Source organism: Dermacentor andersoni, chromosome 1, assembly GCF_023375885.2.
Source record: "Dermacentor andersoni chromosome 1, qqDerAnde1_hic_scaffold, whole genome shotgun sequence".
In the NCBI taxonomy this organism is placed as follows: Eukaryota; Metazoa; Arthropoda; class Arachnida; order Ixodida; family Ixodidae; genus Dermacentor; species Dermacentor andersoni.
In genome coordinates, this window is record NC_092814.1 from 224,716,801 (window position 1) to 224,788,889 (window position 72,089).

The 72,089-nt window shown below is 45.4% G+C and overlaps 1 pseudogene; it reads left to right on the forward strand.

The window, feature by feature from the left end:
• The first annotated feature begins 26,471 nt into the window (after positions 1-26,471).
• On the forward strand, positions 26,472-36,413 carry LOC140218511 (uncharacterized; annotated as a pseudogene).
• Positions 36,414-72,089: the final 35,676 nt, after the last annotated feature.

Here is a 72,089-nt window from a genome sequence, read left to right on the forward strand (position 1 = left end):
ATATCACAATTCAATCTCCATGGAACTATATATATATATATATATATATATATATATATATATATATATATATATATATATATATATATATCAGCTATGGATAATAAAATACGCTGGCTGCCTGCGGGCTCGACAAGCTAACGCAACACCATCCAAGACGTTTGCTCATCAAGACAATTCACACGTGAAAGGCACTAACGAGGCAGCGCCAAGGGCATCAAGAACAAGCACTCTATTGTGTCGAAATCGATGAGGCACGAGATAGTTGAGACAAAATAGAGAAAGTGGTGGGGGGGGGGGGGGGTCGGCGGTAACGGGATTGTTTTTTATATATCCATACTTTGTTCGTCCCTCCGACATATCTGGCAGGAGAAGTGCACGCACTGGCGAGCACTTAACGGTTACTTGTCCGCAAGTAGCTCTCAATCTCGCTGAATATCACTGCCACGTGTAAAAGTTCGATAGTGTGGGTTAAGTTTAACTTGGTGGGATTCTCTGGAGCACAGAATTCTGTGAAAAGGGGTGCTTTCTGCATTCCCTTCGCGCTAAAGGCGTAGCGCAGCTTTGATTCTCGGCCGCCGTGTCTGGAATTCACATTTGCGACATCGCCGTGCCCGGCAGCAGAACGCGAGACACAGTGCCTCCAGAGCATGATCGCTCCGTTCTTCGGAAATGACACCGTTCTCCCTGCGTCGTAAGCTTTGCGCCACTTGATGATCCGACATATATGGTTTCTATAAACGCGGAGAAAAAGTCGGGTATAGTCGGCGTTTGTCCTGTCTTCCGTCATTTGTTCCCGTTCTATTGTACATCATTCTTTGCATTCTTCACTTAATAATAATGAAAAGAAACAAGGAGCCAAACTCACAAAAATGTTTTTTTTTTTTTATGCGAGAGCATCAAATGGCCCATTGAACGAAAAAGCCGGCGTCTGTAGCAACGAAATTGTACTTAATTCCCATTGGCTGCGGCGCCACGTCACGTGCGCGCCTCGTCGGGGCAGAGCGGGCGAAAGGAACACCTACTGCCGCTCTGGCGTGCCGGGTGTTGCGCGAGGGAGAGGGCATCACCGCAACGCCACGTATCATTCGCTCTCGGAAGCCTGTGTTATCCGCGCGTTCCTTGTCCGCCCAAGCTCTCGCCTACATTCTGACTTCGCCTCGGCAATCGCTATAAAGAAACGAATCTATAAAAAAACAAGAATAAATTAAAGAGGAAGAACGTTAGCGGTATTGAGTTTCGAACTTACGACTCAACGCTCAGAAGCCGAATGTTTTACCCATAGAGTTTTATAGAATAATTACTAGAGGGAACTCAGGCGTTAGCGTCTACAGGAGCAGCAATGCGGGCGGTCCAGCCAGCAAGGAAATTATGGGACGTGCATGGATATGCCTTAACTTCGTCCTTCTGGCTTCAAACGGCTTTGTGAATTTGTAAGCGCATTTCCGACAAAGTACTGCGCAATAAATAATTAAGTAAGCAATATTAACACTGTCCGACAGCAGCAGCAACACAGGACCTCTAGCATAGAATACCGATATAGAAACTATCACGTCATAGACGCATGTATCGACAAGCGGTATAAAACGCCCTTATGAATTTATTGCGGGCAAGCCAGTGACTTAAGACGCTTCGCACATTTTGATTTGGCCACCTCGACAAGTTGATTCGTTGCAATTAGTAGCGATGAGTAGAATTTATTGCTCTGAAATTTACGACCTTGAAGACATATAACGTATAATAAACAAAACCACAAGAACGTCTGAATCCACAAGCATGAAGATAAGACAAATCCATGTGCTACCCATCATTCTCAAGGTGACGGAACGATTGTCCACTGGGCTAAACCAGCGCCTCCTATACATAACAGGCCTGTTCACTCTGCTTTTTAACATCATGCTACTTGCACCGAAATTTCCATTGCGAAGCCCGGCGTGTCGAAAGTGGTGACGCCAAAAACATCGCGGCTTACTCGGGGGCGTCCCCATTAGATTCTATGGCAGCCGGGCAAGGTAGCGTGACGCCACGGATTGAAGTGCACCGGTCTTGTACTATCTAGGAGGCGTTGGTCAAGCGCCGACGCGCTCGCTTGCCCTAGAGGAGTTCATAACTCGAAGGACCGCACAGCCGCTTTCAATAGGACATTAATGCTTTCACATTCACAACTCATAAGAAGTGCTTAGGTGTTCCGGGATTTTTTATTATAAATATTATTATTCGTAAGTACTCTTTGTCATTCGCTGGCCGCCTTATCTAACTTTATGGACAGTGTCAGGATTGGCTACAATTTCTCCTTACGAGAAACTCTAGCGTGAGAATTATTATTATTTTTTTTTTGAAATACGGGCCAAGGTACGGATGCAAGTTTCTTGTTAGTAGTTGTTGACACGTCAATCTTTAAAAAAAAAAAAAAGTTATTCTTTATGAACCGTATGTGACAGCGGACGACGGCATCAATTGGAAACTGACGGGACGGTAATTTCAGCGGGTTCGGCGAACTAACAGCGACGACCCAAATCAGGCGTGTCTGAGAGCGAGATGCTCCAAGTATCGCGCTCTGATGTTGCTTCACTTTCCGTTCTTTTAGTGTCCGCGTACCAGTGCTTATTCTTTTTCATAACCCAGAGCACAGTTGTTTCGCAGTCCGAAATCTACTGGATATAAAGCTTAAGCTTCATTTTGTAGGATGCCGGGCGATGGTCACACGCGTAACAATTTTCCTGTTTACTGCTACTTGCCATGTAGCAGACACATTCTTTTTACCAACGAAACTAAGGTTTCCTCGAGCAGAAATTTGAGTTACGCTGTAGGAGAACGCGTGCTGCATGCATTCGCTTTGGAAAAGAAGCACAACAAAAGGGGAACACAAAGGTAATAACCGGCGGGACGCAGCACTTATCACAACTCCCAGACACTGATTATGGCTCAGTCACCGCTTTTGTATACATGGATCGTCTATGCAACAAGGTTTGCGAAAAACAACACCTGGTCAAAAATTAAAAGAGGTGAACTTGGAAAGCCCTTACAGCAGAGCAATGTTACAAATTAGACGGAGCAGGTGGAAGAGAAAGGAAAGGCAGAGAGGTCAACTAGACGGGCGGCCGGTTCACTACTCTACGCAGGTGGAATGAGGTTGAAAGATGAAAAAAAAAAAGAAACAAGGGGTGATGGAAGGAGGAAGACACTAGCAGTACGAACACGTGGGCTGCGCTCGTGTTAGACAAAACTCTCAGCGTAAGAACCCACCTCTTCTTCTGAAATTACTCGCTATGCCTTGATCGCTTTTTAGATATATAATTTTGTATTCATCTAATACACACCCTCGCAAGGTCCTACCTCTGAATTACCCACTGCATGATACTGGATTTCCGCAATAGGAAGCGCCTATTTTCTTCCATGACGAACATCTTCCTTTATGTAGGACCTCTTCGAAATGTGGCGTCTACATGCTAGATTCTTTGCAAGATTAGTACGTTTATCAAGGCTATTTAGTCACAGTGAAGCTGTAGCACGAGAAAAAAATTTACAGAAAAGAAATATGTGTTGGCGCGCATACAGCCGGCATTACAAAGTCACGACCGGCAGCTTACTGCTATCCCTGAAAAGAAAACTGTACAATCACTGCATTCTACTGGTGGTTAACTTGGCGGTTAACGAAGAAGCTTGAGAAGGTGGGAAGGAGCATGTAACGAGTGATGGAATGAAAAATGTTAGGAACAACGTTAAGATACAGCTAGACAGCAGTATGAATTAGAGATCAATCTGGGGTAGCCGACATTCCAGTAGAGACTAAGAGGAAGAAGTGCAGTCGGGCAGGAGGTGTTGTGCGCAGGCCAGTAAACCGGTGAGCTATTGGAGTGACAGAATGGGTACCAAGGGAAGGAAAACCCAGTTGAGAGAGAAAGAGAGAGAGAGAGAAAAAAAGAAGAGAGAAAATGCAGGGTTATCAAGCAGACGAGCTTCCAGTTTGCTGCCCTGCACTGGGGGTAAGAAAAAGGGCGAATAGACAGAGGAAAAAAGAGTTAGAGAAAGAGAAAATGAGCACTGCACGCACACGGCAGGAAACGCAGCAGTATTACAAGGGGTCATTGAGGCCGGTGTTCCTCACAATTTGCAGTAGCACCCGAATAGCTTTCTGCACCATCGACGGATGTGACCAGGGTCCAGTCGGCTTAGCACGGTCTCTAAAGAACTGCGCCACTGGACGTCGTATTGAGGGCAAGTGCGCGACAGGTGTTCGATGGTTTCTTCCGAACGACAACTTGTGCATTGACATATTGGTGTATTGATGTTATCGTATTGGTGTATTAGTGCATCGGATATTTCAAGACGGGAAGAATACGTGTACGTACATGACACACAAGCCATAGGCAGTAGCGAAGTGTTGAATTCCCATGGAAGAGCTAGTTGGCACTTAGAGCCGTAAGAAAGAGTCCATGGTACCTAGGCGCAGTGTTTTACACGTTCCTCCAAAACAGGAACGAAAGCTCGCTCCTCGTTCCTTCCCAATATTGAAACGAGTTCCCGTTAAGTTCCTTTAATAATGACTCCCCGGGAATATACCAACTGACCCAATACTTTCATCGCAAAATCGCTTTTTACTAGCCATGAAAGCCTCCAAAATTTGAATCTTTCCATAGACTCCCATATTCAAACTTCGTCCGCAATTTGTAACGGGTTTTCGGCCGTACGTAACAGTACCGTTTCCCTGAGATATCGGGTTAGGCGCGCAGAGCCTGTTTCCATGGGAATATTTTGAAAGAAGGCTTCTATGATTAGTTATTTGCTAAAAACGACTATATCCCATAGAAAACGCGCATGTTTCTAGGGGCGGCCGCTAGAGGCGCTGTTCGACGATGTTTCTAAAGGAAAGGGGAAAGGAGAAAGGGAAGCAGAGAGAGGAGGGAGAGAGTGAAATGGTGATTATCGCGGGTTACTCAAACCTGGCTAGGTGATCAGAAGCAATTCTGCACAGGGTTAAAGGCGATAAATGAGTGGCGGTAGGGACATTTCCAGGGCGGACACTGGGTTCTGTCATGGAGCCAGCAAAAGCAAAGCTCGCAGAAAATGCCCACGTGTGCAACCTTGTCATAGTAGCCGGTGGGCAAAATGGCTCCTCAATAGGAAAGGGGCAGGACTAGCGCAGCGCTTGGCGAAGGGGCTGGACGACTTGCGCGAGTTGCCCCTCAGGTGCAGATCGTAGTGTGCACGGTGCCGGAGGTGCCTGTACGTGACAGTCACGTACAAAGAGCCGTAGTGGCTCCTAATGAGGTGATATGGAAAATGAGCCGAAAGAAAGGTTTCGAGGTTGTCGAAGTAAACATGGAAGTGAGAAAGTGTGGTGGTCTTGAACGAAACGGGATCCACATCAATTGCAGGCTTGGTCGAGAAGTACGCTGGCGACTTGCTGGTCGCGCTGCTGCTTTCTTAGGGGGCGCACGGGCGCTCAGGAGGCCAGAGTAGGTAGTAATGAAGAAGGTCCCCTAGGGGAACCTGAGAATGGGATCGCTGTCAATAACAGAAAAAGGAGAAAAACAAGAAAGAGAGCTCGCCACGCAATAGGCTACATCAGCGTGCAGGGCGGCAGAAGAAAGGAAAAGTGGGCAGAGATTGAGGAGCAGTTAAATTGAGAACAAATAGGGGTGTATGCCGTTACAGAAACACACCTTAGATACTCGGAAGACCCGCCAGTGATTGAGAATTATGTTTGGGAAGAGTGCAACAGCACTAAGTGGGAAAGAAAGGGAGGGGGAGTCGGAATGCTCATCCATCAGGGAGCAAAATGGAAAAGAGTAAATTCAAAATGTCAAGAGCATCTTTGGTGATCAGGTACAAAATGAGTGAGAAAAGCAACTTGGTTGGGTGGAACGTACTCATCATCATCAGCCTGGTTACGCTCACTGCAGGGCAAAGGCCTCTCCCATACTTCTCCAACTACGCCGGTCATGTACTAATTGTGGCCATGTCGTCCCTGCAAACTTCTCAATCTCATCCGCCCACCTAACCTTCTACCGCCCACTGCTGCGCTTCCCGTCCCTTGGAATCCAGTCCGTAACCCTTAATGACCATCGGTTATCTTCCCTCCTCATTACATGTCCTGCCCATGCCCATTTCTTTTTCTTGATTTATACTAAGATCTCATTAACTCGCTTTTGTTCCCTCACCCAATGTGCTCTTTTCTTATCCTTTAACGTTACAGCTATCATTCTTCTTTCCATAGCTCATTGCGTCGTCCACAATTTAAGTAGAACACTTTTCGTAAGCCTCCAGGTTTCTGCCCCGTACGTCAGTACTGGTAAGACACAGCTGTTATACACTTTTCTCTTGAGGGATAATGGGAACCTGCTGTTCATGACCTGAGAATGCCTGCCAAACGCACCCAAGCCCATTCTTATTCTTCTGATTATTTCAGTCTCATGACCCGGATCCGCAGTCACTACCTGTCCTAAGTAGATGTATTCCCTTACCACTTCCAGTGCCTCGCTACCTATCGTAGACTGCTGTTCTCTTCCGAGACGGTTAAATATTACTTTAGTTTTGTGCAGATTAATTTTTTGACCCACCTTTCTGCTTTGCCTCTCCAGGTCATTGAGCATGCATTGCAGCTGGTCCCCTGAGTTACTAAGCAAGGCAATATAATCAGCGAATCGCAAGTTACTAAGGTATTCTCCATTAACTCTTATCCCCGATTCTTCCCAATCCAGGTCTCTGAATACCTCCTGTAAACACGCTGTGAATAGCATTGGAGAGATCGTATCTCCTTGCCTGACGCCTTTCTTTATTGAGATTTTGTTGCTTTCTTTATGGAGGACTACGGTGGCTGTGGAGCCGCTATAGATATCTTTCAGTATTTTTACATACGGCTCGTCTACACCCTGATTCCGTAATGCCTCCATGACTGCTGAGGTTTCGACAGAATCAAACGCTTTCTCGTAATCAATGAAAGCTATATATAAGGGTTGGTTATATTCCGCACATTTCTCTGTCACCTGATTGATAGTGTGAATATGGTCTTTTGTTGAGTAGCCTTTACGGAATCCTGCCTGGTCCTTTGCTTGGCAGAACTCTAAGGTGTTCCTGATTCTATTTGCGAATACCTTAGTAAATATATTGTAGGCAACGGACTGTAAGCTGATCGGTCTATAATTTTTCAAGTCTTTGGCGTCCCTTTCTTATGGATTAGGATTATGTTAGCGTTCTTCCAAGATTCCGGTACGCTCGAGGTCATGAGGCATTGCGTATACAGGGTGGCCAGTTTTTCTAAAACAATCTGCCCACCATCCTTCAATAAATCTGCTGTTACTTGATCCTTCCCAGCTGCCTTCCCCCTTTGCATAGCTCCCAAGGCTTTCTTTACTTCTTCCGGCGTTATTTGTGGGATTTCAAATTCCTCTAGACTATTCTTTCTTTCATTATCGTCGTGGGTGCCACTGGTACTGTATACTAGTACTGTACTGTATACTGTATACTGGTACTGTATACTGGTACTGTATACTGGTACTGTATACTGGTACTGTATACTGTATACTGGTACTGTATACTCTATACTAGTGCTAGTGGAACGTACCAGTGGACCGGAAATAATTGCACAGAGAAGGATCAAGAGTTAGTGGAATGCATAAGTGGTGATTTTAAAGGTTTCGAGAATGATACCAAAATTATCCTATAAGGTGACATGAATGCCCACATAGAGGATCTAGATGCCTATACTGACAACAACGGGAAGTCAATGCTAGATCTTTGTGAGCAACATAACCTCGTTATCGTGAATACAGGGCCTAAGTGTGAAGGGCAGATCCCGTGGGAAGTGGGAAACCGGCAATCAACCATTGATTACTGCCTGCTGTCAGGATAAAATAAATAAATAATGAAATTTAACGTGCCAAAACCACTTTCTGAATTATGAGGCACGCCATAGTGGAGGACTCTGGAAATTTCCACCACCTGGGGTTTTTTAACATGCACCTATATGTAAGTACACGGGTATTTTCGCATTTCGCCCCCATCGAAATAAGGCCGCCGCGGCCAGGATTCGATCCCGCGATCTCGCGCTCAGCAGCCCGACACCATAGCCACTGTGCAACCACAGCGGATGCGATGGTTGGTTCGGAAGTAGTCGCGGTCATGATAAGTTGAGAGAAGTGGTCATTGATGAGGAAAGGTATTGCAGCATAGGGAGTGACCATAAACGCATCATTTTGAAAATGAAATATGTAGTCTGGAAAGAGAGCAAGGGGTGCAAAATGGCCGGTCCAAATTTGAACGCTCAGCAAATAACAAATACATTCACAAGAGTTGAGGAAGAACTTTGCAAATGACCAAGTAAACAGAGAAAATATAGTGAGCTTCTAAGTGCAATAACGACAGAAATACGGAAAAAGAAACAACATGTTCGTTGGAAAGGGAAAAAAAACGAAAAGCTGCTGGAACAGGGAGATACAAGAAGCGATCGCCGAACGACAGAAAGCATCCCGAGAGCACAGGCAGGCAAGGAAGGCGCAGTTGCCGCAGGATGAAATGGCCAGTAAATGGGAAATATACCGGGAGAAAAAGGCTATGGTTCAAATACTGGTGCACGCAAAGATAAAAGGTGAAAGTGAACATGGGTTATCACAACTAGGTAAGAAAAAGAAGGCCGCACCTAGAATATTTTGGAACCACATAAAATTACTAGGCAGCAAGTCAACGACAATATAACAACATATTCTAGACGAAAATGGCAACAAACTGGAAGGGGAAGTGCATTAAATTACATCCGAAGAATAACAGCCGAATCTTTCCAAGGCAATGACGACATTGTATTTGAAGAAAAAAAGAGCATGAACGAGAACCACAAGGAGAAGGAGCTGGCGCTGAGAAATTTCAACTGGAAGAAAGCCGAAGAGAAAATTCCTAAGCGCATAGCCACAGGGATAGACGAAGTTCCCGTTAAGCTGATTAATGAACTAGGACCAAAAAGTAAGGAAGCTCTCGTAAAAGCAGTGGAAAAAAACCTTAAAGATTAGAAGAATACCACACAGTTGGCGACAAAATAGAATGAATTTAATTTATAAAGATAAGGAGGAGAAAGAATTCGCTCCTATAGACCGTTGACCATTACATCGGTAATATACAGGTTAGCAATGCAGGCAATCAAATTAAAGCTGCAAGCATGGGCGGAGAATAATGGTATCTTGGGAGAACTTTATAACGGCTTCAGAATAGGTAGGCGTATGGATGATAACTTATTTGTTCTTACTCAGTGTATTGAAATATCAAGAGTAGAAAGTATACCGTTATATGTGACCTTTTTAGACAATACAGGAGCGTATGACAATGTAGACCGCAACATTTTCTGGGATATACTGGAAGGGGAAGGCTTAGGCGACGATTGTCTACAGCTTTTGAGAGAGATTTACCCAGAAAATATTGTTTGCGTTGAATAGGAAGAGATGAGGAGCGAGGAGAAAGTTGATATCAAGAAGGGACTGAGGCAGGGGTGCCCTTTATCTCCACTGCTTTTTATTATGTACATGGTGAGTATGGTGAGGTTGACAGAATGAAGTAATATCGGGTTTAATCTATCATACAAACAGGCAGGTATAGTAGTAGAGCAGCAGCTTCCAGGTTTATTTTATGCGGATGTTACTGTGTTGCTAGCTAACAAGCAAAGTTATTTGCAACGTCTGACTAATATCTGCGTACAGGAAGGCAACAATTTAGGCTTGAAATTTAGCGGTGTAAAATCGGGGATTATGGTATATAATGAAAACAGTGAACATGCAGTGGCAATACAGGGCCAGGAAATACCTCGGGTAAGAGAATATAAATATCTTGGTATATGGATAAACGAAGGCAATGGATATATGGAAACACAGGAAAGAACAATAGCAGTGAAGGGGAAGAGAAATGGCAGCCATAATGACGCACAGAGCGCTATGGGGATACAATAGGTACGAGGTGCTCCGGGGTGTGTGGAAAGGTGTAATAGTTCCAGGACTTACTTTTGAAAATGCGGTTGTTTGCTTTAAATCAGGGGTACAATCAGGACTCGATGGCAACCAAAGGTCAGTGGGAGGCCTCGCATTGGGCGCTCACGGGAAAACTACAAATGAAGCTGTGCAGGATGATATGGGCTGGACTAGTTTTGAACTGAGGGAAGGTCACAGTAAAATTGATTACGAAGAACGACTGAGGAATATGGATGAAAGTAAGTGGGCTGGGAGAGGGTTGAGGTACTTGTAAAGAAAGAAGCTTTGATTCACAGTGGAGGAAAAGAACTAGGAAGCTTACCAGCAAGTATGTGGCCTTTAGGGCGAGCCCCACAGCAACAAAGAACGTAAAGCGGAAAATCAGAGAGGCTGAAATAATCTGATGGGCGGCGGCAATGGAAAAGAGACCTGCCATAAGTAACTACTTAAGAGGAAAAAAAACGAAATCAGGAAAGAAACACTTTATGATAACTCAAAGGGAAGCTCATTACTTTTCCAAGCGAGATCGGGATGCCTTAGAGCACGCACCTTAGAAGCGAGATATAAAAAGGAAGAAGAAGCATGGTGCTTGCGGCGGTAAATCCAGGGAAACGATGGAGCATGTTTTATTAGAATGTGAAGATATCTGCCCAGCGGTAGATTTAGGCACCTCTGACTTCCTTGAAGCCCTTGTGTTCAGCGAGAGCAGGGGGAAAGTGAACATGTCCGCAGTAGAGATTAGTAAGAGGCGATTGGAATATTAGTGGAAGAAAAGTAGGGAAACGGCAGAAAACGGAGAAGTACAAAAACAAAGTTCACAATAGTGGGTCGGAAAATTTGGTTATGGGAATTCATCGTGCGTTATTTTTTCTTTTTTTTTCTTTAACCTAGGTAGGACATTAGGCAGTATAATAGTAAGAGCTTGGTGGCGCAACCCACCACCCCGTCCCAAACGGGACGCCATAGCAACCATCCGTCCGTCCATCCATCGTAGTTCCTGGTCGTGGGTTTATCGATAACAGTGCCAGTGGGAGCGCGGTGCCGCGCGGAGTGCCCGATGCCCCGCCCGGCAGCAGCGTCTGCCGCTCTCAGCATGTGCGATTGAGCGGTCGCGATCCCTTTGTGGGCGGTACATAAATCTTTGAAGTATCCGGGGCCGTGAAAATTAATTTAGCGACCCCAAATGTGTTCATCATAATCCGCAGTACAGCTTACAGCTTTGGTATATTAATCCCGAATAAAAAAAAAACCTTTGTTAAAAAGTATTTAATCGTTGTCGCCAAGGTAACGCACAAACAAGACCCGTCCTGATTTGGCATAATGAGATCCTTGTCGTCACGGTCGAAGAAAATGTCATGGTGAAAGTCGAGAACTCATAGGACGCTTTCAGATTAACTTGCAGGACCTCTGGCATTATTTGGTATACTGACTTGTTTTGCTGCATAATATCACTCAAACACAACGGCCACGGCGTTTTTTGCTGGCACATTCTCAAAGTAGCCTTCGACAACCTGGCCGCACATCTGAACATTTCTGAGATAAGCATATTTCTTTTTCGACGGAGAAGTGGTCCGTGCAAAGGTCTCCCACCAAATACTTCGCAATATCCTTAATAAATTTCACATCACCACAGACAACTGTTATCGTAATGATGGTTTAAAGAAAATTGCGACAAACCAATCTCGCGCGCGTGTGGCGTTAAAATTTTCACACTCGGCTTACTGCACAGCTAAGTGAATTTTATCCAGTCGATCGGCATATCCTGTAATTTTTCCACTTCTTCCCGATTTCAGGCAGCGCACCCATTCCGACGTCCTCAGGTGCGTCATAGTGTACTTGCAATGCTGATCACGCGCATTGATAAGGCAATGCCGATAAGGTTACGCATTAGCTTACTTTGATTTCAAGCTCAAGTAGCAAGACGTCTTTTTTCGCTCTCCTCTTTATTTAGCGTAGCTGAACCTCTCCAAGCGCCAATTATATTATCTGCATTGGAAATTTAGTTTTATGAGATTTCGTGCAGCTTCAGAATCATAGAAATTGTACACTTTCAGAACACGTGGCGAATGTTCGTTTCTTCAGCGAGTTTTGGCAAGTGTATTGTTATTATTATTATTTGTTTTGAAAACACACATTATTGTCGTATTGTTTCCGCATTTTGTTGTATTGACATTGTTTTACTTCTTGTGACCTATTATTGTATTATCCACTCTGCATGGACTTCGTGTCCGCAGTATGTATTAAATAAATAAAAATAATATAAACTTAACAGGAAAGGAAAGGCGAGGAGCAGGCTGGCCACTGCCACCGGAAGGGGCACAATGCCTGACTACTCTTCAGAAAGGAGGTCACAGCAACACAGAAATGGAAGATAGGAAGGAGGGGAGCAAAGAGGAAAGAAATACCCACAGAACAATTCTAAAAGAATAAAGTACAACACACAGTACAGATTACACATAGTAGGGCCGGTCACGGAAGGTCACGATACTACAGAATGTTAAATAGCAGAAATAGTATCGACGCTACAAACGTGAACCTAAGTTAGTTACTAGAAAAGTAAGTAGAGCGCGATGAGCCTGATCGCGTCTTGGTGCACAACCACTTGGGCACAAACATTCGTCGAGTGTCGTAAGCCGCAGACCAAGGAGGTGATAGTCCCTCACTAGCGACATACGCTGCGCACTGAAAGCGGGACACTTCAATATCAGGTGCTGAAGTGCCTCGCAGCAGCCGCAAGACGTACACGATGGACTGGTCACAAGTCCTTGTCTGTATAAACGTTCACGCAGCCAACCCTCAGCTTGAGTAGTTGCGCTCTAGCGCACGAGTCAAGCCTCGACCGGGAACACGGGGCGGGAAAGTTCCATTTGTGACGCGTTGGTCTAGATGCTGGTTGAGTAGGCGGCGATGAATCAACAGACGAGCGTCATAAACATTGCACAAAATTTCAGGGCAGACGCAGTTGTTATGAGCGCAAGTTGAAGCCAGCCGATTAGCCTCTTCATTTCCGGCGATTCCACCTGTGAAGGTATCCATTCAACAACTAGAGATACCCCACGTGATGAAATTTTGTTTCCAGAGTCAGTAATGCGGCGCACAACTGAGCAATCAATCTGACTGCGTTGTAACCTGCTACGGGCAGCACGGGAGTCCATAAAGATGGCAATCTTCGATATGGTTAACTCATCTTGCGCGTATTTCAGTGCAACATTAATCGCTGCTAGCTCCGCAGTTGTTGACTAAGTTAGATGAGGTATTTCAACGGCACGTCGTACTGGAGTCGAAGGGCAGAAGAAGCTGCATAGGCGCCTTTACAGTGGCTGTGCACAGATGCAGCTGTGAATACTTGAAGATAATCTGAGAATCTTTCGAACATGTGAGACTGAGCCAAATGGTATAACACCGAAACAGGCATATCAGACTTTTTGTGTATGTCAGGGATTGTGAGGTAAGTAGAGAATACGTGTTTCGTGATATCTTTTGGAGGCAGAGGCGTAACTGAAGCAGCATGTTCAGAAATGTTAGTGATATTCATAAATTATTCCGCCATTTTTCCCATGCGAGATAACGGGCGGTGAATGAGACGATCAAGGAGCGATTGACCATTCGATGCGCGGTGTAGACGCCCAATATTATATAGAACTCTCTGGTCTACTTGCAGCCTCAGGGGTAACTGATGCGCTTCAGTGAATAATGGAAGAGATTGTGCCACACGAGGTAATCCAAGCACTAATCGAAGGGCAACGCGATGATCTCGTTCCAGTCGGGCCATCAAACTAGGTGGTACCTTCAGGACTGGTAACGCATACATCATGCCTGAGAGTACAGATGACTGGTACGCCGGGAGAGCCGTTGTTTGGTCGCAGCCAGCACCTCTAGCATTCAAGGCGGCCACATACTTAAGGAGGAAGTGCGATTTGGCAAGTGTACAAAATGTGGACTCCATGTGAAGACATTTTACTGGAACGTCAGATATGACAATACCAACCCTTTCATGTCTAGCATACTTGTAAAGCAGTTATTCGGATATTCAAAATATAAGCCTGATATAAACAATGAAGTAAGTGAACCGGCTGCATTAAGAAAAACTGACAACTAGGGCAAATATTCAGACCTCTAGATTGCAAGTCATTTTACTAAAACACTTTACTTGTCCAATCATAAATGTTCGAAGATGTTGGTGACACATTTTAAATATCATGACTTTAATGAGTTTTTCATTTTGATGCAGATTTGGAAGCGCCTAGAAGTGCCTGAAGATTTCAATTACACTGGATACCTTTCCACAAAGGAGTTCTTGACAAGCTTTGCACTTCCTACAGGAAACACGTTGGAACGTTTTCACATGTGTAATGCGGACGCCTTGCTGTATTGAAAAAGTACTTCCCTCGCAAAAAGAATGCTACCGATGTTATTCAGACTGTCCGAGCAGCGTTCCAAATGGGTTATTTTTTATTAGAGTGTCGACAAGATTCAGAAACTGATCTCACACTTTCGTTCAGTACGAGAACACCGTATCTACTCCACCACCCTATGGTCATCTTGTTCTGCAATGGAGCCTTCCTGGTGTTCCTGGAAATTCATATATCCAAGAGCGTAGGGGAAACTTCTGCCAGGTGGTTGCGTCTACGGAGCACATGGAGTGCTACTGCCTGTACTCGCGCCTTCACGACAACTGGCATTGTGTACATTGTGAAACTTGAGGTGTTTTCTTTTTATTAAGTGTATTTAAGGAGAGGTAGGTGCCTGTGTGTGGCGCCGGCTATTCCTCTTCTCTTACACGATAGTTATCGTCGGAAAGTTGTCAACAATTCCAAAACTGGACTAATAAAGCCGCGAACGAATATTCACGCACTAAGTCTCAGTACTGCAATATAACTAAATGTTCGCGCAGCAGAAGAGTTCACAGAGTATAAATACTCACAGCACCGAAGTGTTCACACGCAACACACGAATTCATACAGCATAAATGTTCACAAAACAAAGATGCTGACACAGAAAATGTTGGGCACTTGCGAATTAGGTCCCTCTTAAATGCCGCACTCCAAATACAACAAATACAAATGCTACATGAACACGAAGACACACTGAACATCTAATTAAGGGTGCCTGTTAATAATAACAATGCGAGCAATAACTGTTGCATGACTTAGAATTTTTATGATATTTTTTATTCCTCCGAAAATTCTACTAAGGCGCGCCCAGCGATGGTTTGAAGTTTTTCTGCTGTCCATGGACCCCACAATATTTCCTGAGGGTAGTGGCCGTCTGTCCAAGCCATGTAGTTTTTCCGAAAGGTTCTTGCGAGGCGAATCGTGAATTTTATAGTGAAGAAGAATGTATTCTATGTCTTCTTCAGCCTCTTCACATGAGCAGGTAGCACTGTTAGTTTTTCTTGTCCTATACAGGAAGCTTTTAGTCTAGGCAGTGCCTAGTCGAAGCCTATGAACTGTTGTTTCAACAGATCGACTTATTTTAAACAGAATATTGAATTCTATTCCAGGATCTATATTATATAATTGAGAGTTCTGCGCATCATTTATGAACCAAGTTTCATTGGACAATCTGCCACATAGCTTGTTCAATAGATATCGCGCATCAGTCGCCGCTAGAGCAAGTAGTGATAAGTCATTCTCTTGATGTGCTGCACGTGCCATGTGATCAGCTGTTACATTTTCTATGATTTCACAGCTACTTGGAATCCACTGGAAAGTTATGTCGTGTCGTAGATCTTTCGCTATGGCGTATGTCTTCTGTATTTCGTATGTCAATGTGCTGTTTGTTTTTCTTAAGCTGATTTCTTTTAAGCAAACCAAAGAGGCTTGTGAGTCACTCAGAATTATCCCGCAAAGAGATTCATACTGCTGACATATGTAACGTAAAGCAGAAAGTATTGCGTAAAGTTCTGCCATTGTGGACGTTGTAAATTGGCAAAGCTTATAAGCTCTTTTGTCTTGGTATGTAGGTATATAAAACGCAGATGTAGAGCTTTGTTTTCAGCATGATCCATCGGTATACACGTGAATGCGATCTACGTACTTCGAGTGCCTCGAGCGGCCAGTCGCGCAGCAATTTTGCGTGCATGCGCCGGCTTCTTTCACGCTCGGAAAAACACTTTTATGTATCACGTATTGAGGAACAGAAAGCTGTATCGGGAGTTTTTCATGTCGCTCTACAATTTTCTCATTGACACTTTTCATATAATTATAATATTTGAGAAGTTGATTAATTAATTAAGACTAATTACCTAATTAGGCGCGATGAAAAATAATTTGACTATCTCCAAACGACGACAAGCAACATTACCTTGGTTCATTCCAGCTACGTGTCGTTTGTATATTTTTAACTCTGGGTGAAGTAGGCTAGGACACCCTGTATAACGTAATGGTTCTCGCCCAGTTCTATTCCATCCTTATCACCTGCTGCTCCGGAAAGGTAGATTCGGGCGATGACGTAGACGAGACGTCTCTCCGGATTGACGATGCACAAAAATAACCAGAATTAAAGCAGGTCCGTTTCATTTAGGCAGCCTATGACAAAGTGTTAGGAAGTGAAAAACCGACGAGTTCTGCATTATTTGGTAGACTTAGGGATGTCGAAGGTAATGCAACTGAGGGTAATTGATCTCTCGTCTGTGTGTTCGTTTTAGCCGGCCTATCTTTGTTATGACTGTCTCTGTCTTTTGTAGTCGTTTGTTTGTTCGAGCCTGCCTATTTTTGATATGTACTGCTGGCCTAAGAGAGAAGGAGTAGCCGGTAGCACCCATGATGCCCACCTCTCCTACACATACATATAATAAAACCTAGAGGGTGAATGATCAACGTGAAGGGGTGAAGTACAAGCAGCTTTGAAACTGGATTCAGCCTGCAGGACTGTATAATTGTTTACGGCTCGGTGGCTGATTTAGCAATGCGGTTTATACACCGAAGATATTATACCTGCTTGAGCCCCCCCTCAGGGGCATCAACTGTTGAAAGTTATTTCTCCCCCACCCCTTTATTTTTTGTTTCTTTGTGAGCGTGCGGGTATTCGAGAAAGTTACCCAGTTACTAATTGCGCAATCACATATAAAGCTAGCGCCTGGAGCACAGCTGCGAAACGAGGTAATAACGGCGGCCCAGTTTTTCTTCTCCATATTGCTTTACATCCAGCGTCAAGAGATCTCACGCGTTATATATTGCTTTGACAGGGGGCCCTTTTTCTCTCATTACTGTTTAAAATGAGAAAGTGATGAAGCAAAGCTGGTATGTTCCGTTCATTAGCGTAACCTGCAACCTTATTATATATCGATTCTTTTCATTTTCCATTATGAAACGCAGCATAACAATCTCTTTTTTTTCTTAGAATTCGAGAAAAATCATGATTGCGAAATACGGCCTGGTTTTCCTTCATTTTTTTTTTTTCGTTTCTCAAAACAAAAGCGGATGAAGAGCCTAAGCATATCTCACTATCGGATGAAGCGCCAAGAGGTAAGGAACGCTTAACCATTGCGCTCTCCCGTCCCGCGGGGTGTGTGTGCGCGTCATTTGCCGTGTTTAGTGTCGCTCGGCACAGTTTAAGATGCATCGACCCGAATTACGTTTTCGCGAATGAGGGCCGTGGTCTTCGCCAGCACCGCCGACGCGCAATGCCCACCGTCCCGGCCCGCGCCGTGGCCGGCGAACAGGTGCACTGGCGGAAGGGGCGAGCGCCTCGTGGGCGGACCCCGAGACCGAAGCGCCGCGCGGCGGACCGTGCCCGGCTGCGGGCGCCCCGGCCTGCGAGCCGCGGAGTTGCGCCCGGAGCTTTCCCGAGGTTCGCAGCCCTGTCGACTTGCTCTGGCCTTCGCGACGCTGCGCCGCCGCACTCCCGCGCATAGTTGCCTCCTCCGAAAGTTTGTTCGGCACGAACTTGCGGAGCGCGCGCGCGCATTGCTTGTGGGAGCTGCTGCTTTCTGGGCCGTTAAGGTGGCGGCTTCATAGTGGCTCTGTGACTGACTCTTAACACCCGTTGCATTCGCTTTCGTGCGCTGCCGTGTGGCCCAAGACATACCTCGTTTCATCTTTATTTGATTCTGACGGGCAGGGCGTAGCGGTCAGCTGACGTTCTCGATCTTGCGCGAGCGTCGGAAAGAGCGTGTTTCAAACGTCTGGCTATTCAAGGTGAGTATACCATTTCGCACGCTCACTCTTTTGTGCCAGATCAACTAGGTGGCAGGTAATACAACACACTTTTTTTTTCTCGAAGAAGCGGAATGTATTGCCATGTCTGATTCTGTTTTCTACTTTGGAGCGATGACAAAGTGTCAATAGGGAAATTTATGTGCAAGGAAGAAACGACGAACATGATATATGTGTGTCGTTTTTTCAGCCATTAAGTGTTCTATTTTTCTTCTTTGTTCCTTTAGCTAGCTGTTCAGATAATCATGAACGTATACTTACTACTAATACCTGGTTCAAAAGCGTTGCCATTGTGCCCAATACTGAAGGAACTAGTTTGTTGTCTGTCAGTATTGCTTGCAAGGGTATTCTTTTAACGATTCTTTTTATTCTATTCATTTTTGTTCTTCGTAATTTGCTCGCATGGAACCATGCATGTGCTTGCCCCCCTACGCCACCCCCAGCAGCTTACCGCGACAGGTGATCAGACGTTGTTTTAATCGAAGGAAAAGAATCCCTACAAGATACGACCGAAAATATTAGACAGCCCTATAATCACTTAGAAATAAATATTCCAAAAATGGCATTATTCTATATAGTTCATAAAAAAGATTCGCTGATCTCTGGCGCATGTACAACTTTACCGGAGAGCATAAATTGAACGCGTCTGAACGCTTACAATGCCATAAACCGATTTCACTTTACCGGTGCAAAGAATTGCACTAATGAAAAAAGTATGTTCCTTGACGCTCCGAACCGCATGTGTCATTTTCTCTAGCACTATCTATAGTTAAATTTTTTAATAATATAGCGTAAGCGTGCCATAGTTATTGTTCAGAAGACTACTTAGGTGCCACTACAACACTTTTTGGGTACCTTTCTATTTCGATAATTTCAACATGCATTTTTCATACATAAAATGCCTAATCTTGCTAACCCACTTTATGAAAACATTGTCCAACTGTGATATTACCGTAGCAGTAAACACAGTTCATGCTCTACCAGTCAAAGTGCCTCCTTTTAACTCATGTTTCATATTTGGAGCGTTCGCTGGTATATGCGATGCAATATATTTAGCATGAATAATAGCATAGAAATTGAATTACGGATATCAGATTATCCGGAGTTATTTGTTTACACAAGGCACAACCTACAACAAAAGACACATTTTATTATTCATATTGTGCTTGTTTTTATGCGTTGCTCTATCTAAAATGGCATAATTGTTTGTACGCGTGCTACAGATTGGAGTACAACTGCTGTTCTCGTCAAAGCATTTAGACCTAACTTTCAGGATAATTTTTGCAACGTGGCATTTCATGCTACCGGCATCTCTGACCGACGTAATCGGTATATTAACTTACGTGTTCTAGAATTCTTCGCACGAGGACGATTTCTCGCACTTTCCAAACTGAATCTGGGAGCAAATAGAAGGTTTTTATTACTATTAATATTAGTTTTAATGCAGTCGATTGCGCGTCATACCAGGGATATCCATAGTAGAGCGTTCTCACTGTGTTAATTGCTTCAATGCAGTTTGAACAGCGACTCAAGCAAACTGTGTGATAAGTTATAATGCATTTTAATTGCTTGCTTTCTACCTGTAGACGTCGACTGACAGGTACAAAAACCTGGGGTCGAAATGGCCGCCAGTTCGTGCTAGCGTCGTTTCACGAGAGCGAGAAAGTCGTGCCAGTCTGCTTTATTTTCTCTATCGCATACTGAGAAAAAACATTGTCGTCCCCATTTGTATTTTCTAACTCCATTTTCGCTGAATCGCGCACGAACGTTGAGGCGCCCGCTAACAATGCGTCCAAACCTATTGCGTTAGTCTCTTAGTGCTGTTAGTTATGCAATCAACGTGAACACAGTTACCTTTATTTTTTTCCTTTTACTAGGAGGAGGCACTCACGTGCAAATGCCCGTGATTTAACCATCTGCCCCTCATGATGTTCGCAATCTTTACTTCCGTACATTTCACTATATTGCTCGATGTAATCTGGTATTCAAATCTGTACTTTATTAGAGACGCTGCTTTCGTGCTGAAGTTGAGCAAGAATATTGATTTTGATGAGTGTAATTTAGCAGTCTGCGTTTATACAGAGCTTGTGTGTAGAGTTTTAAGAACCAATTTTATACACGCGTTGAGCGGTGGGTCTTACAGCAAAATTAACCAAAACAATTATCTGCACCCGTATTCAAAATTCAGATCATGCGCTAGAGCGGTTCATGAAACAGGCGCCGACCAATAGTAGGGAGCACATTAGCGAAAGTGGCGGCCCAATGACAAACCGCTTTCAGAAACGAAAGAAAAATTTTCCCTAAAGCGCCTGTCTCTTAAGTAACGTCCATTTCGCGATTTATATTCATATTGGCCAAACTGTGTCGCGAATGAAAACGGCCTACTTTTAACGTAAATTTATGTTGTCAAGATGATGTACAGCAGCTGAAAAAACATGTAGCTGTGGAATTTTAATTTCGCGAAGATCTTAAAACTAGGGGCCGAATTCGCCAAGCTTGCGTTCGTAACACGTGTGAATCATTTGTGCATTTGCGGTCACTAATAATACACCGGCTGTCACGGCAATGCTGAATTGGCTGCGTCTGATGCACGCCGCTCTATAGAGCACGAACCACTTTGTGAACACAGGCCGAATTCACAAAGCGTTTCGTTTGTGAGTGGTCTTTGCCATTGGTTGGCCACTTTTGCTTGTAATATGTTTAGAATCAGGCTGGCATCTGGTCTTAGGACAAGTTGTAGTGTAACAATGCTTTTGCGAATGCGAATGCACATGCCCATCTTGGTGAAAGTAGGCCGGTATTCATTAAAAGCCCTTACGTTCGAATTCTTCGTAAGAACAACTTCCAGCTAATTCTGACGCTGGACGTATTTGGCGAAAAGGAGACAGTCGATGACAAGAAGCACTTGTGAGCGGAAAGCTTTGTCACTTTGATCCCCGATTTTTTCTACCGGAGTAATTATAATGAAGAGGAGCGCAGCTCAGGTGCAAGGCAGTAGCATCGACGCGAGGGCGGCAGATAGGCGCCCAACTTTAGTTCGTGCTCTTCGCTGCGCGCCTTCACAAGCTGCACGGTTCCAGTTTAATAAACTTGCGCATATATTCAACCGTGTAGTTGTCCACGTGGTCCTTTCAGTTCGTTCAGCGTAAGACATGCTATCGTCACTGCGCTAAATGGTCCTCGCGACCACGTTAACGAATCTTAAACATAAACGCAGATGGGAAGGGTCGTGTTGAGCTGCGGCCGTATTTTGCGAAGGTTCTTTTTAGTCGATTGTACTGATTTCTTAACATGTGTCCTGCAGAGTTGCCGATCACAGCGATAACTGCACCGCGGCTTCGCGCTAGCCAATGACGAAGGCCGGAGAGACTGGGAAATGGACAGCCTTCGCTACTAAATGCGGGACCTGCTTTCTATAGAATTCTTTAGCCTGCGCACCTTCTGCCGAACAGAATATCCAAACTTTTTTTTTTCGTGTTTATCGCTCTCTGCCCCTGTCCCTTTTCTTTTCCTTTAATTTTACTTTCACTTTACTTTCTTTTATTTTTTTGTCGCTTGCGCTCGCACGTTTGTTTGCTTGCTTGTTTGCTAGTCGGTAAGGCATCGCATGCTCGGCAAATAAAGGGGCAGGCTTGGTGCGATTGCTATTCATATTTTTCTCCTTCCTTCGTCGCCACCGGCAATCGATTCAAAAGGCAGGGAAGGCACTTTTGTGCTATCTATCTATCTATCTATCTATCTATCTATCTATCTATCTATCTATCTATCTATCTATCTATCTATCTATCTATCTATCTATCTATCTATCTATCTATCTATCTATCTATCTATCTATCTATCTATCTATCTATCTATCTATCTACGTCTTGGTGCTCTCATGGTCGTTTCGGTAACTTGGTAACCAGTCTCTTGACTAGTTAATATCCCTGCCTTAAATAAAAAGGCTGAAATGTAGGCACACACACACCCATATATATATATATATATATATATATATATATATGTATAATGAAGAAAAAGAGTTCGACGTACAGTATAAGTGACTGATGTTTCGACTGGTGGACCAGCCGAAACGTCAGTAAATATAGTGTGCTTATCCCACGTACGTCGTACTTTTTTTCTTCATTTTACTACAGGGGCCAGCGTGATTTCTTCATCCATACCTATATATATATATATATGGATGTCTTAAAGGTTCAGCATGCCGGGCCGGACGTAACATATGCAGGAAAGAGACGATGGACCTTTTGGAAGTAAGACCTGTTCACCTAACGTAGCCGAAAACGTGACGTCAACAGGTCTTACTTCCGAAAGGTTCGTTGTCTCTTTCCTGCACACACACACACACACTAACACACACACACACACACACTATATATATATATACTTGCAGGTAGTTCTTCTGGTCAGAAAACGCATGAGTAGTACCGATGGGGTGAAAACGAGCATCGCAGTGCCTCACAGAAATCCAAATGCTGTTATTTGTGCTTAATAAGACGTCCCTTTGACGGAGACCAATATCTTTGCTTCATGTAGGCCATACTCGGCATCCCGTGACCCGGAACCTGGCACGTGGCTCCTTATCTCTGCAAGCACGACACAGAACCTCAACAACAAAAGGCGAGTCCATCGATGGTCGCTTTTGTGACACGTTATCTGATTAGGATGCGTACGGTTTTGAGCCAGCCTGACGGGGGTAATTGCTGCAAACCGCTGGGAGGAGGCGGGGGGGGGGGGGGGGGGTGCGGTCGGAAAAGACAAGCGAGTGGCCGACTCGCTTTTCTTCTTCACCTCGATCGTTGTGATGCGTGAGGCGTCGTGTGACGCTGCCGGTACGTTACGGCACACGTAGTGAGATTTTGAAAAAAAAATAGACCACCCGTGACTCCTCACCCCACAAGGCGCCAAATTCCACTTGCGTGCTACAGTTTTCGAATCTGTCGAAGCGAACAAGTGAAACTCTCAGACGTAGCAGATTGTGCGAGACAGGAACTTGACAACAGAAGGAAAAGCGCAAGCATGCGAAATCTAGCTTTTATAACCATCTTTAATTAAAGACGATCTTTTGAAATGATCTTTAATAGGCGTTCCCGACTCCTATAGAAGTTCTTAAGTGATGTATATGTAGACTGGGATTGGCAGTGTCTGGCTAAGTAATAATGATCGATAATGTTAAGCTAATGCTCGGGGACGTTGTCAAGTCGGCAGGGGTGGGCAGGCCGGCGCGGCATCGTGCGCAGCATGGCTCGCAAGGCTCGGCTTGCATTCTCTCGCGCATCGCTATGCACGTTGCCTTGTGCGCCCGTCTCGTGATTCGCTTTGAGTGAGGACGCACTGAACGACGTACTTACAGAATTTAGGTTTCTCAAACTATGTTAAAGGGTGCCGGCGCTGGCCCTCCAGTGAGGCTAAATCCGCCAGCATCCAACAATATTCTCCTCCTCTAGCCAGAAAATTACGGGTTGATTTATTCTTCGAAGGGGTCGCGGAAAAGATTTTAAAAAAATTCATAAGCAGGAACTCTTCGCCAAATAATACCTAAAATATGGTTGTCGGTGTGTCGGCAGCCAGTTATGAACTCTTTTGCAATAAAACATCGACGTCCCTCATAGCTCCAATGTTGCTTTGGGACATTACACCCAATAAAAAATAAAAACAAAAATAAATAAATAAATAAATAAATAAATAAATAAATAAATAAATAAATAAATAAATAAATAAAACAACGTCTAAACATAGGATGGCAGCTGGTATAGCACGGCGCACCCACAGTTGATAACTTGGTGACGGGAAGGACAGGGCTAGCTGATGCTGCACAATACTGAAATGGACAGCGAAAAATAAAATCAAAAGGAGCACGGACGAAGAGCAGAAAACAGTGCTTTTCTTCGCCGCTTTTCAGGCCGTGTCTTGTTTTGCAGTGAAACGTTCAGACACATTGTCTCTATAAGTCCTGCAGGACCAAGGGCGAGAATTGCAGACTTTCTGTTTATATCACGAATGGCAAGGGCGAAACTTTTTACCTGTTGTGACGCCAAATTACAAACCATGCCGACGTCACAGAAACTTTGTGAATGATGTCCTGGACGCATAAAACTCTGCAGACATAACTGAAGTCCATGGTTAACCGATATTATGGCTGCCGTCTGGCTCCTTCCGCTGTCATATCGACGGCTCCCTTGGGACACCAATGAAAAAGCGATCATGCCTAGGGGCAGATTTTCTGGACTTGTGCCTAAATGTGCGTTCCACGGTCGTACATGATTCTTTACGCAGCTCAAAGCCTTCTCTCTTGTGACGTCCCTTGAGTTTGGTATTTTTTTGCTGCGTGCACAAAACTAGGCTGAGAGTGGTACCTAAACATTACTCGAACCGAAATGGTTTTGTGCGTGCATGTTATAATATGTTTCGTGTTTATCTTGCCCTTTCGGAACACGTGCTGTCTGTGCTGCTGCTAGCTTGATGCTTTTGTTTTTCTTTTCCTTGCGGCGGTTCAGCATTCAACATTGAGCGCAAGGAGCCGCTGGTACTTTAGGCAAACGTTCGGCTATGTATTCACTTTGAACAAATGAAATAACGTCTGCATCTATAGTAGTTCCTCCCATTTAAAGTGGCTGAGACCGGAAAAGAAAAAAACCGCGTACTTGTAATAAATAAAGGTTGAAATGACGCTTCTGCTGCGAACAATAAAATGAAAATCAGGACTGCTGTAAGCACCGTGTCGTAATACAGCAGTCGCTCGACAAGGTTATATTCAAGCAAATAAGTAGGGGCAACAAAAAGACGTCTACATCAGTTGCGTACTGAAACTGAGTGGCGCAACACCAAGCTGTCGATGAGTATTCTCGCCAGCTGTTTCCTTTCCTTAAATATAGAGAAAATGCGACAACTAAGCGCTAGTGAAATACATGTCTGGAGCATAGGGAAGATTCCATTAAATTAATATCGATGTTTTGTTTATAACAATTAGTAAAAGACTCAAATGGGATCAGTCGTCTGCCGCTTCACATTGTCGGCTAGATGAAAATACGCGCTTACAATCCCGCGCGCATTCTTTCTGCGATGAAACAACTGTGAAAGCAGGGAGCACGACGTGGTGGTGTTAGTCGATACTTTTCCTGCAAGTTATGCACCCACCCAATCCGTAGTGCTCGATTGAAAAGTGTAATAGAACTTCTGCGGCCAAATTTACAAACCAGTTCTTATGCTAGAGCGGTTCGCATAATGGGCTCCATACAGTCGTAGTAGTGAAAATAACATTAGTGAAAGAGGACTGCGGATGACCAACCGCTCTTATGGACGCAAAACTGTGTATATATTCGGTCCCACATAACTCTAGCAACCTGAGCATTCTTGGTTACTGCTACAACACCAATAGCTCAAACGTGATGTATCTATTCCACTTTAATTGCTGTAGGCATCAAAGTAGAGTAAATTCGAAAAGGTCACGCAATAAGATTAAAGTCGGTGAAGAAAGAGGAATAGCTGTTTTACAAGAACGCATCGTAAACCTTGAATGAGTGATCTGTTCAATTAGGAAAAAAAAATTCCGGCATATTGCTGATGTTTGTTATATCACTTCCTTGCCTTTGTCACTCCTAGCGCATTGACAAAACAAGCAACATGGCTAGTGACGTATTTTGTGTGAAGTAAATGTGACATCGACATTCTGTTTGGAGAGTTTTATGCGTGCAAGACATCATTCACAAAGTTTCTGCGATGTCTGCAGGGCTAGTAATTTGCTGACACAACAGGTTGTGAGGGATATGCCTGAGAAAGTACTTCAGTCAGGGCCCACTCTTTCGTTCATCATTACCTGTCTGTAATTCTAAAGGAGGCAATGTTAAAATTAAATTATGGGGTTTTACGTGCCAAAACCACTTTCTGATTATGAGGCACGCCGTATTGGAGGACTCCGGAAATTTCGACCACCTGGGGTTCTTTAACGTGCACCTAAATCTAAGTACACGGGTGTCTTCGCATTTTGCCCCCATCAAAATGCGGCCGCCGTGGCCGGGATTCGATCCCGTGACCTTGTGCTCAGAGGAGGCAATGTTGCATCATGCCATCACACGGGAAGTGGGCAACAGTAGACGGACAAGAGAGTAAACGCCAGTGGCGCATGGGCATGGACATACTCTATGTTGTCCAGAGGCATACACAGTAGTGTCAGTTAAGCCCGCAAAAGTAGCGAATGATGTGTAAGTTGGTACTGGTACCTCACTGAGAATCATCAACTGTAATATTATAACATGGGTGAGACGATGAGTAAAACGAGAACATAAAAGCGGGAGCCAACGTTTCGACAAGTGGACTTGGCTTTTTCACATATGGTTTCCTCGACATATGGTTTCCTCGACATATGGTTTCCTCGGCACAGTATTCCCTGAATTTCTACCGGCAGAAGATGAAGGAGCAAGGTGAGCGCCCTCTATACTGTGCCGAGGAAAGCATATGTCGCCTTGAAAAAAGGCAAGACCACTTGTCGAAACGTTGGCTCCCGCTTTTACCTTTTTCTCGTTTTGCTCATCGTCTTGAATTTCCATCTCCCGCCTCCCCCGTGTTTAGCATGGTTGAGAGAAACATGCAATGTTCTCTGGTCAAAACTTCTCACGCATGAAACCCTGCAACCGCAGCAGTACCATGTCTCTCCAATATTTTCTTCACTGTCGTGTCTGCTACCACTCCTCAGATTATTCAGCAGTGATCCCATACTGGCACCAGTGCTTGCACTTTCTGGTGGCAACAGGTGCACAGACAGCAAATAAATAAATAAATAAGTAAATAAATAAATAAATAAATAAATAAATAAAATAGGAAAATTCTTTACAGCTGGATAATGTCTTACTTGCCCCTTCGGTTACACAATGTCAAATGCACAGCATGGGTGCTATAACGTAAAACATTTCCACTCTTTTCTATTCCAATTCTGCAATCAGCCCTTCGCGATTGGTCAAGAACTTTATTGGACCACCCCCACTTCACCTGTCTGTCACGCGACGTCACGAAAACCGCGATAGCTCCCCATCTGATATGACGTGTACACACTGATTATGCATAATTTGACCGAACAAAACAAAAATATTTATTTCTTATTCGACGCCTTTTCGCCATTAGCCCTCGGCCATTGGTCAAAATATTTCGGGCTGCACCCACTTCACCTGCCTATCACGCGACGTCACAAAACCGCAAAAACGCACCGCGTCAAAGTGACGTGTACGCACTAAAGGTGCATTAATATGCCGAACAAAACTGAATTTTATTCTGAATAGCTGCAGGCTGCCCCGTTCCGAAAGAAATAAAAGATGGCTGCCGCCGATCGATCAGGCACTGACTACTCGCACCTGCCGGAGAGCATGGGTTTATTTGCGTATACTAAAACTTTTTGCGTGGTCTTGTAACGTTTTCGAGCACTTTCGTCACGTTTACCCCCTCGTTCTGTGAATTCTTCTTTGCTGAGGATCTCTTTTAGCGTCATTCTTAAGCTTCCGTGGCACGCCGCCGCGATTTTCGACCAGCCGCCGCAAGCTATGTAAGGAAAAGCGGACCAATCGCAGACGTCGGCACCACCCTCTTCATCCTGTTATAGATTTTCAGTGCAGTGGCTCGGCCCCATCGAATCCCTCTCCACTTGAGCGTGCTCCTCGCCTCTTCTCAGTCAATTAGATAAGACAAGCGGCTCAGTGTAGGCTATGTTATTCGTTTTTCAAGCACACAAAAGTGACCTCCTATGAACGAGGAGAGCGTTTGATTGGTCTGTTCAGACAACCCTGCGGGTGACCGCCCGGTGCTTGCGTCGGCGATTGCGCAGAATTGACGTCAGGAAATTGGAATAAAAACATATTGGAATAGTTTTACGTTGTAGGGCCCGATATTGCCATCGGGTGTGTTTTATCGGCTTCGTTGCATAAATGGCATTTTTGTGGCGGTGCATTCTTTACAGGCAAAATAGCGCACGAAACATCCTTGGAGGCGGATTTTATTTTTTACGCGCATGCTGATCCTTGAAAAATTTTACCGTGAATCTATGAACGCGACTAGATGCAGTCAGACGTGCCGCGCTTAAAAGCGTGGCAAAAAAATAAAAGCGTGACGACCAAGCGTTTGCCTTGATCGCTCGAGTACTAGCTAGAAAGTGTAGTGGGGTGAAATTTGGAATCGGGCGGGGCACTGGGATGTGGGGTATATAGCTGGCACCGTATCGAACCGGAACTGAACCAAAAACAAGCAAGAAAGCATTATTTCTGCGCGATCCGCAATAAAACTAAACCACAACGTCTTTTTTCAGTCTGTAGCGAAACTGAAAAAAGATATTTAGTTTTTTGGTTCAAATCTATCATACAGCTTGCAGCTTTTCAACCAAACTTTGCCTCTACTGGAGACACCACTGTGCTACAAATTTGTGAACACGGGATTAATGCTGTTCTAGAAGTGGTAAAACCATAGTTAGGTTTGTGGACCACCTACACGATCGTTTATAAAGTGATATTTTTTTTACTCGTCAAGGAGTTATGAGCTTCGAGTCGGGCTATATCTGTAACATAACGTGAAGTCACATTCATGCGCCTAGGCCATCGAAAACAGAAAAAGCTGTCGTCACTAGCATGAACCAAGAAGCCCACGACTGCGATACGGGTACTCTACCACTACTCCACAACTGCACTCTCAATAAATAAAGAAGTACGTGCTTCAACTTTACTCTCAGAGTTCATAAAATTGTCTAAACGGGTTGCTTTGAAGATAGCATCGTCAAAAAAGTATGTAATCATTTTTTTCGTGTTAGAAATTAGACGTGAATATTACTGCTCAATGAAGAAAATATGCTACGCTTGCCGTTTACGAGCGCCATCAAGGGAAGCGTGCAGAAGGGTGTTAGCCAATTCCTTGGCCTCCGAGATTTACGACTCGGCTTTACGAGTACTATCAAGCGCAGCCGTGCAGACAGTATTAACCAAATCCATGTCCTCCGAATATTACGATGGCGAGTTCTAGGTATTGGTGGTGGTGATGGTGATGATAACCATGATGATATTTATTAGCACCCCTTTTGAAACGGTGTGGCAACAAATAGACGCCTAGTCTGCTTGAGCTAATCAGCTAGAGTGGCTCGACACGCTTGGCTCCGAACTATGGCGTGCACACATTCAACATGCCTCTGTTGAAGTAGTAGTCCCCGCAGATGAAGAGCCGAGGTGAGGCGTGCGTCCTTGGACGGGTCGTTCCTGATTCACGTATTTCACTTACCGGTGCACTTCAACTTTGACTATGTGTCTGATAACCACAACCGCCCACTTAGTGGTGGATGAATTCGCGCACTTGCAGAGGTAAAAAGTGACAACATTCCCTGAGCAGTGCAGTTTGTTGAAGCGAATGCCAATCTGCGATGATTGCTTCTGTAAACATTCGGTCGGTCGTGTGAGGGGCGCACGGGATTGTAGCTGCTTATAGTGCCGTTATTCACTTTGGGCTGCAGAGTATGTGCGCATAGTCTGCGCTATGCTTCAGCTAGGCAACCGCTTTTGTAATTTTGATGGGTAAGTTCTTACGACAGTCAGGAAACCTGTAAATGGCAAGTATACTCAATCGATGGAAACAATGCACTATTTTTTTCGTCGTTCTCATAGGTCGTTTTCGGTACGTATATTGTTGGGTAACGTAAACGCTAACAGCATTCAGCAATGATATGATCTGCGATGAGAGCAGCATACCACGTTCTATAGAAGTACACGACAAGTTTAATTTTTTTTATTTGGCCCAATTTTATTCGATCCGCTCGTTCTGGTTGCTCCAGCACATTTAAAAAAATTGAAAACGCACTCTTAGTTTCAGCATAGCATACACACATTATTTGTGTGAAATGTTTCAGTTTGCAGCACTAATTCCGCCGCTATAGCAATCATTTAAAATTGTTGAACAGGTTGGCGATGCTCTGTAAGCGCGCGCACGGGACGGACTCGTCGCAAGTATCTCCCATTAAGTGATTCTTCAGTAGAACTTCCTTTCTTTACTAATATAGCATTACCTATCAGTTTATGTACCCGTGTTTCCGAGCCCTGTACATTTCCGGTTGTTACACCATCGCAGTAGCAAATATTAACTAAGTTGCCTCTCATCGATATGTAGGCTCATAGTAATGCCATTCAATCGGGGTTACGAGAATAATATTAGTAATCGTACTGAAAGAAAAAAAGTTTCAGCCATACACTCAGCCATTTATGTTCATATATCTCTGCGACAGCGAAGGTTTGGGTCATGGTCGTCCACGACTCTCTTTTCCTCCAGCCTTGTTGGTCTATGCTTCCCGCTTCCCCTGTCGCTCTTCCTTCGTGAATTTTAACTGTGTTCATTACCTGGCTACTCGTGAGATTTTTCGCAAAATTTCTACGCAGCCAATTCAAATGATATTCTCTATTTCTTGAGAGCTAGTCTCCCTCACACGCAAAAAGTGACGTCGCAGTTCTTACACTGGCAATTAGGTTCACATGCCTGGATAGCGAAAGAGGCAAATAGGGAGTTCCTATTAAGGGTGGAAAGTCTGCCATAAAAGAAAACGACAGATTACACTTCTCTGTCGACGAGGCGCGGCCTAGTTCACGGTGCATCCTCGGCGAGACTCAAGCAGTGTCATGCCGACGAACGTGCCCATCTGAATGTCGTGGGTCGGCTTCTGTAATTCCGAGCTCTCGCCATTCTTTAGAGATGACGAGCCTCTAAAAGAAAACAACTTATGCGAACAGAACAAACATCAAAGCCGTGCGTTTCAACGCTCGTGGGAGGACATCTTGTTGTTTTTTACGCACCACTGCGAGGGAGAAAAAAAAACACCCTCGAATGCTGAAGCGATTAAGCAAACAACTAAGTCATTTCTCGCACCAATCAAAGCATACGGGCTGAACGCAACGCGGAAATGAGCGAAAAGAAAGGATACATGGCGAGGACCCGCCTTTCCTGCCTGCGGCGCATCACTTCGGTGGGATGGCTCAAGTCAAAGACGCCGATGTCCGCGTATAGAAGATAGTACAAAACCGCATCGTAGCACTCGCTACTCGTACAGTCTTTGTGATCTTTTTTGAGAACCAGTCTCTCTTTGAGAGCTCGCGTGCCATTAATTCATCCGCTTGTTTTCCTTCATTCTTGTTTCTTTTCTTTCTTTACCAGGCATCATTTTTAAAATCCGTTGGTTTAGAGCGGATATATATGGTCGCTTCCGTGAAATGCATTTCTTCACGTGCGAAAGATGCGCTAGGACAGGAATAACATGATAGAAAAACAAACTTTCTAACGTTCTAGTTAGTATTCTTCAAAGCGGCCTCACTTCAAAGAGGCCATTATGAATAACAGTGCGTATGTTTTTTTTTTTTATGTGAAACCTTCAAATGGCGTATTGAACGAAAAATCCGGCATCTGTAGCAGCGCAACAGCACCTAAATTCGCATTGGCTGCGACGCCAGGTCCCGTGCGCACCTCGACAGAGCAGAGTGGGCGAAAGGGAACACCACCCCTGCTGCCGCCCCAGATGTTGCCTGAGGGGAGAAGGCATCGCGCCTACGCCACGTCTCCCTCGCCGTCGGAACCCTGTGTTATCCGCGCGTTCCTTGTCCGCCCAAGCTCTCGCTTGCGTCCTAAGAAATAATGTGTCAAAAACAGAATTAATTCGATATGAGAAACGATGGCGCTAGTACATGCAGGGTGTTTCAGCGAACACTTTAAAAAATCTTCAAAAATTGCCTGTCGCAGATATCACAACTCTAGTTCATAAGATGGTCTACTCGAAGCGGCGCACAATACTTGCACAAATAATTGAGATGCAAAATCGAATAATTAATAAAAATTCACTAGTTAAGATTTTAACCAATCACATTATGGCCCATATTGCAATTTACAAATTCTAGCCATGGAGTTCGCAAGGCGGATCCACTTGGAACGAATTTTCAAGATGACACCAGCTTCGAGATATACATTCCCGAACTTTGCAGAGAAATGCATTGGCGTTTCAGTTAATTTGTTAACAAAACTTCGTTTAATGCACTGAAGCACACAAGCAACTGGCACGGCCTGTTCGGCGAGATAAAGGGGGTATGCTGAAATATTGAGTTCAGCTAATATTGCCCTACCAGTTTTTGTGAAGCTGAGGCGTTCCCTCTGTCGCATCAGAGTGGCCTGCCTGAGTTCATCGAAAGTGTTATGTACTCCGAAAGCTAGCATGCGCTCCGCGGAGGTACATTTAGGCAGGCCCAGAACCGCCTTGAAAGCAGTTCCAATTATCGAGTTGGTCTGCCTTTCGTCTTCCCTGTTCAGGATTTGGTAAGGTAAGTTGTACGTCATTCGACTAAGTACTAAGGCCTGTACGAGCCTCATCGTATCGCCTTCTTGCATGCCCACCTTTCGGTACGTCACTCGAGGTATCATTTCGGCTATGTTGTGGGTTGTGGATATGGGGGTTTTGAGCGTCTGTGCTGCTTTCTCGTCGCTCTGGAGCCACAAAACCCGGACTCGCATCGTGGGTACCTCTCAGACCGTGTGGCCCTCAACCACAATGTTAATCGACCCTCTGGAGTTGTATCCTTTTGCGTGTATCCGGATAATCTCGGATTTTTCGGGAGCACACTTCAGCCCGCTTCCTCGGGAAAATTTCTCCACCGCTAAAGGTTCCCTAGGGGATAAAGAATATGCGCAGTATTAGCAGTGGAGAAATCGGTGGTAGTAAGTTTCCAATCTACGAGCCCACTCTCAGAACTTGAGTGTCTTACCCACTGGGTTAACCAGCGCCTCCTTGATACTAGGCCTGTGCACTCTGCTTTATGACGTAATGTTACATGGACCGAAATTTCCATTGCCAAGACCGGCGTGACGAAAGCGGTGACGTCAAAATCACCGCTGCTCACTCGAGAGTGACCTCTGTTCTATGGCAGTCGGGCAAGGTAGCGTGACGTCACGGATCGAGGTGCTATCTAGGAGGCGCTGGCCAAGCGACTCAACGCGCTTGCTTGCCCGCCAGGGTTTCATAACTCGAAGGACCGTTCAACGGAGTTAAAATGAACGTTAAGGCTTTCGCATTCACAACTCATAAGAAGTGCTTGGGTGTCCTCGGAATGTTTTTTTTTCTTTTTCGCCCCACGTTTCTTCGACAGTGCGGACGTGCCTGAATATAAATACGCTGCGTTTTGTTCATGGTGTACCTGAATTGAAATTGCCGAGTTCGGCGTCATCTACATTTGTTCAGGTAATTTTTCGATTTGCATTCTCTAGTTTCTGTTCCTGGTATGAAAGGAAAACTATCGGGGCACATAAGCAATTCTTATGACGTGATAATGCGACATCATTACTTGCCACTGAGGGTGTCGCAGAGTTATATATCGCTGAGTTTAGTATTGCGGCGAGATGTTGCTGAGTTTAGTGCTGCTGCGTTATCTTTCCGAGTGTAACGTTGCGGCTTATGAGGTGGTAACAACCAAGAGGAGAAACCGTTCATATTGTTATATCTCAGCTGAGTTTTATTTGCAGAGTTCTCATTAAAGTACTGTATCACGTACATTGCGTAGAATGTTCTTTCTCGATGGCACCACTTTTCAGCAGGATGACACCAGTTTTCCGAGCGATGACATTACTTTTCCGAGTGGCACCATGGTGTTGACGCTACGTTTCTTCATCGGCTCCGTAGGGGAACTCCCGCTCATACTCTGGGAGAATGTCGTAGTCGTCGTGCGACGGGTACCTGAAGCTCGGCTGCAGCTCGCTGTACTCCGCGTTTCGCGTTGTCGGGCACTTGGGGGTGAACGCTGTTTCGCTGCAGCATCTCGCTTCGCACGTTATCTTGCGTTCCGATGGCCTCGTACTTCGTCGGCAGTGAACTGGCGCCTCGTCTGGTGTCTGGTGTCGTTTGCTGTTGTCTCGTCTGGTGATGTAGAGGCGAGCGACTTCGGGCGATGAAGTCTCTATAGTGCCGACAGTGGCAGCGCTCCTCTCGTGCGCCATCAATTGAATCGTCCGCGAGGCAGAGCCCAACCACGTGCACAGCCTCGAAGATATTCATCACTGTCGCCTGCTTCAACGGTGACGCAATGAGGTTCGGTTCTTGCGTATGCAGACGACGTGGCCTTTTTTTGTACAGATAAAGAGAATGTGAAGACTGCTCTTGCAATTACAGAAGAATTTTGTGCGGCTTCTGGTGCAAGCGTTAACTTTGAAAAAAGTTCAGGTTTTTGGTTTGGATTATGGGCCACAATGCCATCACATTTCGCAGGCATTCAATGGAAAGAAGATCTGCGTTATTTAGGTGTGCCTCTCTCTCACAGTATAGAAATAGCAACGTTCATTGGTCGGGAGAAGTTGGCAAAATTCAACGTAAAGTGAATTCATGGCGAGGGCGGAATTTGTCAATGTTCTTTCCTGCTGAAGTGTGTAACGTTTTCTTAGCTTCCCTTCTTATCTATGTGCTGCAAGTACTGCACTGCTCACGACTTCGCCTTCAGGCACTGCATCGCGTATTTGCAACATTTATTTGGAGTTCCAGTTGTGAATCGATGCGGCGCGACAATCTGTTCCTCCCTCTTGAACGTGGTGGTCTAGGATTAGTCCACCTCTTCATCAGGCAAATTGTTTCACGCCTGTTTTTCTTTCGAGACAATGACCATCCATTTTTGCGTGAAATGTTGCAACTCCGTTTAGTTCATTATATTCCTAATGTATTAGTGTCATAAAATGCCAAAGATGTCCCACAGGCTCCTTGGGGCTTTCTTAAGGAGGTTGTTGACACATTTCTTTTCTTGAAAGTTAGATTCAGCCTGGAGTACGTGCTCACTGCGAGTCGAAAAGCAATTTCTGCGGCACTGGTGGACTCTATTTTCCCAGATCCTTGGTATCGTGCACCTTATTTAAGCCGACCTTATCAGAATGTACTTAAGCGCGTCCGAAAAATGTGTGTGCCTCCTGGAGTAAAAACATTTTTCTTTAATTTACATTCGGAAACACTCCCTGTTAAAACTTGGTTGAATTTGAGGGGTTGCTTTGTGCCGTGGTCAACAAACTGTCGGCTCTGTCCACGTGCCGAAACCATAGATCACTGCTTCATAGACTGTAGGGACGCTGTATTCTTCTGGGACATTCTCCAACGGACGCTTAAAAAGGACACTGACATGACTCCATATACAATTAGGTTTCTACCGTTTAAGGTTACGGGTAGTCCTCCCTATGACATGTTCATAGTACTTGGTTTACATAGCCTATGGAGAAGTAGACTGTGTGACCGCCATGCCGAAAGCCCGCGATCTACAAAGTCCTTTTTTCGCGAAAGTGCTGCTTATGTAAGAAGTGTCTACGCTGCGCAGGAACCTCCGCCAGACTGGATGCACTTGTTGGATGCATGTGTGTGTTTGCCTGAGTTTTAAGTGTGTAATTGTGTCCACTTTGTAATACACCTTCAGTTTTCTTTTCCATGTAATAAAGAAAAAAAATACAATGGTGGTGGAGTGGTTAGCACGTTCGGCTATGGAGCGGTACTAATCGTGGTGGGGCAGATGATCTAATCCTCACCGTAGCCTCTTGCTCTAATTTTAGATGAAGATGACGTAAGTTACGCGCCCTCTTTCTGCCACGGCTTTCTGATGACGGCGAGGTCGCGCAATGAGCCAAGTAATGCTCTCTCATTAAAACAACCAGGCATCTTTCCGTGAATCCATATCGACGGGATATGTGACGCCGTGTCTTGTTTCTTAAGAACAATTTCAACACAACACCTATGCTTTTTTTTTCCTTTTCCCTGTTTTTTTTTTTTTTTTTCGTTACAACGAGAACGGAGCAGCATTACTCAGTTAACGTGTTTAGTCATGTTACTTGCGCAGTAAGGCATATAGTTCAGCGTTTGCTAGTAAAAAAAAAACGACATTGATATACTTTTCTGCAACGCGTAGAACCTCTCCTGGCGACTTATTCACTTCCACTGTGGCCGCTTATTGGGCTTTATGCCCCTCATCGTTAATGCGTAAGGAGTTAAGCCACTTAATACGCCTCCGGAGATCGACCTCTAGGTCAGCGTTTCTTGCAAAACTTTCTTGTCATTTGCTATGAGAAAAAAAAAACTGTCCGCAGGCTATGTCTTAGAGCCACTTAAAGAAACAATAACCGGTAGAATATTGCCATGCTGTGTATTATCATTAACAAATTATTAAGAGTACGGTTTAGTTGGCAAGGGTATACCCATACGTTGGCTACCCATACGTGCGATGTTTGGCAATGGCAAGGGCTCTTTATTCACAATGAGCATGCGCACGTGCTTGACGTATGGCTTTAAAAGCAAACATGTTTTTTTTTTAATGAACGCAGCTGTAAGTCCGTGCCGTGTGTGTCCCCGCTGTCTTTCTTTGTCCTGTGTCGGTAGCGTGGTTTTTAAGCAATATGGAAAACCACCAACTCGCCCAATCTGCGCTGTTCTCCAGCAGATTAGTCGTCCGGATGACAGACGCTACCTTCTTGCCACGTGTTTAAAATATTTCCCGGTCTTAGCTATGTCACGCTCTTAAATAAATTGTTTCTGTACACTAAAGAATGCGGAAGAGACGCTCATGTAGTTACTATAACATGTTATGGCACTGAGAAAGGCCACTGCCCACAGAAACATACACACGTATTCATGCGCGTCTGTGCACCCATGCACAAGCGCACCAACACATACACATGTGCGTGTGCGCGTGTAAAGGTATGACAGCAAACGTAGAAACTTAACCCAAAAAATAGAGCCCATCTTTAATGAAGAAGAAGTACTGCAAGTACCGGGTGCCACAAAACCATTTTACTCACTCAGTGAGTAATACCGATTTCCTCTTCCTCACCAATGTATCTAATACCAACCGAGGGGACAAACCGAGGGTAATTTTGTTTCTCACTGTGGGTGCATAGGAAACAATTTGAGCTGACCCCACCCTGTTTTTACTTATATTCATTGCACCATTGCGTCGCTCTTTCGCTTTTTTGATGTGCTTGAGGCCGTGAATTCAGTTATTGTTCTTTAATATTTTTTTTTCTTCAGACCAATGGGTCGAACAGTAGTTGCACCAGCACACAGTAATTAGAAAGAGTATGGCATTGTCGTCAACATAAGGTAAACGACATAAAAAGACGTGCCGCGTCTACTGAAAAACTATGTCAGTGCATAACCGTCCTCTAAGCTCAGAGTACCATGATACGAACCTTAGCGGTGTCATCTGACTTTGTTTCAAGCAGTGTCTTGTGTCCACGTTTTCCGGGAACAGCTTGTGTCGAGGAGCTAAACAAGGCCGCCCACATAGAGATATAGTCATTGTTTTTTGGGTGCTGTAGATATTTGCCTGGCGTGCTGCTCCCAATAACAAGGGTGAAATGACGTGCATCAGCGCAAGCTCTTGGACTAGTTGGTGCATGATGAACTTGAAAAAGGGGTAACAGCGAAACACAAAGGAAGCGCACACAAGGAAAAGGCGTTAGACACGGAAGGACGTCTTAAACACGACGGACGTCTTAGACACGGACGGACGGACGTTAGACGCGAGCGTCCGTCCGTGTCTGACGCCTTTTCCTTGTGTGCGCGTCCTTTGTGTTTCGCTGGTACCCCGTTTTTCAAGTGAAATGACACCCTCACATGCACAAGTAATAAGCTCTCGTGGTCACAAAGTAACCGCGAACGCCCCAAACAAGATATAAGTAATCGCGCACATTGACTGCACAGTGACGATTGCGTCAATTCCAGCTTGTGCAAGAAGTAGTTAGTATACAGGCGACGTTTAGGTGAATTCGGTGTATTTACGTGTGCGGTCACCCCTTATAAAGGCCGCTCGGCATCAGAAGATCACATTTTGGTAGATATTTTGAATAGGTGCGTCGTCAAGAGCCACAACGAGCAAAAAGCACATTATTAACGTGCTACGCATGAGCAGCTTTAAACTGCAGGCTAAGTAACTGCAGTATATGCGCCCATCGGTATTTAGAGCAAAGCTCACTGCCTTGCTAGGACGGTACCAAATTTACATAGAAAGTAGCTTGCGCAAGAGGCATTGTGGCATGTCTTTCCAACGAATTTATGGTCATTTATGCTCGCGTGAAGAATTCGCTATGCGGGACTCAACTGTGAAGTCAACAGAGAGCGGGGTTTTATAATCGGGTCCCACCAGAGCAGAGATAGTCATAGTGCAATACACAAAAAAGCTGCAAACAGGAAAGCATCCCGTCTCCTTTTTTCGGGAAACAGGATTGGGATGAGCACCTGCAATACGACGCCCCATCTCTAGTTTCCGGAAATGACATCAGAAAAAGCAGTCGAGGCAACTCGACACGAGTAGCTTTTACGCAACCCGTTGTTTACATGAAAGAATGTTGTACAAAAGGTCGCACACGAGCGAGCCAGCCATATACACTCGCCACGTGAGCCGGAAGGATTGGCTCCACCTGCTTCCGCGTTGTTTGTTCAAAAGAAAGCACTGCAAATGCTCGCTGAAACTTTAATAAGGTCATGGATGTGCAACAATGGCATGGAGGCTGTAGGCACTTGGGTCTGATCAGGACCGCAGAGATAGGAAAATTTTGAAACTTATCATGCTACGCCTTCTCAACGAGTAAGCTATCAACGGGGGAGTGCACAGAAACAACACAGATAAATTGTATCCAACCTCTGCAGCTGGTTTAGAACTTCTTGCTGGGCGAGTTGGTGCATGGCTATATTAGGAAGAGCTGCGCGTATGAAAGGACGAACACAGGGGGGGGGGGGGGAAACGAGGTAGATGGAAAGAGCGGGAACTATCAATTGGTTTTATACGTTGCAAAGCTCCATATGTAGGTAGTGTTCACACATGACAAGAAAAGAGTGGGGGGGGGGAGGGGGAGATGGCAAATCAAGACTGCCTCATGTCAACAAAAGCTGCGCAGGTCATTGTTTTCCGCATGATATGAGGTAACGGAAGCGTCACTTACGCAGTCATCACCCTTTGTGTGAAAATCCTCTTGAAGCACAAGTGCTATTTTGTTCTTGCTTCTGCCTAGAATATTAATGCTGTTGAACAGTGGTTTACATCCCTTTCATGCAATGCAATGTGCTCCCTCTCTTTTCTGAATTGACAACGCAAGCTCCCCTGCGCGTTCATTCACACAGCGCCATGTTTGGTCCACATATACTCGCTCACACTTGAGTGGGATTTGATATACCACGCCATGGCACATTTCACGAAAGTTTCACCATGCTTCATTCTGCAAACGCTTCGTCGAGCTCCTTCTCCGCTGATCCTCGGGCATAATTCATCGAGCTTATTTGGAGCAGAAAAAACCACAGGGACGACATGCCTTTCGCCACTTTTTTATGTTCTGGGCGACTTGTGATATGGCACAATCGTGGTCTTCTTTCTGAGCAAGCACTCTAGTGCTGCTGCCACATTTTTCTTCTTTTAGCCTAAGGTTGTGGGCCATTGCTGCCGGCTGAAAGCAGCCTGTTAATTTGATTATGGAAGCTGTCGTGCATTGCATGTGGGCATCATAATGTAAGAGCAGATTCCAGGCATGAACATGCATTTGCCCACTTAACTATCTTGGAATGCGCAGAAACATAAAGATCAAGCGCTCTTTCCATCTGTGATGAGGTTCTTTCAATTAATTAATTGTTGCAGAGGCCCAGCCTCAGCGCATGAATTGACGAAGTCGTTCGTTACTGCACCGCAAGCCATAGATTAAAGAAAATCCAGTACAAAGAGAAAAAAGCTCTAAAAATTAATCGAACACGAAAAAAGAATTGTCTCCAAAAAAAGTATCAAAGTGAGAAGTGGCCTACAGTTCCATGGTCTGCAGTGGAGCTGCGAGATGAACTAGAGGTGTGAACGGAGGCAGTGCTCGGAGCGTAGAAGCGGTGCTGACGACAGGCACTGTTGAAGCAAAATCCTGGTCACCCTCAGGCGAACAACCGGGATCCAGTGATGCAGGAGTAAGTCCGGTTGCGACGTTGGGAACATGGAAAGGTGGCCTTGGCAAGGTAGAGGTCTCGACTCCGGACGCCAAATCTAACGGCTTCACCTCTGCTCCCCGTGCATGGGCTTCATTCCTTCCACGTCTATCGGCAGCTTCCTGTTGTGATGATCAGGAGAACGCGGTGACCACGCCTCTGAAAGGTCGTCCTGGTCCAGTAGAAGACACGAAGCACGGGCCTGACGCCCGACGACTTCACTCCTGCGTCTGGAGAACTGGCGAAATCCTTCCTCCACGCAGGCTTGTTTATCCAAGTCTCCCCGGTTTCTTTCTCCTCTTTTTTCTCTGCTGGCTTGTTGTTATTGTTGCTGTAACATTTTTTTCTTCGGCGCGCTCGTGCAACTGCTGCAGCGTCTCGTCGTCGTCGTCATTGCATGGCTGACCCACTCCGATCACGCCACTCGCATATTTGACACATCACACCCTCTACCTCATTTTTTCCGTGTGTTCATCCTTTCATACGCGCAACGGTTCCTGACATAGGTCTGCACCTGCTCTGTTCAATGCATTCCGTCGTCTTATCAACCGAACATTCAACAAGTCACTTCGTGGCCGGCAGTTATACTCAGGTGAATTAGCGCTTGACAGGTCAAGTTGCCTTCATTATTTTATCAGATCTTTCCATACCTGACTCGGATGTTTCAACTAACGACTCTGTTCGTCCAAATACGAAACAGGCTCATAGAATTTCTTTGTTGCTATCTTAGGCGATCTCAGTACATGCAAACGTAAGAGGAAATATTTTGAATACGAGAGACTTTTTCTTTGCGAGGTACTTTTCACGTAAACGGCATGCAGCGCAAACCGCAATTCACGAAAACCGCAATTGAATGATGTGTTGACGTATAGTATGCTGTAAGGTAAGGCAGCGCTGTGCGACGATGGTCATGGACAGCATTTCCGCTTTTTTAAAGCTTTATGCAGGAGACGTGCATGTCTACGCAGTCACGTAACGGAAACGAACATTTCGCACAATCTCAGTTCTGTCGGTAATAAGATCCGCGATACAATAGCTGGCGCGATATTATGCCCAGTAAGTCGCATATTTTCTATTCTTTCGTGCGGTATCGGTTGAAGTAAACATCCACAGGAGCAATCGACTTTCAAGAAAGAACTTTTGTTTTGTTTGTTTTGTTTCGTTTCCAAACAATGGCTCGTATTCCTTGCGGGAGATTGGCCAAGAAGCAGGCAGTTTTACAAGTGTGTCTGAAAGAACAGTATAAAACAAATAAAAATTTTGTTCAGTGATGCCCCTAGTCCAAGCCGTCTCTGGATGTGCCGCTACCCGGTGGTGGAGAAGCGCATAGACATGACCTGCTTTCTTTGTCCACTTCTCTACAATGACTTTCGCTTCTTTCCATTGGCTTAGTTTATATAAAGTCACCTCGGTGCTGCTTTACCGTTGGGATGCAGAATGTCGCGTACGCCAATCAGTTTAACGAGCGCTCAGGATAGCAGGTGCACTATTTGCAGCAGCATCGGCGGAGTGGCTGAGAAGTAGAATATGCGATGGGCACGGTGCATTGCGGCTTCTCTTATGTCGTTTTTTTTTTTTAAGATTCTGGCAAAGCGCTTTTGTACTCCACCACCGGACTCGGGCGGCGCCGCATCAGATATCACTGTAAAAATAGCCAGGGGACCACACTTGCGAAGTGTACGCACAACATCTAGCCATCGGACGCCTACTGAGAGAACCAGGCGCACAGCGCACGCATTGCATGCCGTACGCCCTGCAAATAGGCCCTGCAAATACATGGTTTTTGAACTGAAGCCTTCTTTGCCACTCCCCTTTGGTTTCATCGTTTCTGCGTATAATGTCGGCTCACAGGCTCCTCTAAAGCATACCTATCTGTTATTGGAATGGTGAAATTTAACGGATTCGTTGATTTGCTTTCTTTCCTTTGATTTAGCCACTGAGTATATGCCACTAGGTTCTTTGCCAATCTTCCATAGTGCGCATGTCCCGTTATTTACGATTGCTACATGAAACATGAACATATAACATCGGTTCGCAGCTGTGTCCAAAGCGCACCGATATGTTATTATAATGATTAATTTTTTATTTGCTTTACTTTCTTTGGTTTACCCATTTGGTATGTGCCACTAGGGGTGTGGTCGTTCTTGGCCGATCCTCCAGAATGGCTATGTGCCACTCTGGCACAAGACGTGCAGGATCTCTGAATGTTGCTTGATACGTGTGGTACTTTTTTGTGCATACACCTGTCATCACCAAATTGTACGCATCGCCGTTAACTGTAAAGCCTTTAATTAACCATTTTGCCTGAGCTTCGCTTCCCATAAATTCCAACATGCGCGTTGTACCTACGTAAGTTTTACAGTGAAACTGTTTATGGCTAGAGTTACGTGCATTTTCGTTCTGCGTCAACGGAGAGGTGGGCCGATCCTGGTGATAGCGCAGAAGGGGTCAAAGCGCAATGGCACATACCCCTGAGGCCTCCTAGTGGTGGGCGCCGGGACCTGTAACGCTCCCATAAACTGCCCTTGTCAAACCTGGGACCCAAAGAGGTCCCAGACATAAGGGTACGAAAAGATACTACGTCGGATCTTAGCGTAAAAGGCCGATCCGCGTCTGCCATGTATACGTTCGCACCGCCCTCTCTTTGTAGGCGTTCCAAGCGCTTGGGTATCTAGTTTCCTTTCCTGCCCCTCTCCCGTGGGGGCGGTACCGTCGAAACGTCACGAGTAACTACTTTTCTCAGGCTCCTCTGGCGGCGGTCCCGTTATCCACGCGAATGTATATAAAAAACCAGAAAGACAAGTTGTCGTTCTCCATTTTGGGAGGCCGCGTATAGTCCGTACTCTTGAAGAGCAACGCGCCTACGAAGAACGACGTCCCGCATGCGCCTGGCGTTTTGTGCACGGTCTTCATCGGTGGTGTTTGCCGCCCGCCGGAGACGATTGCATTCTCGTCTCTGTTCCCGCCGTCGCTCTTCGCAGGCGCATTGCTCCTTGGGAGTGCAGACTATATGCGAATAGGATGCAATTATTATAGTAATAACAAAGGTAATTGGAGAATGTGTGTGCGTACCTATCGTCACGATGACCACCGACCAAGACAATAAATGCGTTCGTACCTTTGTTCAAAATTCTGTCACCTCTTCGTCGTGTGCTAAACAGCTTCGCTGGTCATCCACCCTCACAGACTGGAATGGCTCATGATATTTGTTTGATATTTTTTTCAGCTACAGTGGCCTGTTGTAGATTGTCACCTAATACCAAAGCCTTTGCCAGGCGCATCTAGTAATGTAAGCGGGGGGGGGGGCGGGGGGGGGCGGGGGGGGGCTTTAAGAATTGTATTCTACGCTAACAGTAGAAACAAATTAAATACTAAATATTGAACTAAAACTAAATATTGCAAACTCTGGTCTCAAACATGCATCCCTGCACGCCCCAAAGCAAAATGCCTTCTGGGAAAGACTGAGCCCTTTCACAGGCTCGCATATTTGTTGAGTTTCTCGTGACACCAAATGATTTCTCCCCATCACGATGAATCACATACACCGCTTCTCAGGCTTCGTCTGTACATAAATGTTTATGGAAATGCTTACGCCTTTTCTCAATCTGCAGTGAGAGTATCACCTTTGTAATTGGCGTATAAATATAGAACGTTAATTACTGTTAAGGTATAACCGCACAGATCATACGAGACGCTCGAAGCGATAAACTTAAAAAGAAGCGACTATATATGAGGCCATGTTAAACGAAAGATAGCGTAACGTTGAAGTGCTTTGTTCCGTTATTTATCTTTGTCCTCCTCTCCATTGGTACTTCTCACAGCACTGGTGCATACGGACTGCTATACCCATTTAGCAGAACGATGGGAGGCGACCATACAGGTTTTTCTTTTGTCGTTTTTTTTTTTTTTTTCTCGCTCGGTCGCATGTCTGACATTTTATTCGCATAACCGCGCGGCGTGTGCATCCCGCGCACAGTGTAGCGCCGAGATTTTACGAAACACTGCCGGGCAGAAACATACCAGACAGGAAAATTTCACTCTTTTACAATGTGCGCGGACAGTTCCCGAGCGGATATGCGCAAATGGTGGCGCGGCGCAACCCGCCGTCCTCCTGCGCTTTTGTCAGGAACATGCGCGGGAGAATTTCAGAAAGCGACGCGTCGTTGCAAAACTCTTGCCTCGGCTCGTTTGTGCCACGAGCAGGCTTTTTTTTTTTTTTTTCAGCGCAACAAAGGCAGCTTCACCTAACCGCACCATCCCCGCTGCATCGCACTCCGTGCGTGCAAACGGAGCACCGCGAATGCCCGCGGATGGTCGTTACACGTTGCTCTTTTCTTTTTCCACAATCCGTGTTCCTTCGCTCTCTGTATCACTCTCTCGGGCTTTCTAAAGGGAAACCACTGCGGTGCCAGGCAGCAACAGATATACCTCCAGCCGATGTGCGCGCCGAGAGAGAGAGAGAGACCTTTTTCACGCTCGCCTTACTAGTCCCTGCTGTACGCACAGGTAACGGGAACAGAATGTCACGTTAACCGAGAGGAGTGCTCAAGTGAAAAAAACGTAATTCACTCTACGGTACTGGGGGAAGCTTAAACGGAGAGATGTAGCGAATCCTTAGCTAGTGACTCAGTTTGGTCCAGAGAAGTTCCCGGTGATAATAGAGGCGCCCTAACGTTTTTCCGAGTTCATTTAGTCTTTCTTAGACTTTCGGGTTAGAAAAACACTCGTCAAGGACACGTTTGCATGTGCTTTTGACGGCTGGTCAACAGCTGGAAGGTCCCGCAAGCTTGATGTAGAACTTTGCGCGACTGTTAACTGGCCTGGTACTAATTTCCCGGTTATGTGTCCATTTTCTCGACAAGAAGTTTTACTGTTCTTTGCTTTCTACTAACGTCCCTTCATCTCTAAGAGACCTTCAAGTGTCGGTTCAAAAATTGGGGTTTGTATTCACCAAGTAGTTTGCGCGTTACATTGGTACGCATGAGGCACTGAAGATAGCATTGCGTTTCGCATTAAAGAATGGCAGCCAACAAGTGACAAACCACTAAAAAGAAAAAAAAAAGTTAAAAACAACATTTTTGAATTCAGCTTTATGGGTGCAATCCTCATAGGCCATGGCTTCACAACAAAATTCTTGTGGAGGCTGCTCAGAAATGTGTCCCTTCTCACTGCGCTATATACCGGATGGTTCTGCGACGACTGTGTCGGGTTACCGATAATAGGAGATACGAGACAGAACGATCAGTTTTACGAATTAAGCTTTACAGCAGGGGAATTTACATGATAATCGCCGACACTATTATTGAAGAACAATATGTTTTCATTACTTTCGTTTTTTATGTTTCATGTTGTAATTGCAGAATTTAAATCAGCCAGTATACTCAAAGATAAACGTTTACTAGAAGCCCTGTACCTTTATGGAGATGAAAATTCCGAATATGCAGCGAAATACATTGCTCTTCCAGCTATGTTACAGCGCCTGTGAAAAATTCAGTGCGGGAACCTTTAACTGGGAGAGCAAAGCAAATATTTCATGACGCGTTTTGTGTATTTCTCGAAGCTGATGCGAGTCGTAAAATTTTTCACAAAGGATAATGCATGCATTCTCGTTGAGTATAACTATGGAATTAGAACATGCTAATAAAGTCATTGCCTCAAAACGTTAATTCGTTAGATCCAGTTACTATTACATTGGGGATTATGGCGTACACTGTGATGTCCACCACTGCTGCATGAAAGTTGCTCTTAAACAAATTGTCATCCTCTCAGTAATTCCCTGTTTCTAACTGTATGAGACATTTGTTGTAGAAACACGCGCCATGTAAGCCACCAAAGCATGTAGATCTTTCAACGGGCTCACAGTAACGTATACAGTACGGGTTTACCGAAACACGCCAATTACTAAAACACAACATGAAGTGGCATGCACAAGTCTGTGTCGCTGTAGAGCCTTGCCAGTCTGCCATCACCAGCCTGTCTGGATAGTCCGGCGTCAGGTACCCTGGCCAGGCTTTTTTTTTTTTGCGTACTTGCAGTACGTTCTTCAAGGACCCAGAGTGGAGCACCAACCAAACGAGCAGTGAATTGAATAACGTTTCGGCTCCCGTGGCGCTAGCCTTGTTCACCAGTTGGCGATGCACCTTTCACAAATTGATAATGCAGTATATTAACTGACGCTACCGTTTGCATTGCCATTGACTAGAGCACAGCGGAAACGTGGTTCGGACGAGGAATAGCTGCACAAATTTGTCCAGTACGCCTGCACGAAAAATCAGTCAATTGCCGCCACTTCAGAACTGATTGAAACAGCTGGTGGCTGTTTCAATCAGTTCGTTGAAACGGTACTTGCTTCGTTGAAATGGTACTGACACCATCCACGCATTGCTTGCGCCGCGGTGAGCCCCAGGAGAAGTAACTGTTGATCAATACCTCTCGGCGTTCCCAGCTTCTGTCACATTCGAAATCCGAGCTCATTTTGTACGAGTACTTCTTTTGTCCGCTCTCGCTCCGACCCCGGAGTGCCCCAGGTCGGGGGCGGGAGCGGACAAAAGAAGGACGGTGAGAGAGGGAATACATTTTATTCACTAATCTGAGCCGGCTGTTTGTCGGCCAATGTAGGCGGCCTTCCCAGTCTAGGAAGCCTGAAAAAAATATATGACACCCTGTTTGCACCAGCTGAACCGTTTTCAAGAGCTCGTGAATGCTCGAGAAGTCTTGCTGGAAGTTAGTGACGCCGTTCATTCTCTACATCTCCAACGGCTGATTATTTACTTTTCTCTACTAACGTACTTGGCTCTCTTGCTTAGGAAAGCCTAGCAATGAAGCGTTAGCTTGGTGGGCTAGTTGGCTCGTCACTGTGTATAATGGCTTCAATTCTACTGAAATGTCAACGTTGCAACGCATATGCTATAACGCAAGATCACAATTAAATAAAATACAGGAAGGTGAAATGGAGTGGTCAACGGCTACATTAAAGAGCTAGTGTTTCCTTTAAGTTCACGCAAACAAGTATAAACAAATAAGCCAACCTTCAGGAGGAAAAAGCACAGACCAAGAAAGTTCGCTTTTTAGTTCTCACAATAGTTCAAAGTTTTTAATAATGACGCGAATACTTCAAAGAAAAGCAGCGCCTAGTAGCACGATATGTGCTAAACAAGTTGAAATACGACAGGCAGTTTAGTATCACGAGGGCCAAAATGATGCTTGATTGGAGAACATTGGAGCATCGGAAGACTATGCTTCGGCTTAAGTTATTACTGCATAGGATCCGAACCCACAACCTCCGCATGTCTCGTGCAAAGCTCTTGCACTGGAGTGAGAACATCACATGGGACATGCAGAGGATGACGGTTCATATCCCATTTACAGCGAACGGAATTTTCCTTTCAGTTCCTCTAATAAATATGATAAGTGCCCTGAAAGAAACAGCTGAGTTGACCATGTTTTCTTTGGCCCAGTGGCACGCGACCTCACTAATCCATAAATGTGTAATGCCCGCGTGTATACAGTAGTCTGCGGGGTGTATATATATATATATATATATATATATATATAGAATGATGAACTTGTTCGCTAGACGCAGAACCGTGACACATTCAAGAGCATAGGCTCTCAAATCTTCGCCCGGATACAAAACAAATTAGAGTCAGTTAAATAAAAAAAAAGAAGCACTTTATTTCAAACCCAAAGTATGCATTCATTATGTGAACTCCAGCTGACCGAGTTTTTTCTCAAAACAAAGATTTGTATGAACACTTGTCAGTCTTTTGGCGAAGCGATCTTTCGTAATCGCATACTGATTAGACAATGTTTTTTTTTTTTTCAAGAGTGCCAAAAAGCACTTCCATCGGTTTGAAATCAATCTACGTGGAATCTGTTTTTGAGGCCTTAGACGTTTCTGAACCAGAATCAGCGTTTGTGAAAATGCAGACAAAGAGGTGAGTTTTTTCATCTGGTAGATCAGCAGGCATGTGATGACGGCAGGCTCAATCTTCCTTTTCTTGAAATAGATTAGTTCTTCTTTGGTGCCTCCATATACCGATGTGCGCTCCTTGCATATGTATACATGAGGTGCTGTAATTTCTATTACCGTATGTAACACAGCCTGCAAATAGAATTGCTAAAGACCAACGGAATCACATTGTTATATTTATTGAATGCAGCGGTGTGCTGTAGGTTTTCCTTGCACTCTGTTTATGCTCTCCTAATTCCTTATCAAAGAGGAATATTATTTCTATAGATTGTGAGATGAATAAGTCATTCGCTTCTTTTACCTTTTTCGCAGAAGGCCTTTTTCGTAATTTGTACAATTTCGCAAACGTTTGCAGGGTTCCCGCTGGTATTGAGAGAAAAAAATGGAAGGATTTTCAAGGGCTTTGAAGGCATTGCCTAAATTTTTCAAGGCCTACGCATTTCTTACGTATTCATGCTGAATCCCTGAAAATGAGCAACCTGTTAAAAACTTTGATGATGTACATACCACATGTCAGACCACTCATGGCAAAGTGCCTACTATAGCTCAGACAATTGAACCTGCTGCAACCTTAGCAAACATGTTCGATCCTTGACCTGCTGCTATATGTACCTGAAAATGCCACCGAGTAACTATTTCCCTTTTGTAATTCTTTACCTTGATAGGAACAACTGTCTGGCTCATTTCCATTTTCTGTGGTGTATGTGCACTGAACGAGGCTCTTTTCACCAGTCCAGGGAATGTAATCTGCATAGAACACAAATTTTATATGTCTTCCCAGTGTACAACTTTACTATCTTTATAGCAGGAGCGCTGAAGATATGATACAATCATCAAACATTTATCCTAGTAGGTATTTTAGTCAGTACTCGAATCACGTTACGAAAACACTAAATATACATTGTTTCCAATCTGCAAGAATACAAGGGCCCAAACGGTTGAAAAAGAAAACGTTTGTGAGCTTGAACTGCATTGTAGTGGCTGGCTCAAAGCCTGCAGCACTAAATTGTCTAGGAACTGCACTTCCATTCACCTATATCATTAGGGGTACAATGGCAGTGGCATCAATTGTATTTCACTGTTTCCAGTTCAGAAGGCGGATATTTTTTAGCATATATCACCTGCACTAGAATAGAATAGAATTTATTGACAGGAAGGACAGAGAGGTTGACCTCAGCTTGTGCGCTCGAGTCTGCTACTCTGCACTGGGGAAGAGGCAAGGGGAGTGAAAGAATTGGGATTGGTGATGATGATAAGAGAAGTGGTGAGTGCTTATGTGTACGACACAGTTTCCCTGCTAGAGCCGCTCGTCTAGCTTTGTGTCATGCAGAAACTTCAATAGCGCTTTAGTTGCCCGCATTGAAGTTGCAGTGTTAGGCCATGGGCCGAAGGTAGCGTCCTCCGACAGTGGTTGCCTGCCAACGCTGGCTAGGGAACTTTCCAACGTCCTTCGCTCCAGCATATATGCTGGGCAATCACAGAGTATGTGTTCCAGCGTTTCAGGCATCTGTCAGCGTCCCAATCAGAGCTGTTCGACTGGCCGATGAGGAGCGCGTAGCGACGGGTGAAAGCAACGCCCAGCCTAATCCTGTGCAGGAATGACGTTTTCCTGCGCGTGACCTTCGGGAGCAAACAGAATTTACCGTCTGGGTCGCTATCCGGCAAAAGTAAAGACCACCGAAAGGGCAGCTGCCTTGAGCATCCACGATTATTCGTTATACAAGGACACCAGCCTTCAAACAGATGAAAACGACCCCAGAGTGCACTGTTGCAACGTTGTTGAAAATAACTTTCGTCACTGAACTGTACGAGGTTGTAAGAGGTTAAAACCAAATCAATTAGGAAAGCGATAATATGCTGAACGTTTAAGCAAATTAGACATTGATAGACGCCACAGCTAGAGCGCACGATAAGCTGTTGTATAGATCCTCGATGTAAAATGTGTAGTTACAAGCTTCTGTCCACAAAATTCCAGCTGGCGAGTATTCAAACCGAGTTTATATTGTGTGCAGAAACACAGCTAATTCACCTTTAGAACATACAGGTTGACAGCTTGACGGCGCATACGAAGATGGTTGCAGAATGTGTTTCCTAAATAGGCCTGCAGGAAAAAGAAGCACCATGCTATAGCTTTTCTTCACTTAGAAAACCTCTGTGAACACGAACACGAATGAATGAACACGAATGTGTTCACACGAATGTGAACACAAATCCACGAATAGGATTGAGTATCTTGTGAAAGCATGTTCTCGCCAGACCGAGCCTCCTAGCTCCCAGGTACACATTCTGTTGAATTCGATAATTCTTGCCATGCGTAAAAAAAAAAACAAGTAATTTTAAAGTTAAGTAGCAAAAGAAAGGAAAAGCCTGAGATCATATCTTAACATTTTTTTTCATAACGATGTCTTGGTAGTATTGTTTCCACGCTGTATGTCATAGTTCTATATTCAACGCGCATGGACATGCGATTCATGCCAGTCAGCAAATGAGCCAGGAGTACAGTAAAGACGCAGTGCAGGGTCAATGACACTGAGCGGGAACACCACTCCGCGAGGCTGCGCACATGTGGAGCGCCATTGCGCCCAAGCCGGTATGAAATTCGTGCAAAACGTCCGATGACGCGAAGCACCATGTCGAGGTCCCTCTTCTCGTGCGCCACTCTGCTTTGATTCATGGCCGGGTTAGATGCAATGCCACTCCGCAACTACGTAGTCACGCGCAGCCGTGTTCCTGGCTAAGTGCGAACAGAAACCAGAGAGAGCAGATTGAGCCCAAGACTCTGGGCTCATGCCTATAGGCCACCTTGCATAAACGCTGAAAGTTTTTTTTTTTCCACTGCGGTAACAAACAGGTGACACGTGCGCGCTCTTTCTGCTACTGTGCTTCGGTGGACCACATCGGAAGCAACCCTTCTGGTTTGCTGCCATGGACTCCATTGTTAGGTGACGGGGCATACTGGTGAATTTTTATCCGTTCATCTCAGCATCTTTTTCAGACTTCGCTCATAGAGAAAGATATTCAACAAGAGCGGACACTCCCATAGAGCCCAGCGGCCACGTTTACTGTAGCGCACCAAGTGGATGGGATTAACTCCTTCCAGCTTCGGGCGCGCGCGTTTTGAACGCTAGCTGGCACGCGCTACGCCGGCTGCGCTACCCGGCACCTTTTCTTTTTTTTTTTTTTTTTTGCTTCTGCTGCTCAATCGCGCGAAGTCATATTGCGCAATCGTTTATTTAGTTAAAGTGATTGTGAACGATCTTTACAAGCCTGCATCGAATCTGTGCCACGTACAATTTCATAAAGTAGACGCAAAACGCCTTGGAAATTAGGAAATTTTTATTTCGCTGTATATAAATGCTCGTTCCGGGCTTTTTGTGCGTTCATCCAGCGTTGTGGCACCAGGTAATCAGCAGTAGTTCCCGTACGAAGCTGCACTGGTCGGCATTAGCTGAAAAAGAGTAAATCACAAGCATGTGTCATTTTGGTATTTAGCCCTTATAGGAATACTGCATGCCGAGTGGTAACGTGTGAAAGTGGTGAATGGGCAACATTACAAACAAAATCAATTCGCTTTTACATACATGGCATCGAAAATACCCGACTCATTCCAAGCTGTACTATAAATTCAGAAGAAAACGTCTGATTTCGAAACATTCCCCCATTCGCGGGCAATATTTCCTGCACTTTAAGAGCTCAAATGCACGGGCGATTGCGCGTTTTCAAAACAGCTTGACCTCAGCCGACGCGAGAGTACGCTATATACACAGAGATGGCCACAACACAGGCTCTCAGCCAGACCATGCTAGACGTTTGCAGAATGTCTTCTACTTGCACTCACGAGAACTTCGAGGGTGCCAAGCCTGTTTCCTGAAGACAGAATTTTAGACTTCTTAGTTTTTGAGCTCCTCGGCGTTATCTTTTGCGCGTTTTGCCGGCGCAAGCAACACATTCCAGTGTTTTCACTCTTGGAAATCGCTCGTAGTCACTTGACAAGCGTGAGTACCAAAAAAGGTATACGTTGTGGAGTCAATGAAAGCAACACAAAGTTGTCTCAGTGCGATTCTGTACACGCGAAACTGTCACCACGGCCGGCTGGCTTTCTTGCTAACTGCTCCACAACCTAAGGCGCGGCGAGCATGTCTCAAAAGTGTCCCAAAAGGTTACGAAATTAATTACAATAATTTTGAGGGGCCAGAGGATGCGTCACGAACTTGTCTCAGTAAGATTCAGTACACGCGAAACTAACGGTGCCACACAGCAGAGTTGCTTTTGGCTAACTGCGTCACAGCACCGGGCGCGGCCACTGTGCTTGAAAAAGTACTAGAAAGAGTAACAAAATGAGTTACAATAATGTTCGGGGCCAGAAAAAGCGCCAAAACTTGTCCCGGTGTGTTTCAGTACAAGCGAAGCTGCGTCACACGGCCGAGCTGCTTTTCCCTAACTGCGTCACAAAGCCGGGTGCGGCGAGCGTGTCCAAAAACTAGCGAAATAAGTTATAATAATGTTCGGGCTCATGAAAAGCGTCGAAAGCATCTCCCAGTACGAGTCATTAACGCAAATTAACTATGCCAGGCCGGCCGAGCTGTTTTTGACTAACTGCGTCACAAGTATCGGTTCTGTGACGTAAAAGCAAAAATTGCTTGAAATGTGTCGCAGGCTGTCAAACAAAATTTCTCACCTTGCCCTCGTCCAATAGTGCAGTGGTGCCGTGTGGAAGTGCAGAAGGGGTGCAAGAATACGCCTGGAGCCCAATACGCTACATCCAAAATAGACGGGTCGCCGAACAGGCGAACTTCACCTACACAACCGGCCTCGCAAGCTTCGGTTGCCTGTCTGGCGCATGATGCATGCACCTGGCGCGCCTGACGTGCCGTTAGCTTGTTGCTAGGTGACGCAAGAAAAATAAGTCGCGAAGTATACGTTCATTTATACGCAGAACTTTTTTATTTCTAGCGGGAAAGAATAAAATTAAATAAAGCGCTGTGTGTAAGTTCATGTGACATTCTTTTTTTCCGATGCTCGCGTCAACTAACGGATGGGATTAACACTAGCCATGACGTCTTTCCTGTTTTCGCCGAGTGTCCCCTCTTGTTGAATTTCTTTCTCTATGCTGCGCTCTCGGAAACGCGAGTAGGGAAAGGCGGACGCGGCGAGCGCGGAAGGCGGCACAAATGATGCGCCGAGTGAAGAGCTGCCTCCCCTTGTCATGCGCGAGCGCGCCTGACTGCGGGTTCAACCACGGTCTGTTGGCAGCCGGCTCCTTTAGCACAAACACAGCGCCGCAAAACACCGCATCAGTGAAAACATGCTGCGTGAAACTCCTTATCTCACAGCGTTTCAATCTTTAGTGACAGAAGCTGCGCGCGCACCCCCGTGAAAGTAAAACATGCAATACTCGGGCGAGGGAAGAGTCCGTCAAATGCAGGCGAACACAAACGGCAGCACAAAGCAATTATAACATTTGGAATGTATTGCTTCTAGAAGACCCAATTTTCGTATACGAGACGCAACACAATTTCTCAGGGCACATAATCCGGAAAACACACAACTACTGCTTAACGAAACGTTGCTTACCGAGATCGGCGATCTTGCTGTGGCCGCTGGGCCTATGGTCACTGCAGCCCGTCGAATACGCTTCTCGGCCACGTCGATGGGACACACCACAATATACTGCTTGCATTCGCATCGTTGCTAATTGCACCGGCCGCGTAGAACTGCGCAAACGTCTCTGTGCTTGCGGGTCATCGCAAAAGCATGGCGAGCATGCCATCCAACGTTCAGGAAGTGGGGTCGGGTGGCATCAGCATCACTGCAGCGCCGCCTGCATCATTCATGGAAAACGCTCAGAGAGCTACAATTCCTCGCCGAATGTGGAACCCTCGCCCTCTTTTTTGTTTAAGATGCAAAAGCTAAACCGTATACGGCGCACACTCGGTCAGCTATAGAGGTTAGTGTTAAAGGTATTCACGAGTCATCTACCTTTAAATTTAGGTTGCAACCTCTGTGAACAAACATGTAAACCTTTAAAACTTGCAAAAACGGAAAACATAAAAACGTCGAGCCGTGTAACCTTTAAGATAAAGGTTATATACTGGTAAAGATATACATAAAGGTTACGCGATTAAGAGTGTAGACACCGTGGCCTGTATTTAGACAAGCCTCTAGAGAGTGCTCAGCTAATCATCAGCTAATCATCAGCATCATCTAATCCTGATGCTGCATATATTATTAGCGAAGGTGATCAGCCGATCTCAAAGAGCACTTACGAACAAAAAGGTTTGTGAATTCGGCCCCGGACGTTTAGGCAGTAAAAATGAATTTTGGGCTCCTATAACGGGCACTAAAGCTGTTATTTAAGCGACCAAATGCTGTTGTTTAGGCGTGTATACGCTCCATTAATAAGAACTTCCACTGTGCATCTTAGGATACATTATAAGTTCGCTCCTTCGTGAAGCATTTTTTTTTTCTCTATAAGATGTAGCAAGGGAAGTTGCGTAGGACACAATATTCACCTGAAATTTTCAGTAACTGCACACCACAGGAAAAGTTCTGAAAACAGAGACACACAAGCACTATCTCAATATTTTTGGGTTTCATGTTACGCCTTTTTTTTTTCGCTATATAAGTATTAGTTTTATGCAGAAAAGGAATGCTCAATATCCACTGAAGTTAGCAGCACATAATTGTACTTCGGAACATTCGATGATCCAATGCTCACTGGATTTGCAGAATCTTCACCAGTCAGAAACTGCGACATTTTTTTTTAAATTTCAGTACAGAAAACCAGGATTTTCGTGCGAGACAGATTTTAGTTTCGCGCTAACTCTACCAGCAAGAGGTTTATTGGGAATGGTGGCGAACCTTTCCTGAACGTCCGAAATGAGCCCCACATTCCACATCAGAATTGGGCCTAACCATTCAGGTTTCTCGGTAATGTCGTCTAAAAACGTGAAGAGAAGGCACAAATGCGCTAAGTGGCCTTCAAGTGTATGCTCGCGTAGAGCGGTTTGAGCCTTTCTCACCGCAATACTCTCGTCTTCCGCAAAGCTGCTTATAACAGTCTTTATACCGGCAAAGTGGTTATGTAAAGAGACATTTTTTAGGCTATGAAAATCCAATATAAGCATCAAAATAGAAATAGGCATTCCAACAAAGAGTGCAGGTGCCTTCAAAATGTTTCTGGACCCACAGTTCGTGCTTATATTCTATAAATAAATAGGCACAATAAGCACATAATGAGAAAGACAGGAATTTTACCTAATGTTCCCGTCTCTAGTTATTACATAGTATCTTTAATCCATTATTGGACATCTGGCGTGAGTCTTATCTTCGTCCGCCCTATTACACATTTGCGCACGTTAACGACGAACACATAATACAAGAGCACAAATGCCACACATAAGCTTGCAGAAGCAGATTTTTTTCCTTACACTAATCTGTCAGTGAAACAGTTTGCCAGCCACTATAGTTGTAATTTCTTGCAACGATGGGTTGTAATCTCTAAAGACGATCTAGGTTTCAGGGTTGTGACGTGTCAGCGATGAAATGTATGTATGCTCAGAAAATAATAGCAGCTGTGGACGTATTTGTTATCGATGTAATAATATTGGCTTTTTTTTTCTTATTTAGTGTGAAGTTGATAATTGAAGTCATCAAGCTGCGTCATAATTGTGCGGGCCCATGCATTTTTTACATCGTACGCTCTATTCCAACTACTGTGTAAACACGTTATGTTTTTCTTCTATTCGCCAGCAATTTAAGAGGAAATGGGAATTTCCATTATCTTTATGTGTGGGCACCATCACATGCGAATCATCGTCTAATGCGATTATGTTTTGCGCTCTCTCCATGGATGTTGATTCCAGTTCCACAGCTTCCTATGTTGTCCATTTCATTTTCTTTGGATGACTCTTCTTCTTTTCTCCCTCTCTTATGGTCCGTGATCTGAATTTTATTATCTGCAATTCCTATTAGCATCATCTATTACTATGTAGTTTGTGTTATGTACCGGCCACAAATAGTTGCCTCTGTACAGTAGATTGATTCCTCCCTCACTGTAATGCCGTATGGCGCTGTAATAAATAAACAAACAAATAAATAAATAAATAAACTTCGATTCAAGTGAAGAAACAATATTGGGAAGGAACATTGTGTGTGGTGGAATGAGAGCAGGAAATTGCTTTGCCCAATTGACATTCTACATCGGTTCTTTTAAGCGGCCGTAGTACATGCAAATGTATCACATTGTATTTACTGCAACCGAGAAAGAGATGTCATTGATGAAAACTGGAGGTGCCTTCATGGTCACAGGTCCAGTTTGCCACTCCAGGAGACGAGGGAAAACGAAACCACGTGACAGCCACCGCACGCCACACCAGGAATTTCACACTCCCACGCATTCAAGTACACATCCACACATTCACGTTTGCAGCAAACACCTCTAAGCACGTGGTGCGGCTTTAGGTCATTGAATCATGCGAGGAATAAGAATAAAAGTAGGTGAGAAGTGAATGTTTAGCCTCAGTAAGTCTTAGTGAGGAGGAGGAGGAGACAAAGGAGAGGAAAGACAGGAAGGTTAGCCAGTGTAAGTACCGGCTGGCTACCTTGTGCTGGGGAAAGGGGTAAAGGAAAGAAAAGGAGAAAGAAGAAGAAAGAAGAACAAAGAAGAAGAAGAGGAAAAAAATGGAAACCAGAAAATTCAAACAGTAACGCGAAACTACGCACTACAAGATTCAAAGGCGGTTGCACAATTCGCATGTCCATAAAAACTTCAGCAAAGCCCTTAAGGCCTTGAGTGCCGAAGCCCGTCTGGACCAATGTCCTAGAGCTTTTTCCTCTGTAAAGGGGCGATTGTCCAGTTTTTCGAGAGCGGTAACCAGCACTTTTCTTGGCACTTTGTAACGGGGACAGTCACAAAGGAGGTGCTCAATGGTCTCCTCGCAGCCGCAGGTGTCACAATTAGGGCTGTCGGCCATTCCAATGCGAAATGAATAGGAGTTCGTGAATGCCACGCCGAGCCACAGGTTGCACAGAAGTGTTGCTTCCGCTCGTGGCAACCCTGGTGGTAGGCGGAGTTGCAGACGTGGATCCAATCTGTGGAGACGTGCGTTCGTGAATTCACTGGTGTTCCACAGATTCTGTGTAAGCTCGCGGGCGAGGGAGCGAAGACTTGTGGCTGCATCTGCTCTTGACAGCGGTATGGGTATAATCTGGGCACCATAATGAGCCGACCGGACAGCGCCATCCACACTGTCATTTCCTGAAATTCCGCAGTGACCCGGTATCCAATGGTAGATGATGTTGTGTCTCTTGTTGATTGCGTGATGGTGGAGCAGTCGGATGTCGGCGACTAGTTGCACATTTGGTCCATGGTTGAAAGGGGACATCAGACACTGAAGAGCTAGCTGCCTTTGAGTCACATAAGATGGACCATGAATGTGATGATTTGTGAACAATAAACTCCAGAGCAGCACGGATAGCTGCGAGTTCTGCAGCCGTCGATGATGTAATGTGAATTGTCTTGAACTTGAGGGCGACACACTCTGCGGGAATCACCACTGCTCCAGCTGAACTACTAGAGGAGACAGAACCGTCCGTGTAAACGTGGATGCGTCCGCTGTGCTTGTCATGTAGCACTGAAAGCACAGTTTGTTTGAGGGTGAAAGTTGACATCTCCGTTTTCTTTTAGATACCGGGAATATCAACAAGAGCCTGGAGTGGATGGAGGCACCACAGCGGTTGAGATGGTCCTGCTGCAGGCGTGTAGTTTGACGGTAAAGTTTCATGGTTGGCGGCAATAATCTTGCTAAACGCTGAACGAGGTCGAGCGGCAGGAAGGGAGGCGAGATGATGCGATGTAAGTCGGGCGAAGTGCCTGATATGCATCCTTAAAGTGTCGACTTGAAGATACGTGTTGATGGGGTGGTCATGCACGATGGCTATTGTTGCTGCCGTGGACGGACATCTGGGAAGACCAAGGCAAATTCGCAGAGCTTGAGCTTGTACAAACTGGAGGGCATGGAGGTTGGTCTTACCGGTCCCACCCAGTACAGGTAAGCTATAGCGCAGGAGACCGAGGAACAGTGCGTTCTAGAGTTGGAGCATCGCACTCACAGACGCACCCCATGACTTTCCCGCAAGAAATCTGAGCACGTGGGTTATCATGACTAATTTCATTTTTAGGTAGGAGATATGAGGACTCCAGGAAAGGTCTCGGTCTATTATCACTCCTAGAAAGCGGTGCGTCTTGTCGTAGGCACTCGGATGTCCATTAATTCTGACAACGTACGGTTTCATTGCTTTGCGCGTGAAAGCGACCATAGAGCACTTCTTGGAAGACACCTCGAGGCCTCGCGCTCGAAGATAACCTGATGTTAGTGTGGCCGCTTTTTGAAGTCTGGCGCGCACCTGAGGACGCGTCGCTCCTGATGACCAAATGCATATATCGTCTGCATAGATCGACACATGGACGGATTCCGGAAGGGTATGAACCAGGTAGATGAGCACCAGGTTAAACAGAGTGGGGCTCAAGACTCCGCCTTGTGGTACGCAACGGTAGGTGTTGCGTTGTGATGACGCATCATCCTCTGTTTGCACAAAGAATGACCTGTCCTTCAAGAAGCTGGATATCCACCGAAAAACAAGGCCGCCTAGGCCGACATCGCCCAAGGCGTCCAGGATGGCTTGATGGGTTGCGTTGTCATATGCGCCTTTAACATCCAGGAACATCGCCGCTGACAGTCTCCTGAGGCTTTTTTTCGTGCTGAACAGACGAGACAAGATCTATGACGTTGTCTATAGAAGAGCGTCCGCGTCGAAACCCTGCCATAGCGTCAGGGTATAACTTGTAGTGTTCTAGATACCACTCTAGGCGCGTCAGCATCATCCTCTCCATCACCTTTCCTAGACAACTGGCCAGAGCAATGGGACGATAAGACCCCATGTCTAGGCGTGATTTACCTGTGCTTGAGCAAACGCACAAGGCGGCTGGACTTCCATGCAGCAGGAACTTCTCCTTCACGCCACGAATTATTGTACACGTCTAGAAGTGCATGCCGGGCTGTTTGACCGAGGTTTCCAAGAGCTGCGTATGTCACCCCGTCAGGCCCAGGCGATGAGGAACGCCTGCACGCTGCCAACGCCGCCTGCAACTCCTCAATGGAAAACAGATTGTCCATACGAGAATCCCGTGAGATTGGAACATCACGGGCATCACGTGTAGCGAACGATGACGGTAGACCAGCAACCTTGAAACAGAAGTCCTCCGCTACGTCGATCTCTCTGCGACCTTGGTAGAGAGCCAGGCATTTGAAGGGGTGGCGTTGTTGCGGTGATGTTCGAAGACCACACACTGTTCTCCATATATGTGACAGGGGTTTATGCGGATCAAGGGAATCACAGAAGGCTTTCCATCTTAGAGACTGCAGGGAGTTGATCCGACGCTGGATCTTCTTCTGTATGCGTCTCGCCTCCGTTAGATCGTAGATGGACTTGGTGCGCCTGTACCTTCTTTCCGCGCGACGGCGGATTCCTCGAAGCCACTCCAATTCTGCTTCGAATTAAGAAAATTTAGGAATAGGCCTAAATGATCTTGTGGCTTCTTGAGCAGCGGCGTTAATTAGCTTCTCGATGTTGCCAGGCAGACAGTCCTGGATCTCTTGGCAATTCTGCTCCATGAGTAACGTGTATTTTGGCCAGTCGATGTGATGAATAACTGTAGTACAGTGTGACTTGCGTATGCCGTCGATTTTAACATATGCTAGAACGTGGTCACTACCATGCGTTTCGTTGTCCGTGAACCATTTCACACTGGCACTGAGGCATCTTGAAACAAAAGTTAAGTCCAGGCAGCTGCTGTATGTCAATCCCCGTAGAAAAGTGGGACTGCCATCATTTAGGCAGCAGAGCTAATGGTCCGACGCGAAGGATAGTACACGTCTTCCTCGACAGTCCATCTTTAAGCTTCCCCATAGCGGATGATGCGCATTGAAGTCGCCGGTAATAACCCATGGTCCAGGTGTCGCTGTTAAAATTGCACCTAGTCTTGCGTTGTCAAATCGACTCGAAGGTGAAATGTAGGCACCTACGAGCGTGAGTGCGACGTTCTTGCATTTTATAGTCAAACATACGTACTGATTGTCGTCATCAGGTGCCACTGGGTGTAAAACATATGTGAAATCGCATCTAATATAAACGATGACTTTGCTGCGGTCGCTACCGGTGGCAGACATGAAAGCTTCATATCCTGATAGGCGGATGGCGCTCTCAACGTTTGGTTCACAAATGACGATTATTGGAAATTTGTTCTTAAAAACAAACGAACGAAAGTCCGAAATGCGCGATTTAATGCCTCTGACATTCCATTGGAAGATAGACGCTTCCTTGACCTCTTTAAGGAACTAATGTAGAGGAGCAGCCATGGTGCTTTTCAAGACCGGACAGTACCGGATTCAGAACATCCAGTATTTGAAGTGCGCCTCGAGCCGCTGGAGTGTGTAGCGTGTTCACTCGTAGCGTGTTCATAAGGGCCCTTATCATGGTGACAACTTGTTTGTCGTCGTCTTGGTTGCTGCCAGAAGGTGAAGCATGATTCGGCGAGCGTGCTACATCTTGTCGCTCCGCTGGTGGATCTAGCCGGGATAATGGCGGCCACTCTTCGCATGAGGCCCTGATATTGGAGACTTTGTGCTGAGGAATCTCATTGCTGCTATTGCTACTTGTATGCGGAAGTTTGTGGACTGTCAGTGGACGCGGTGCATCCTTAGCAATAGCAGTGGGTTCCCTAGATTTCCGGCGACGTGAACGTTGACGTCGCAACTTAGCGGCAGCCTCCCTGTGCGAGGAACCATCCCTGACCATTTGCTTCAAGACATTCGCCTCATTTTTCACATGTGGGCAATTCTTCGAAGTTGCGTCGTGAGATCCCTGACAATTGGCGCACTTTTGGTTTTCTGCACGACAGGCGTCGGAGCTGTGCGACCCAGAGCACCGTGAGCACACGGCAGCATTTGTGCAAACCGCACCAACGTGCCCTATCTTTTGACGCTTCCTGCACTGACGCGGCTTTGGCACAAAACGCCGTACAATGTGTCGGAAGTGACCGACCTTAACGTGTGACGGTAGGCTGTCTCCCTTGAAAGTTAACTTGACACACTGCGAGTTTACCAAGTGGCGGGCTTGCAATATGGCAATTCCCTCTGTCGCCGGCTTGATGAGTATATGCAGGTCAGCATCGCTTATGGAATTATCTACGTCATACACAACGCCGGTCGTAGAGTCATGATGGTCTTGTTTATAGCAGCGTACGTTGATGCTATCCAGCACCTTAACGTTGCTCAGAATGTCTAGCGCGCTGCGGTTTGTGACATCTATAGCGAGGATGTTCTTACGGGCGTTGATCCTTACATCTTTGATCTGACCCGGAACAAGTGCCTCGAGCGATACAGATGTGGCTTGGCGGTTAATCCGGTTGAGATTGTCGCTAGTAGCCACAGGCACAAATAAAATTGTGAGGTCTGATGGCTTTCGCGTTGGGATCACAGTTGCCTTACTTGTGGAAGGAGATGTCCTGACGAGTCTTCTTTTTGCTTTGTGCTTCGCTACGGGCACGAAGTCACTGTCGTCCGAGGTTTCATCACTGGTCCCTGAGTAGATCACAGTGTCCTCGCTGTCGGTGTCACTCGGGCGACTAGACCGCTTTCTCGGTGCGGCCGCTGTTGACGTAGAAGGACCAGGAACTTCTCCAGGCGACCCCACGTCCATCGCCGTAGTTAGTTAAGGGAACGACGTCTCCCACAATGTAGCTTCAAATTCTGAGAGACAAAAAGGCAGCGTTCCACACAGGACACTTCGTCGTCTTAGTGAGGATGTCTTAGTGAGAATGTTTGCATTCTCTGGGCAGACGAGTGCACTAAGATAAACAAAAAGCGAGGAGCCGCGCTTGACAGTTGACTCACTCTTATCCTTCAAATCTTGATTAGTTTATATTTAAAAGCGTAATGTCAACAGCAAGCTGCTTGCAATAAATGCTTGACGCGTATGGTTGAGCGCGGATATATACGCGGCGTTAATGAGCGAGGGAGTGACTGATGAGCGCAGGGGAGCGCGAACACTCTACGCCGGTTATTGTAATAAAAATATTTTCGCGAGCCTGCACTGCCGACCACCTTTGACAAGTTTTACTTTTGCAATGATGAAAGCCTGGTGTAACTGACCACACAAAAAACAAGAACATTGGAGTCACATTTAATTAGCTTCCGTTGCTTGTTGCCTTAAATTAGGCTACTTTCAACTACGCCCTGGAAGCGATCAATCACTTTTCTCACGCTGTATAAATACCCAAGCCTATTTAAGTTGACAGCGCCCTTGCCTTGCTCTTTCGAAGGGGCCACGTGTGGACACAGAGCATGTGTGAGCATACTTTCCCTCTCCTGACCTGTCGTTAGCGGCACCGTCCCAACGTTTCTTACACATTGCTTTTTGTTAGTTTGCATTCGCTGCTACACGTACATATATAGCCTGTTCCACGTTCAAGAAGCCTCCTTGTATATGGGAAAAGACAGTTAGCTGCAATAAATACAGGCTCAATGTTTTGTTGTAATGCTGTGATTAAACCTTGAAAATCTTCGTGGAGGTAGCATATAGCGCGGCAGAGAGAGTACAACTTGGCGGCAGGGTCCTTCATTATCGGCAGCTGATTACGTATGAGACCATTATTCATGTTCGCAGAACATTACAAAAGCCTTCGACACCTTCGTCACCACGGAGTTCCCCAAGGAGTTGACATTTGCTCCAACTGTCTTCAACTTTGCAATCGCAGAACTTGTCGAATGCTTGACAGAACAAGGTGAATTGTGGAAGTGCGCCGACGCCATCTGCATTTGAGCGTTGCATGTGACATATTCAAGGCCGAGTGAGGCCCCCCCCAAAAAATGGTCGATTTGACAACAGCTTTCCTTGCGTGATCGAGACCTGTATGCTTTAAAATAAAAAAAAAAAATGTGCAATGGTAGCTTTTACTCAAATGTGAATGACGTCGTGCGTCATTTCCATCAGTGGCGTAGCTATATCGCGTGGCAAAAGCCACAGATTTCTTGCAGTCACGATTGTTCCTGTTTTCTGCATCTGAACCGCCTCAAGGGGTAGCTGACAGTGATTTCCTCTTGCCTGATATTTCTCGCAGTAAACACCTGCATATTAAGCATACGTGCAAAGTTATACGTCTGCAAGACGATTTTTGTCGGATTCTTGTGGCGCAGTTCACCAGTGATATCAAAAACCTACAGGTTGAATCCATGTGACTGTCAGATTATTCAGGCTCGGGCACTCAGAATTTGCTTTGGATTGCCACGGAGTACGTAAACGCCAGGGCCTTCGAGAAGTGCTCAAGATCCCTCAGTCTCACTGCGGAAAGACGTGTAGCATACTAAGTGTAAGAGCTTAATTAATATTGAGTTCCCTTTAAGAACGGCGCATACCAATCTATGAAGGACTGGCCAATAACGGGATGGAGTTACGAAAAGACACGGAGATCAAAATATAGATGTAAACTAAAACTGATATAATATGCTATACATCTATAACGGAACCACTTTGAAACAAAAGAATTTCTCAATGCCAAAGATAACATCTCTCTGACATTGTCCAGGAAAGCATAGGCTCCCAGAAGAAAAAAATATGTCTTTATGGTAAAAAGTGTGCCGAAATCGGTAAAACGGTGCTTGTCAAATGTTTTTTTCTTTGAAAGGCAAAAGGGTTTCTACGTTTCACAGTTACGGAGCTTGTTTTGAGCAGTGTGCGCAAATACATTCCCTAGTGCAGGCGTAGACGCTCGAAATATGCCCACTGGTCCTCATACAAACTTATAACCGCCCTAAAGCATAAAGGTCGCGCACACCGAAAATCCGGAGGCCCAGTGCCGAGTGAGTGCAACTAAGAATTCCGTTTTTTTCCGGCTCTCTGCACACGCTCCTACGTATAAGCGGCATCACCACTCCTATATTGCACTCATGGAAAAGAGCACCTCCGATCGGCGGGCGCGATTTGGAAGTATATCCGCAAGCGCTCTAGTAAATGTCAAGAATGTTTTCGCGTGCTCGACTCTAGCGAAGTAGACATTCAAGCTCTTGTCGACTGTTCCGCGTCCCGTTTCTCATGAGTGTACGGGGTTTCGCAGCTATCATGCACCAAGAGAAAATACGCAAATGCCACGTAGCTGCCATGGTAATGTTGTTTGTAAATGCCACGGTAAATGTGTAAATGCCACGGTAATGTTGTTTGAAATCACTTGCAGACAATCAGGTTATTTTTTGCATTCCGTCTAACTACATAATTTATCTTAATTATTTAATCAGATTCTCAAATATTATAATTAGATGAAAAGTGACAATGAGAAAATTGTAGAGCAACATTAAAAAATCTCGATACAGATTTCTGTTGCTCAATACGTGCCGCATAATTGTGTTTTTCCGAGCATGACAGCAGCCTGCGAATACAAATAAAGTGCCTCGAACGGCCAATTGCGTGGCAATTCAAACTCAAACTCAAACTTAAAGGTATAATTATGATCACGCTGTGCAGTTACATAATGAAGTATCTCAGATAAGGCATACTATTCGGCACGTCCTTTTATAAGCCATAGTAGTAGTTTGTGATTTTTCTCATTGCCTTCTGCTGAAAAAAAATAAACAATGAGGGACCTCGTCCCTGAAGGTTTTCTCGAAACCATGCTTCTCTCGAAACTCCTGTTAATACTCCGTACTATTCTCCATAATCCTCGACTGATGTACTGCATTTCTAGCTTGTTTACCAATTGCTCACCATACGTAACCTTTAATTCTGTGATCCCTTTCACCACCACCTTATCGTCTGGTGTCCTGCAGGGCTCAGTATTCGGCCCATTATTATTTCTCATCTACAGTATTGTTCTAACAAACAACATAGCCTCTAAAGCCTGTCTATATGCGGACCCCCCCGATTAAGTGCAATATTATGTAATCAAGTCACCGGAAGGCCACTAGAGGCTTGGAAACTCATTTCGCACGTCCTGCGCCTGGTGCGAAACTTGGCAGATGAGCATTAATTTTATTAAATTAGTTGTAACGTCTAATGAATACATTTTTGCGCTAACAGGGAAAATGAAAACTTAGGAAAACAAGTCAAAAACGATAGGTCGAACGATGAACTTCAACTAATTTTCTTCTTGCAGAAGAGCAGGGAGAACGGACAAATGCGTGTGCGTGCATCAGTGTTGTCTAGAGCGATTACAGTGAAGTATTTAACAGGTGCATCTCGTTGTCAAATAGAAAAACAGACGTATCACTAATCCAACTCGTGCCTCTCTCTTTAGTGTGATATGCCTCTAAAAGTTATCTTGCTAACGCATCACCACTCCTGCAAATGATCTTAATTTCACGCAGTGAGATTAAGATAATTGCGATAATCTTTAGTTTCCCTGTTAGCGCAAGAATGTGTTCATTCGATATCAACGAACTCGCCCAGCAACAAGTTCTACTCAGTAGTAATGTCCTTTACTACTGACTGGTAAAAGACATTACTACTTTGCATTCATCCATTCACCCCGCTATATTTTGCCTATTCATTCAACAATTACTCGTTAAATAGAATGTATAAGTATAAATACGTTGGTGTTGTTTTTACACGTACCGTATCATGGTCAGATCACGTTAATATGGTAACCGGGAAAGCAATTCAATACCTTGGAAATATATAGCGCATTTTTCTGCAGCTCCTAAACATACGAAGCTACTGTTATATAAAACGCTGATTTGACCCATATTTCAGTACGTCGCTGTTGTTCGGTGCTCTTTCAACCAATGTTATGTTAGTGAAGTCTAATCCGTGCAACAAAATTCAATGCCCTTTATATTCAACAGATACAACCGATGCTTCTCAGCCTCTGCTCCTCTTCCTTTTTTGAACTTGACTCCACTCTCGGTGCACCGCGATGTGGACTCCCTAGAATTGATTATATTATTGTAATAACTCTTCCTTCAGGCCGTCAAATGTTGGGCACTTAACATGCGCTAAAAAAACTTCCACCGGAATTTATTAGGCGCTTATTGTGCAACCTTTCTACCCACGCATTAGTACACTTATATACAGCTTTTATCCAAGAACAATTGGCCATTGGAACTTGTTGCTTGGTAATATGTGCTCCATTCTTCTTAACGGCTTTAGTTCGGTAGTTCAATCTACTAAGTCATGTTCCGTTACCTATAGTGCTTTTGTAACATTCGTGTTGATATTCGTTCTCTGTGAATCCTCTATTACACCCACTCCTGCCATAATATGTAAAATCAAAGAAGATTCTTTTTTTCGTAAGTGCTCTTTGCAATTGGCCGGCCGCCTGCGCTAATATGTCCTGCATCAGGACTGACTGGAATTCAATCTTGCAAATAATTCTAGGGTAAAAATTTGTTGGGAATGCGGGTTCAATTAAAAAAAAAACATTTCAGTGGCGATTTAGCAGTAAAAGACAGAGAAATGCGCTAGCATTACCTACATACACTTATTTACACTTTGACATTCTTAATGCTAAAGCATTAATATATCTTTCTGCTCGCTCGGACATGTCGCTTTCCCAAAGGTGCATGACAGCGGTACACACTGTGGCGTCCACCTATCTTATTATACTTTTTTATTTGTGGTCTCTTGAGGAGCAGGGAAATTTAATGCACTGCAACTGCCTCGCCGACGGCTGACTCCTGAGCGTCGGCCAGCAGGAGGGAGATGTACTGCAGTAAAATGGGGACAGAAAAGGAAAAATTACAGAGAGAGAAAGCAGATATGGCGGAGAAGATAAGAGAAACAACTATATATACAAAGAATGCCGGAAGCTTCGCGCTCGCTGAGCTGTCGGAGGCGCGCGCTTCGCTACAGATTACGGCCAATATAAACAAAAAAGCTCTCTTACGCTAAAAATGGCTCGTATAAGAGCAAATTGCACACAATTCTGATGCTGGACTATAGTTCAGAGGGCGACCGGCCAACAGCAAGAGCCCTTAGGAATGAAAACCTTTGTGATTTCGGCTCCTCCAAGTATAAAAGCAGCCGGGTGGGATAAAACCCTGGGTGCTCCCTAAAGGTGCACAGGCTCTGGTCAGCAGCGTTGCGCGCGGCTCCTCGTAGAGCTTGTGTCGGCGGTCTCTCTCGTAGCAGCTCAGCGCGGCCAGTGCCGTGCGCCCACCACAAGAACACGTGTTCCAGAATCTCTGTCGTAGCATAGCCTCGGTAGGAATCGTCAGCAAGCCCATCGCGTTCCTTTCGCGCTTGCAGTGGCGCATAAGTGACGCGCCCTGAAACGAGCTCATCTTATCGAAACGCACGAATCTCTCCGACTCAAGTCAGCTCCACGTCTCGCACATCACATCCCACGAGAACCTCGCAGCCGCCAGTGCAACGTTTTTCCGTAAGCACCGCCAAGCATGGCTGGCGCAAAGCCCGTCTCTGTGTCGCACGAATCTGGCGACACTTGTGGCGTCCACTTCGACCGCTGCTCGCATTAAGCCTTCAGCGTGTGCGACACGAGCGATTCACCGGAGCCGGGCATTGCTCCTTCTTTCTGTGGCCGCGGGAGGATCGCCCGTGGGGACAGCCTCGATATCGCTCCAGGATGAACACGTCACCGGGCGCCAAGTGGCATGCACGTACACGTCGCACGCCTTTTGGCGACGCGATTCCCTCCTCCGCGCACGCTGCTTTCTGCTTGCGCCATTTTCTTTTGTTAACCGCACCACGCGCTTGGAGAGACAAGCACGCCGTATAGAACACGGGCATGTTCAGTGCTACAGTGAACACGGCGCCTCGTTCTGTGAACAGCTTCGAACTGAAGCCGTGAAGCAGACAGCAGCTTCGGCTTTACTACGGGCAACGTGTCCCGCGGGAAATTAAGCCGAAGCGCCGGTGGTGGCGTCGGTCATTCCCGGCGCCGTATAGTCCTCTCGTCGCTTTCGCTGTTTATGTCACTTGGCGGTCTTGCTTTACGCGTACAGCCTTGGCGCGCGTGCACACGCGCCTACGTTTCGGCTATTTGCAAATGCCAGCTTAAATGTCCCCGCACACCGAAGGGAAGCTCGACGTGCGGCTCCGGCATGAGCATGCAGCCTGCCGTGCTTATTCGTTTCCTTTTTCGGTTGTCACGCTTATGCAGTAAAAATTTAAATATAAAAAGGTCACTCACAGCTTTATTAGCGACCGCCAGGCCGGAGGTAAAGAGCTGTAAATAGTCGTTTAGGTCGGTAACTTTTTTTTGCTCGTTTCTCGCCGTCGTTGCAGTGATTCACCCTGTTTTATTTCTCCGAACGGGGCTCCCAGTCGCTCCTTTAGCGTACTCCGCTCTATCTACTCTTTCTTTTTACATTTCTTCGGCTGGACAATGGCTTAATGGAGTCATGCACGCGACATAAATTGAAAGCACGGCACGAAACTCAGTGGGCCGCTTGAGCGGAAATACTAATAAGTGAGTACCTGGAAAGAAGACCGCAAGCTCTCACGTGAACATCGATTACTATATGAGCATGATTACGGCACTTCTGCGAACGGCTAGCGACAGGAAATGGCGGCGCGCATAAATACACATGCAGCAAATTCTTTCTTTCCCGAAAAGGGAAATGGGCCAGCCGGAAGTGTACTGCTTCCAACCTCTCCAGTTGGACCTCAGTTAACTCTGCCACCTACCGTAAGACCGTTCCCGAGGCATATGTCGGTGGTATAGCGTCGCCGCCATGCCATGTGTCGTGATGTTGAACTGACATTATTGAGGAATACCGAGTACTTGCAGAAAGTTGTATATGATAGTTTGAATGTATCATATCGAATATATTTAGTTAGTTGATTAGCATTCCAAGTGAAAATTCGATTACGCGGAGGTGTGACCGAGAGCGATGCATGTGTATACGATAACGCGTTAACTGCTGGCCGCTTCAAGTTCCCGATATTAGGAGAACAGGGCCAGAAATAGCTCACTATTTCTGCGTCATCCGAGCTTAACAAAACGGCATTCTTTGCTGCTTCGGTGTCGCGGTTACTCGGTGGTCTCGTGGACGGCTGACCTCTTGCCAGAACAGATGCAGTAACACAACCAATGGTTTAGGGCGGCTGCTGGTTTTCGGGATGCCATTCCTGTGCTCTTACTTGTGCCGCAATTCTTTAAAGGTAGGTTTATATTCACATTATATATAATATCTTTAGTAAGAGTAGTTTTGATTCATATAACCGTTGTGAGTTTCTCCTAATTCATTAGGATTAAAGCGCATACTCCCATAAAGAAGATACTCGATGTCTGTCCCTTTCGATGTGGCTATGTTGTTGGGCTGCTGAGCACGAGGTCACGGGATCAAATCCCGGCCATGGCAGCCGCATTTCGATGGGGGCGAAATGCGAAAACACCCGTGTACTTAGATTTAGGTACACGTTAAAGATCCCCAGGTGGTCGAAATTTCCGGAGTCCTCCACTACGGCGTGCCTCATAATCAGAAAGTGGTTTTGGCACGTAAAACCCCATAATTTTTTTTGTCCCTTTCGATATTAGCATTCAATTTGATTGCTAATAGTGCAGTGCATTTTTACTGTGACATCATTCTCTGGCGGGAAGATACCTATGTGTGGAAATGTGGATAAGAAATGAAGCTTGAAGACAGTGGCACCATCGGGTCGTGAATCTTGTTCGTCAGGGGCGCTATAACGTAAAACTATTCCAAACTTTTCTGTTCCAATTCTGCAATCAGCCCACCGCGATTGGTCAAAAACATTTTTGGGCCACCTCCCCTTCACCTGTCAGTCACGGGACATCATGAAAACCGCGATAGCGCCCCATCTGATATGACATGTACACACTGCTTATGCATAATTTGACCGAACAAAACAAAAATAGTAATTTCTGATTCGACGGCTTTTTGTCATTAGCCTTCGGCTATTGGTCAAAAGCTTTCGGGCTGCAGCAACTTCACCTACCTCTCGCGCTACGTCAGAAAACCATAAAAACTTACCGCGTCAAAGTGACGTGTACGCGTTGAAGATGCATTAATATGCCGAACAAAACTGAATTTTCTTCTGAATAGCCACAGGCTGCCCCGTTCCGAAAGGAATAAAAGATGGCTGCCGCTGATCGCTCCGGCACTGGCTACTCGCCCTTGCCGGAGAGTATGGGTTTATTTGCGAGTAATAAAGCTTTTTGCTTGGCCGTGTAACGTTTTCGAGAACTTTCGGCACGTTTACGACCTGGTTCTGCCAACTCTTCTTTGCTGAGGATCCGTTTTAGAGTCATTCTTAAGCTTCCGTTGCATGCCGCCGCGATTGCCGACGAGCCACCGCAAGCTAAGTAAGAGAAAGTGGACCAATCGCAGAAGTGGCCACCACCCTCTTCATCCGGTAATCGATATTCAGTGCAGTGGCTCGGCCCCATCGAATTCCTCTCCACTTGAGCGTGCTCCTCGCCTCTTGTCAGCCAATTAGGTAAGACAAGCAGCTCAGTTTAAGCCATGTTATTCGGTTTTTTTAAGCAAAGAAAAGTGACCTCCTATGAACGAGGGGAGCATTTGGTTGGTTTGTTCAGACAACCCTGCGAGTGACCGCCCGATGCTTGCGTCGGCGGTTACGCAAATTTGACGTCAGGATATTGGAATAAAAAGATTGGAATAGTTTTACATTATAGGGCCCCAGGGTGTGGTGAGCAGGCCACCAGTCCATATTTAGAGAACAATTCCTGCACTTGAATTGTTTGTAAGAACAGAACCCAACCAATAGTAACCGTCGATGTACTGTCAGAAACGGAATCCGAAAAACAGTGACTGGAACCCCGGGATTCCAACAGTGTGACTTGTTCTTCTGCACAGGCATTGCAACTGTGTACATTAAGTTTTCCCATGCAATAATTTTGTGTTTCGACTTGCTTTTGAAGGCTACGTCATACATGGCATTCCAACTATAATTCACGAAGCGATAAAAAAAGATGAATGATTGTCCTCGAACAAAACAAACATCATATTGGTCACGGTGGAGTTTAGCGTCCGCCAGTAATTTTTTATTTCTTTTACTATGGCAATAACCTACATAATTATCATATTTTATACAAGGTGTAAATTTTTCGTGGTGCCAACTGAGAAGCTGCAGATCATTATAATCAATATCGAGCTGGGACGACTTCATCTGGATGCTAATTGCGCACTGATTGTTTTTCTTTTTCAATAAAAAAAGAAACGCAAGAAGCCCGTGAAATGTGAGACACACCGCGTGAGCAGCCAGCAGCAGCAGCACCAGAAACAGAAAGCAGAGTCCTCAAACAGGCACTCTGAGAGGGAGGTGTGCTCGCTAGAGCTGCAAAAGGGTGTTGTGACGCGAAAGATAAGCGCGCGCGCACGTTTTGCGTGACCCTCGTACAGCTATATCGGCAAGCACCAACGCGGCGCGCTCTCTCTGGTTGGGCACGAGAGCTGAAGCGGTGTCTCACCCGCCGATTTCCTTTTTTTTTTTTTAAGCGTAATCCTTCTTAGCGAACGCTCCTGGACTTTCTCGACCATGGCTGCCGAGTGCTGCTGTCTTGCCGAATAGCTCACACTTAAAAAAAAAAATTGAACTCCAATTGAAAACCATTGAATTACGTCACCTACGGTGTGATCGAACTTCGGTTCCCCCGCACAGCAGCCTAGTGCCCTAACCTGTCCATTTGAGATGATCGCTGCGTGTGGCACGTTGTGTGTAGCACGGGCGCGCGAGAGAGAGCACATGCACGCGCGCGTCAGTTTCTTTTACAGAGCATTTCACTAACCGCTGCCCGAAAGCTTCGCTTCCCGTAGATTCCAAGATGCGCGTTGAATCCGCGTAATTTTCGTCGTTCGTGAGCGATTACAAGGGAGCTAGTTTGAGGGCGCCACTTTCAGTTGGGGCGTAGTCACCGTAATATATATATATATATATATATATATATATATATATATATATATATATATATATATATATATATATATATATATATATATATATATATATATATATATATATATATATATATATATATATATATATATATATATATATAT